Here is a 71,802-nt window from a genome sequence, read left to right as displayed (position 1 = left end):
ATTTACGTCTGTTGGCGCAAAAATATGGCGATGCAGCCAACACACAGCAAGCCGGACGATCTGAACTGGAGATCTACTTGGCTTCAAACACAGGATCGGTCGGTTTTGAGACCGAAGGCGTGCCAGTCAATTTGACCCTGCAATTGACAATGAGAGAATAATCAGTGGTTTAAGGTGGAACATGTCGGTGTTGCACCAGACAGTTCCAATATATGGCCAAATAGCCGATTCAATGGTGCTATCAACTAAATGGTCGATATCCTGCGTATCAGTAAAGCACGGGCTAGTGTAAAGCATTAAGCCGATAAGTTTAACGAGAAATGATATAACATGCGAACAAATCGATTGTCTACCATAAATAAATTCATAAACAATCTGAATCCAATCTATTATCATCAACAGGGAGGTTCGACCGGATCGATACAGCTATGATAATGATAACAAACTAAAGCCAAAGAATCTATAAAACTATCTATATGTTGACAGATTCATGAAAGCATGCTATATGTGTGAGAGCATAGGCAGTCGGCTAAAACAGTCGATGCAGGCATAGCAAACAAACAGAGTACATATCTCGATCACGAACAAAACCACTAATCGATAATTTATGATCTAAAGTCTTACCAGTGAGGTTCGACCGGATTGATGCAGCTATGGTAGTGTCGTTAGATTAGATCTCATTAACTAGTGAGTTTATTCAAGATTGAAACACGTCTTTGGATACATGCTATGTTTGACTGAAATAGAGATAAAACAACCGATCTAGCAGAATTAAGTCATCGATTATAAGATTTGGAACATGACCAGATCAGAAGACGACCAATTAAGATGATATGATGCCGATCTATCTCTATCTTAATCGAGTGATTTTATTATAATTAATAAAACATTAATTATAGCAAAATCGATAACTGGTGAATCAACCAAAAACAGCAAGGAAAGTATTACTAATCTTAGCAGATTCGATAACTGGTGATATTGTATTAAACAATAAGTTATTTAACACAAGATCAATAACTTTGATCTATATTATGATTCGTAAGAGATCAATCAGCTGATGCAGCCTTACAAACTATGATACGGATCGATAACAAACTTATATTATGGCTCACAAAAGATCAATCGGCTGATGCAGCTTTACAAGCACAATATAAGTCGTGACGGTACTTACAAGCAAGCTGGAGGTCGATCAGTCGATGCAGCCCTGTTTGCTGAAGAACTCGCCGAAAAGCTACATTACTCCTACTCATAAGGATTAGCGTGAAGCCGAAAAAGTAAAGATCAATTTTGATTGATATGTGGATAATTGCAATTGATCATATCCCTTTATATTTATAGGGGTGCCTGGTACTCGCAATACAGAATAGGGCCTCGTTTAGATTACGAAAAAAAAGTGAACCCGATGAATAGTACAATTTTCGTCTTATTTAGCAAATATTGTCCAATCGTGGACCAACTAGGCTCAAAAGATTCATCTCGTGATTTTCAATTAAACTGTGTAATTAGTTATTTTTTTACCTACATTTAATACTCCATGCAAGCGGTTAAAAATTGATGTGATGGAGAGAGAGTGAAAAAACTTGGAATTTGAATGGCATCTAAACAAGGCCTAGACTCTTGTACGTACATGGAAGGTTCCTTTGCGTACAAGCCGAATATATTCCCTAACTGATTTGGCTATGCATGATATTTAAGTCCAGCACTAATATGGCCAGGCGTCCTTGGTCCAAATAAACAAATAGCAAAATACTTTCCTGATCACGTGCAACTCCAGCTGTCCAGTATGCCTCATGTGGCAGCTAGTCTTCACGCCGGATGCAAGCCATCTCATCCAATTGATACGAACGTTTATTTATTTATTTGTCCAGCTTCCTTTAATCTTCTTCACGCACGTACAAGCCAACTCTCGATCCCAGCTAGCTTTCCTTTTCTTCACGCATGCACACCATCAAGATTAAGGCAAGTAACGTGACACGCCTGGAGCTTGGAGATGTGTTCCCTTTTCAATATGTTGGACTCGTTCCCAGGCTGGTCTGTACAAAACAGATTTCTTGATGTATTTCAGGCACATGAAACCAGCAAGAATCCCGATCACGTCATGCATGAATAATGAAATATTTTGGCCATGATGCTAATCTCGTTGGATAATAAATATCTCCGTTATCATAATGCTCCCAAACTTGCAACCGTACGTGGCCGAATATAATAATCAGCTGTGCATGAGCAAATTCTCCAAAAACTCTCTCTCGTCATGACGCGTTTATTTTCCTTGATCTTCCGACTTTCCTTGCATTTCCCTTATCTTCACGCGAAGAGGTCTTGGACGTTAGGCTTCTCCTAAAATATATTACATAATATTTCCTAACCTTTCCTACATGTACGTGATGCATCTCGTGTCATTCCTTGCCAATGATATTTTTTGGCCGGCCAATTTTTGGTGTAAACAACGTCTCTATATTGCATCTACGTATATCATAATAGCAACAACAATGGATCATGGAGTTGACCGAAGTAGCAGAAAAGATGGTGCCTTAATGATCGTGTCACTATGATGGAATGCTAACTTTTGGTTATATCTTACGCACGTAAGCCCCGGTGCATAACCTCTATTATTCTGCACTTTATTTTATGCTTGTGTATTAAGTTTTAAGGAGTTGAATGAAACCACTTGCATATATATATATATATATATATATATATATATATATATATATATATATATATATATATATATATATATATATATATATATATATATATATCCTTATCCTATGAGTCCTGTTAGTATGTTAGGATCGTGTAGATTGCTCTGCTATAGGACCCGGTAGAAGTCGAGTGATTACATGTCACTCGCGAGAGATACGAAAGATATTATTGTTGTTATTATATTACTATCATATGGAATATATATATGAATAATAATTGGAGACCGGACGGAATAATACTTTGGATCTGGACTTGGTTAGGCATTCGAGCGAGGCTCGAATTACACTTGTTCCGCCTGTGTCGATTAAGGACCGTCTGTTGCTGTGGATGGTAGTCAGGTCACAGACTTATTATCCTGAGCACATACTTGCTTATGGGAGTGGGAAGGCTCGTTACGCTCTTGTTGTGGGTTTCGGCTCTTTCCAGACCGACTGATTGGAGGCGGGGAAATGTGGAGGTCTAAGCACCATACTGAGACCGGGTCTCAAGTGTGGGGGCTTGGATTCCAAGTTTAGACGGGGATCTAGACTCCTTGACAGGAGTGGAATGGGTTGGTCTTTTTTGTGCCTGGGGTACAAGCGAGGCGTATGTTTCGGGGTACCCAGCTAGGATACATTGATTCGTGAATCATCATTTCCATGAGACGGTACGACTTGGCTATGGTCTAGCACCGTAGTAGGAACTGAAATATGAAAGATGATAAAATGGTTCTGATTGCTCACCATCTGCTTGAAAGGAGTATAGGTGCTTACGTAGAATGGTTAGTTAATGAACTAATGATGGCTGCTAATAAAATTGAATATACGGTGCTTCCGCAGATGCAATAACCCACAAGCCAAATAAGCCTTGCACATCCTTGGAGTCTTTTATTTTCCTCCTGTCGGGTAAGTCTTGCTGAGTACAATCGAGTACTCAGGGCTTTATTCCCCCTGTTGCAGGTGATCGGAGGATATTTAGAGCTGACTTTTATGTGTGGAAACCTCCTGGTGGGCTCAGAGAGCATTCCTTCACGCTACGCCCGCAGTGTTTATTTATAACCCTCACTAAAAGTTTTTTTATAAGAAAAAGATGTAAAATCCACTAGCATCTCTTGTACATAAATGTCCACTACATTAATGCTCCACCATGTCATTAAATTAATCTTTGCTTCCTCTGTAACCATAATAACATTGTTATATTTCGCTGTTATAATCAATGAGGTAATATTATACTACTGTAATAAAGTGATGTCATTTCTACTACTGTAATAAAGTGATGTAAGAAATGACTTAAGAATATTGTAAGCTTTATTCTGTCGTTTATGAACCTGATGGAAAAATGTGGATTTTTGAGTTCTCCCTTGTGGTGTGATCGACGGAACTGCGTAGTTTAGTATCCTCTCCTGAGTACTTAGTGTCTAATGTAAGACAAGTACTCCTGGGAGGCATTATATTAGGCGGTTCCGCCACATGTGATTTATTAGATATTGTATAATACCAAATAGGATACTTTTCTTTTAACCCTACCCCTCCAGAGTAGGTAAGGAGGGGCAGGGGTCCCCTAGTCGACATCTCCATATATCTCAATGCAATACATCGGAACATAGGATGTAGGTATTACGTCATACTGACAGCTGAACCTGTCTAAATCTTGTGTCTTGATACTTGTATTACCATCTAGTTTGTATCACGCGTACCTCTACCAATTCATCTACTACCGTAGGCATATCTCTCGGTAGACTGTTTGGGAACCAGGCCCGTGCGGGGCAGGCTACGGTGGTACAAGCTATCCTTATTTGGTCGGCTGCACTATAGAGCCTGGCTGACAAAAGATAGTGTTTGGTGGTCCGCATAAAGCCATACCGTATAAAATAAAAGTTGATAAACAAGTAATCTTATAATATTTAACTTGTGTAGCTACACTCTAATGGCCCAATTTTATATCTTAATCTACTTTAAAATACAGTAATATCGCTTAATACACATTAATCACATGTTAATAGCATCATTAAAAATTTTGCGCTGCACCATGCGAGTCTGGCTCGCCAGAAACGCAAATGAAATCAGTATCTGGTGGGCTAGGCTGTGAGCTACATTTTGCATCTGGGGAGCCAGGTTCAGACTCCGGTGCAGACAACCAAACACATTGAAGTTGCATCTACAGAGCCTGGTTCTGACATATATAGGCAACCAAACGGACTAAAAGTGTACGAGCATGGAGGAGAAACGGTTGAAACCATGTAGTCCTATACTAAAAAATGCCTCTATGCACTACTGATTGATGTTTCTGATAGAGAGATGACATAGAACTATTATCTGATGTATCTTTAACTGACAATGCTGAACTTCCAAGTACCTGATCCATTCTCCAGCCATCAGACAACAAATTTTTCTTGTGTTCTGTAAGGTCAATAAAATAGAAAAATTAGACATGTTGTGGATCTCTTTACTGCAAATAAAACATTTGCAAATTACAGAGTTTGAGGGTTGTTAGCTCAGACTAGGTAAAAATAATAAGCCATCAAAGCTAGTTGCTTTGAGACATAAGGTTATTTTAATTTTGCACTATGTCAAACTTAAATTTGAGCAAGTTAATAGAAGAATACACTAACATCTGCAACATCAAATTAGTTTTGTTAAATTCACCATGGAATATGTCTTGGTAGTGCATTTATTTGATATTGTAGATGTCAGGTGCATGTTTCTGTAAACTTCATCGAAGATAACGAAGTTTGATTTAGGGGAAAACTAAAATGACTTACATTTTGGAAACAAGGGATTACTATTTATTTTATTTGGAATACAAATAGAGGGATATGCCTTGTCAAATGCAAGTAGAGTCACCATGCACAAAACAACTGCTCACCAGAATCAACAGCTTTTGTCTCTCTAAGAACAGCATACTGTGACATAAGTGGCTTAATGAAGAACTGAGCAAATCTGTGCATCAGGAATAACCACATTTTTATTCAATGAACAACCATGCAGTAATGCAGAACATAACTCAGAAGCTTATCCAACATACATAGATAAACTGAGAACAAAATACTACTCAAGAAACTTGCCTATCTAAGGCTTCTTCAAAATTGTCCACATTGACATTGAAAAAGAAATTCGTTGTGTCTGCGTATGTAGTTGCATCGCAAGAGCCACCATGCTGATATTTTCACATCATACCAAATAGTCAAAGTTTTAACCAAAGTACACTGCAAGTGGCCAGGAATATTATTAAAGAAATATAAGGTGTCTATAGTCAACTTCTAAACAAATCATAATAACAGAATTCCAGGCAGGAAACTGTCCGAGGTGTAGAGAGCTTAGCTACTCACTGAACTATGAAAGGAAATTTTTATTGCCTTTTTTCAGCATTTGCCCTGCCAGGTAAGGGTAACAAGACACCACCAAAATATCCATACACAGACGAGCTGCAGAGCTAAGTGTATTTTGTTCGAGATCACACCCAGATTTGCATTGCTCATGTATGGTAAGACTGGAAGGTTGAACCATTTGAGCTGTACTCTAACCACCATGCCCCCATGGCCTTTTGGTAGAACCTTACAAGCAGTGTCCCCCGAACAATGCACGAGTCATAAAACGCCTCCTATCAACGCCTCCTGTCTACTCTTCTACTACTCTTCTACTATTGTGGTGGCTGGCTGCTGCTTACTGCTCTACCTACTTACTACTTCCTCCTACTACTACTCTACCTACTATTGTGGTGGCTGGCTGCTGCTTACTACTCTACCTACTTGTGAGCATTAGCTGCATGTTCTTAAACTTTGTGACATTTGCAATGATGAATTTTTTTAAACTTCTAAAAAAATGTGATGAGGCAGCGGCATATGCAATGATGTGAAACTTTTTATGCTGAGGTAGCGGCTATAATGATGAAATGTCCCCATACTTGTGAGCCGCTAAACTAGGATGGCTTGGTATACCAATGCTGCTGTTTTTTGGCAGGCAGCAGCTGATTTGTTTGGACTAGTCCGGCTACTTCTACTACTCTTCTCCTCTCCTCTCCTACTACTTCTATGTTTGCCAGCAGTTGCTCTTTTTTTTGGCAAGCAACATTTTGACTATTTTTTCCATCAGCTGCTGCTCCTTTGGTGATTTGTAGAGAATGAGCACCCACACTGCTGCTGTGTTAAATGATATGCAGATCTACTCTCTTCTCCTCTCTACTCTACTACTCCTACTCCTACTCCTCTCTTCTCTCTTCTCCTCTCTACTCTACTACTCCTACTCCTCTCTACTCTACTACTCTTTTCCTCTCTACTCTACTACTCCTACTCCTCTGTACTCTACTATTCTTCTCTCTATGTTTGTTAAGAGTGAACATATATATATTTGTTAAGCAGCTGTTGCTTGGTGGATCTGTAGGGGTCTTCCAACCATGTGGCAGCAGTCTGTTATATGGTCAGTAATATATATGGTCACTAGTTCATCGATTTTCTGCTAATAATGAGACCAATGCTGCTGTTTTTTTTGGCTATTTTTGCCATCAGCTGCTGCTCTATGTTTGCTAAGCAGCTGTTGCTTTTTTTTGCCAAATCTCCCCTCTCCTCTCCTTTGTTTTGTCGATGATGAAATTGTCCAAGTCCATACATTATATGGAATATGAGCTGATGATCAAGAACTTGTGAGGAACTTGGCATATTTATCAGCCGCCCCTACATTACCTTCTCCTCTCTTCTCTCTGTTATGATGCCTTGATACTCCAAGTTCATGATCAAATGATGATTGACATGTTTCTGAGGCCTCTACTGCTGCTACTACTTGTTTTTTTATATATTGTTGTTTTATAGGACTAATTTGTTTTATAGACCTTTTTGATTTCTTATACCTTCTCGCGTACCTAAAGCACACTTTCTTGCATCTATTAGAACAAAGCACGAAATAATGTCGCGGACAGCAGACAGTGCAGCCCGATGCCCCGAGCATGATGAGTAGCCAATCTATGAAGAGCAAGCACTAGAGGACCAGCTTACTCAGGAGCAGTTTGATAACGAGTTAGAAAATAATCTAGAAGTGATGCTTACTCAGGAGCAGTGTGACGAGGAGGAAGGGGGGGCAGAGGGAAGAGTAGGAGAGGCTGCTGAAGACGAAGAAGAAGAGAATGATGATGATGAAGACGACGACGACAAGGACTCAGAAGAGGGATATGTAAGTCCTGAGGATCCTTTCCTATGTGAAGCCAGAAGGAGGCCAACGGAGGAAGATTTGGACAAGGATTTTGACCCGAACGAGGAGGTAGGGATACAACCTTAGCTTGTAAATTTTACTAAAGCTTTGGCTGTGTTACCTCTGCTAACACTTTGACCTATCGTATATACAGGTCCCTCCTAAAACTTAGAAAAGACGATGTCGATGTCCGCGACATCTCGCCAGACAAGACGGAGTAGATGAAAGGAGAGCAGAGGCAACAGCCACAGAGACGGACATTGAGGCCTCTGCTCCACAATCTCAAGACACAACCACGAACACGACTACCAAGCCAAAGAGCAAATGAGGGGATAGAAAAGCAAACCAATATCCAGATAAGGCATGCTATGTGATAACGGAGGTCGAGCCCGCAGAGGAGATTCTTGAGCCAAAGGAATTCAGAGGACGATTCTGTAATGCGATCGGGGCCCCAATAAGAGATAAATTGAACCTAGCAATCCCTAACTAGAAAGAGGTACCAGAGAAGAAAAATGATGAACTATGGGATAAGCAGCTGAAGCTCAATTTTAGATTTCCAGAGGGTAAGCAAGAATTGGTAAAAAAATACTTTCAAGATCATGGGAGAGTCATTCTGACGTTGGAGGTCGAAGCTCAACAAGAAGTATATCCAAAAGGGTTAACTCCCTTCAACGAGCTCGGTAACATAACTCCTAGTTAATGGGAGGAGCTCGTGGCTTAGAAGACTTTACCGGAGGCATTGGAGCTTAGTGCCCATAACACCGAGCTGGCAAAGAGGAACAAACACCACCATCATCTAGGCCCCGGTGGCTACTATGCTAAGGAAGAGCAGTTCAGGAAGATGGACAAGGAGGCCGCAGCTTTTGGGAATATCGATGTGAAGAATTTGAAGGTACGCTCAAGAAATTGGATATATGCGAGGAGTACAAAATCATCCGACGGTAATCTTAAGTTTGATAAGCCGAAGACCTAAGAGGCAGTATCAAGGATACTGAAATATGTGAAAGACAAGGAGAAGGGCTCATTCAATCCCTCCAAAGAGAGGGACGATATTAGCCTTAGCTTAGGAAACAACGAGCACACAGGCCGCACTAGGGGGCTAGGGAAAAGGATGACCTGGAAGCATGGATTCAAAGAGGACAGGCACATATACAAGAAACATGGCAGAGACCGGGAGGCTAATCTTGAGCTCCAAGTGAAGGCTCTAGTTATGAAGGCGCTGGAGGAGCAAGGACTGTTACGGAGCCACGGACATTAATGGTGCCGCCGAGAGAACTGACATTAGTTGGCAGCCCTCCGGAAGTTCCTAGCAGCCAAGGTTCCACTGCAGCCACAACCCCCGTCGATCGCATACGAGAACTAACTAGTTGCACCTTGGTGTTTCTCAGCGACCGGCAGAACATTGTGATGGAGGTGGCAATGGGTGTGGCACATCCTCCCGGTGGCTTACACCACAATAATAAGATATCGCCGGACTACACTAGGGGCGAGGTGCATACCGTGAAGCTCGAGTTCATGCAGTGGAGGATAGACTACGCAACTCCCAAGGGGCTGGTGTTACTCGAAGACGTAATGGGGCAGTTCATCCTCTGGCACAAACGGGATATTATATTGACTGCTTCTTCGCCGCCTCCTCCTCTCTCAAATTTGGAGTGAGTTGTTGAGGTCGGGGAGATATTTTCACCGTCTTGTGACCACCACATTCCTGAGATGCCACATTCTTCCCCGCCTCCTAGCGAGCATGTGCCTGATAAGCCACAACCTTCTCCAGCTCGTACCGAGCAAGTGCATGATGAGATGCCACAGTCTTATCAACAAGCGCAGCCGATACATGAACAACGAGTGCCTCCTGAAGAAAGTGATGCACAAGAAGATGAGGACGTGCCTGAATGGGAACTTCGAAAGAAGCATCCAATCACCATAAGGCCAATTTATGTTCCGATGAAAGACGTCTCGTTGGTGCACAAGTGGTATGCCCATGACCAGTTCAAGCCTGAGAACCAAGTTAAAAAAGTCCCAACACGGGCTTCTGAGGAGGCCGTCACTAGCAAAGTCCACCAAACAACAAAGAAGTATCCAAGTGTTGATGCCATCAAATGGTCAAAGGATTGCCGGAAAACATATGAAAGAGGCAAGCCCTTCCTACCAAATCGGGACATCCAGCGCCTACCACTTAGAATGAGAAGGTTCCATGATTGGTACTTGCATGTTCTCCTAACGAGCATAGACCTCATATAAGCATGCTTCCCCACCGACACATTTGGAAGCCCAGCTAGGAAAATTATCTTTGACTTCAATGACATGCAGACATGCTTTCACCTCAGAGCAATGGAAATGAATCTAATTCGCACGTGGTGCTTGTAAGTCCTTGCCCTCCCGATATGATATGAATGTAATCTTTGGATTTTGTTGTAACTAACCCACGCCGTGATTTGTAGAATGCAAGTGCACATTGTAAAACAAATGCCAAGTGTGAAAGCCGAGTATATAGACCCTCAAGCTATAACATAAATAAATTTTAATTACCCTAGACAGTGGAAACTAGTTGCCAAAGAGCTAACTACTGGAAAGACCCTTTGGAAGAAAGAGGACATCCGTGTGAAGAAACTAAGGCAAGAGTCCCTTAATGTTTCGGCATACATTGCCCTAGCTTTTAAAAATCTCCAACGGCACTCTACTATATGGCTACCATACAACTTCGAGTAAGTTCAACTCTATACTTAAAGCTTTGTTCGATATATTTTATTCGATACAAAAGAGCTTATCTAGTTCTATGATTAAATTCATGCAGCAACCACTGGATTTGTATAGGCATCGATGTCGGGAGGAGCATGGCATGGGTCTTTGATTCAATAGATAGGGACCCGGTGACATACAAAGACTTCATATCGATTCTCAAGACGTATACATATTGTCGACGAAATCTGATCGGCAGTCTACCGAGAGGTATACCCACGGTAGTAGATGAATCGGTGGGGGTGCGTGTAATTAGGAACCGGATGGTGACACAAGGCGCAGAGATAGCGATTTAGACAGGTTCGGACCGTCTGATCGACGTAATACCCTATGTCATGTGTCTTTGGTGTATTGCATTGAGATGTATATAGATATCGACTAGGGGACCCCTGCCTCTCCTTATATACTCTGGAGAGATAGGGTTACAAGGAAAGTATCCTATTTGGTATTATACAATATCTTACTGTAGCCTTGCGATGCACGCCGAGAAGTGCCGTGCACCGTAAGTCTTGATCTTGTGGGCTTGGCCACCTTTGATGGTGCAGCCCATGTCTTGTCTTGTGGACGCCGAGGGCCATGCCCCTACACATATCGACAATCCTCATTAGCTTATATGTTTGTATACATACTTATAACGTTCACTTTTGGATACTAACAAGTTGTATTTGCTAAAATAATTCGAACAGTGCATTCAGGTTCTATGTCAATAAACATCACGGAAGGCATGATCCAGTAAGGAAGGAAAGGCTGGCTATAAAAACACTATGTGCGGTAAGTGTAACTTACTTTAGTACTCCATTACATGACTGTCAAAAGCATTACTTAACATTTTCATATGCAAAACACACAGTGCCCCAAGCAGACGCCTGTGAGTGTACATTGTGGATACTATGTATGTTCTATGAATCTATAATGAGTAACACCGGTGCATACAGAAGACACTCCTTAAGGGTAAGTTTGAACATCTTCACCCGTAGTATAAAAACTTCGCACATGATATGAAATACTAAACCGAAACTTATTCTCTTGTAGTGGAAAGAAGAGAAAGAAATAAAAAGAGACCCATACAAGGATGACCAACTCTTATAGCTCGTCGGCGACCTTTGCAACTTCATATTGGACCAGATTGTACACGTCAAAGGCACCTACCATGACCGAGATTCTGACTTAGGTAGAAATCCTCAGTATCAACACCTTCGTAAGACTGAAAGGTTAGCTCTAGGCCGTTGATAACAATATGTATGGAATTTGACATTGGTCTTACCTTGTGGGACAGTTTGGACTTGTGGAACAAATTAGACTTATGAATTATGTCCATTTAATGATGGATTGTATATATTCTTGTGAATTGGATTTGTAATGGTAGTTTATATAATGCTCTCGTGCTTGTGATCAGATTTGAATTATATATGATATATATATATATATATGTTCTGGTCGAATTTGAATTATAAATTTAATTTTTTTTACGGAAAATGTACTGTAGGAGCGGTTCTAGACTGAACCGCCCCTACAAACAGGTATTATAGGGGCGGCTGGTACTACGGTCGCTCCTACAAATCGATTTATAGGGGCGGCTGATAACACCAGCCGCCTCTACAAATCGATTTGTAAAAGCGGCCTAGGAACCGTCCCTACAAATGCATGATTTGTAGAGACAGTATGGTATGAGTGGCTGACCGAGCCGTCTCTACACAGCCTTACCAGCCATCGCTAGAAATCATATAGTGACAGATGAAGGGGTATGAGTGGTGATTTAAGATTTATCCCAATTTAAATGTTTCGAGTTGCCTTATGCTAGCTAGAGATGCTCTTTAGGTCGGCCGAGAGCGTCCTCAGATACCTACAGTAGCTAGCTAGCTATAGATAGTCATGACGCGACAAATATATGCAACAGGGTCACATGTGGGAGATACTGGTGTTGTCGGTGACGATGAGAAGCGCGCTCGTGAAGGAACAGTACAACACACGTCTGAACGAACGGGCGCAAACGACCAAAGCATTAGATTCGATCGTCCATAGTGTACACGACAGACACCATTGGAACCAACATGCAGGTGCGGGTGCATGCATGCGTGGTCCTACGTACCGGAAAAAACTAGAACGCACGAGATCACAACAAGCGGGAAACGACCAAGCTCACCTAATTAGCCTGTGACCATGCCAGGTTTGCCTCTGCAGATCGATTGGCTCATGGCGTAGTAGGGCACGGACAAAATAAAAAAAAAATACGTGAAAAGATACAGGAGAGCCGAGAGCTCAGTCATGGGGGAACAGGGAAGTCCTGGCGCTGCTACAGCTACAGTGCCTCCTGCCCTGATTGTGGAGGTTGGGACAGAGAGGGCCACCGGGACGGCTACTCTACGGGTAACTACCAACGGTCGTGGTGGGCCCCGTGGCGTCAGGATCGGGCCACGTGGGGGGCGGGCCTACGGGGTCCTGTCGGGCGCGGGCGGTATCGGCAACGTGGTGGGGCCGGTGCACACCCACCTGCTTCTGCTGTGACCGGGCCGGGCCGGTCCGGTCCACACCCCACCACCCCCGCTGTTACGTGGCACCAGGCGACGGTGGCGCGGACCCACGGCTGGCTCCGAGGATCCGTGCCGGGCCCCCCGCTCGCGGTTCCTGGAAAATGCCAGAGATTTGGCGCCGTTTCCTCCCGTGCACGGTGCTCTGCCCTGTGGAGCGATTGAAAATGCCTAGGAAACTCAGAACATGACATGTTACTTTGCATTGAGCTCACCCAACCAGTTAAGTCAATTCAGCGGGCTTTAGCAGAGCTCGTTCGCACGCGATTGTTACTGCTGCCACGACGCGGCACATGTTGGAGCATAATCTGTCCGTGTAAAAATATATATTTTTCTTAAATATATATATATATATATATATATATATATATATATATATATATATATATATATATATATATATATTTCTTCACCACGGACATGTGATCTGATACTAATCACATGCGGCACAATATACTGGCGGCAGCAGCACTGATTACGCCATCAACGTTGGTTATAAATAGTAGTATATACTGGAGCTAGCTTCATTAATTTCTTTTATATTCAGGTTCTGTTGTACGTAGTGTGCTGCGTACATAATCTAATGTTTTTCCTTCAAACAAAGGCTAAAGTTTTGATTCTTGTGTACGGCATGCTTGATAAGTTTATAATTCCTGGTGGCCAATCAGGACGATAGTACGCTAGTAATATGGGCTACAGAAGTTGTCACGTACTCCCTTTATCCTAAAATATATCTCAACCAATTTTAACTTTAACTAGGTTTATAAAAAATAGTATCAATATTTATGTCTCCATATAGATTTACTATAAAAATATGTGAATGATTAATCTAATGATATATGTTTATCTAGTAGCACAAATATCTATAGCTTTTTTATATATTTTTGGTCAAAGTTAAAATTGTCTCGGTGAAATTAAGATTTATTTTGGGGACGGAGGAAGTAAGATTTATGCTAGTTCGGAGGTGACGGTATAGAAGAGAAGTGAGCTACAAAGTGCAGATTGTATAGCTGGACGCAGTGCATGGCTTGAACAACTTAGTGATAGATTAACCTTGTGTTTGGTTTGCAGGTTCAAGTGAGATATTCCGGGTCCGTGTCAGCTGATCTACTGTTTGGATTGGAGATTGAGTGGAATGGGTTGAACCAAGACGGGAATATTTCCTTAATATTCGGGTTCAGCTGGTTCCTCCAAGACAAGGGGACTGAGCGAACCCACTCCAACGCCGTCTCCTCCGTCTCCACGCCCGCGTACGCTCCCGGCCCTGTCCCCAGCGCCGGCGTCTGCCCCCTCCCTACGCCAGCCCAGCCCCGTCCCCAGTGCTCGCCCTAGCCCCGGCAATCGCGGCGGTGCCCACGTCGGTCGCGGAGGAGAAGGACTGGAGGAGTTGCGCACACACCGGTCGGAGGAGGAGGTGCTCGTGGCGGCGCCCACATCAGTTGCGGAGGAGGAGCGGCGGCACGAGAGGAGGAGCTTGTGGATTCATGGCCTAGGAAAGAAGAAGAGGTCTTGCAGGCCGCCGGCATTAGGGCGAGGCGGTAGGGCAGCACGGCGGGGCCAGCAGGGGTGTGGCGTGGCGCGACAGGCCGTCGGGGGAGGGCGGCGCGGTGCGGGGCGGGGCGCGCTGGTGGTGGCAGGCCGATGCGTCGCGTGTTCGCAACTGGAGGTGGAAGAAAAGGTGGAGTCGCTGACATGTGGATCCCACGTGGGATAGCTACTAACGGAGTTAACAGTCCCATTCATCCAAACCCGCTCCATCTCACATACCAAACAAAAAACTGAAACAGTTTCAACCATCAAACTAAACACGAAATGGGTTCATCCCATCCCAAAACACTGGGTTGGATCCGTCCCAACCCATTTGGTCCCCAAACTAAACACATGGTAAAAGGATCAATGTGGACTACTCTCTTCATCTTGGAATATAGTGTCTTTTTGATGAGTACAGGCCCGATCTTCCGAGAGGTAGCCGGTAAGTTCGATTTGAGGAGATCTCGACGTTGGCGATCCGGCTTCAAATCAGACACGATTCGAACCCTGCAACCGTTACACCACCGCTCCGTTGGTTATCAACCAAGCACAACTTGATTGACCTCGCCAAGAAGGCTTTTCCTGCAAGCGAATCGAAGAGCACAAGCAAGAAAGTAAAACACGCAATCTGAAATTGCAAATATGAATGACGCGAATATCAATAGAGGGTTCAAGAACTCGGTTCCAAAGGACTAATCGACACAGTGGAGGAGATCAAGAACGGGGGCCCTGGATCACTGTAAAAGGATTTGTCACCACAGTTACAATGAACGATTCAGTTTCTCGATGGAAAACTAAACTCTAAACAAAACCCAATTGTGTAGCAGCGGCGGCGGCTGTGTTTATAGTCTAAGACTCGACCTAGAGTTGGGGACGGCCAGGGGTTGGGCGCCCACAACTTGGGCTTAAGGCCCGACACGATACATGGCCAAGTTGGCCCAAATAGGTGACGCAGCACCTTGTCGTGGTCACATAGAATGATCCACGGACCTTCTGGAGCTGGGACCAGATCCAAAACGACGGCGTCGTCGTCCCCTTTCCAACGCATCCAAGAACGGCCTGTTTCGACGTCGTATGAGGAAGTTATGACCGAAACAGTGACGACGTGTCTGCTGAATCCGAGGGTGACGTGGCAGCTGAGTTGGGAACGAATTGCAACTTGGGGAAGACCATGGCGTCGGTGTGTCTAGCGTGGCGATGTCCTCATCATCCTCCCCTTCTCGAATTGGAGTCGTCCTCGACTCCATCTTGGCGATGTCCTCATCATCCCCTCCTTGTAGAATTGGAGTCGTCCTCGACTCCATCCCATCATCAGCGAACTCCTGCAAAAGATTAGTGACAGCAGGCAATGCACCAGACATAAAAGGTTGACAAAACATAGTATAACATGGTGCATCAGGATTATCACATAACTCAGCAGTAGCAGGAGTTGTAGCAAGAAAAGCACCTCCTTTTAACTTAATGCCATTATTTTTAGCAATGTCTGTTGTAGGTTTATTTTTGATCTCATTAGCATGTTTAATAATATCCGTAGGAGACAAAGGCAGCAATGTAATTTTCTTGTCCTTATGTATGATAGTGTATGTATTAGTTCTACCATGGTGTAAAGCATCATTATCAAATTCCCATGGGCGACCTAACAAAATGGAACAAGCTTGCATAGGGACAACATCAAAATCAGCAGTATCATGATAAGAGCCTGTGAAAAAGCTAATGCATGCTGATTTAGTTACCTTAGTCTTACCACTATTATTGAACCATTGAAGTTTATATGGATATGAATGTTGTCGTGTGGTCAAGCCAAGCTTGTCAACCAAATCTGAACTCACCAAGTGGAACAAATTGTGGCGTTGGATCTTCATCTCTTCTTCATGTCCCACATGTGTACTCAACACACGCTGCACAAGAAGGCTAGGGTAGTCCGCGGCAGCAGCCACGGAGTCAATGGTGATGGTCTCCTTGTCTTGATCGCCCTCGGTGGGATCTGCATCAATGTTAGCAGCAAGGGCTAAATCATCTTCAACATCACTAGCACTTACATATCCATCCTCGGTAGCAATGAAAGCACGACGACTGGGGCACTCCTTCATGACATGTCCCATGCCTTTACATCGGTGGCAAATGATTTTATAGCTGGACGAGGAGGAGCTAGTAGAAGCACCCGGAGTTCCACCTTTCTTCAGCTGTGGAAACTGCACATTAGACAATTTACTTACCCCGGAAGGAAATGGAGGTGTAGATGGCTGTGGTGCAACAGGAAGCTTGGGCGTCTCCGGCTCGGAACGCTGCTGAAAATTCCTCCCATTGTGAGACCTGAAAGGCTGGTGTTGTTTGCGTCCCTGTACTTCTCGTTCTGCCTTAATAGCAAGATGATACAATTGGGAAAAATTGTGCCATTCTTTGTAATCAAGTATGTTCTGTATATCATGGTTTAAACCACCAAAAAATCTAGCACTAGCATCATCATCATCTTCATTTATACCACAACGTGCTAAACCAATAAGCAATTCTTGATAGTATGCTTCTACTCCTTTATCACCTTGTTTTAAAGTTTGTAGTTTCAAACGTAAATCACGTTGGTAATAAGGAGGAACAAAACGAGATTTCATACGTTGCTTTAAAACATTCCAAGTTTGAGGCACAGCAGCAGCATTATTAGCATTGCAAAGATCACTCCACCAGAACAAAGCAAAATTAGTAAACTCACTAGTAGCAAGTCTAACTCTATGCTCAGGAGGAACATTATGAGAATCAAATTTTTGTTGAACAGCAAGCTCCCAATCTAAATATGCCTCTGGATCAACATTACCAGCAAAAGGAGGTAGACTAAATTTAATTTTAGCAAAAGGATCATTATTACCATGATTATTACCTCCCATGCCGCGACGATTGAAGTTGAGACGGCGACGGGCACCACCGTCAGCATACGCATCTTCATCACCAAAAGCATCCGCATCTTCATCATCAGCACGATAAGGCGGAGGGCGTTGCTCAAGCTGTTCAATGCGGGTGACCAGATTGTTCATGTTGCGCGTCAGCTCGGTCATAAGATTGCGTTGTTCAGTCATGAACGTTGCAAGCTCGCCCTTGGACACGCACTCATTGAAGTCCGTCGGAGTTCCTGCCATGGTTAGAAGATAGAAAAAGACAACACCAAAGTATTATCCCTATCAACTAAAAGGAAACAAGTGGTGGTGATGGTGGTGAAAGTGGAATGCAAAATCACAAGCGGCTTACCACCGTCTTGCCTGTATTCTTACCAACGCCAAACAGGAGCAAAACCAAAGTGGCGAAGCAATCTGTTGTTGAGCATGGGTAACAGTTGCAAGATGAACCTGTGCTGACAGAAGAATATGTGGAGCTATGGGTAGGCACACAATATGACAGCAAGGATTAGCAATTAACAAGTGCAGAGTAGCGATTGTTCAATCTGGATCCAAAGTACAAGTCACAGGTGCTGGCTAAGACATGTCGAGACGTAGCGCAACAAGGTGAAAACAAAGGATGATCGAAAGAACTCACAGAACAAGCAAATAGCCCGGATTTCTCCTTTTTCCTGAATTTTTCCAAAAGGCACTTGTAGGAAACAAAAAAAAATTCTTACTATTTTTTTATACTTTTCTCTGAACAAGGATCACAAAAGATGCAACCACAAAAATTGGCACCTACAACTGAGGTGGGATGTGGTCTACAGAAATTCAGCACGTTCTCTGAAAAGCGTGCAAAAACTTTGACAATTTTTTTTCTTTATTTTCCTGAATTTTTTTGGCAATTTTGACGAAACCAAACCTAGTTTGGGTCGGGTCCAAATCGTGTCAAGAAGCTGCTGAAAAAATTTCAGATTTTTCTGATAAACGAGCGAAAAGTTATGCCTGTTTTACCGAAGGTATCTCAAGGTATGTTTTCCGGGAGGCACAACACGGCAGCGGCAGTTAGGGCAAAGCGTCCCTAAACTCTAACACCGATCACAGCAGTAGGTATTCGCCTGATGATGTAAGGAGGGCTGCGATGCAGGCAAAATAAGAGCGGCTGGCAACCTATCTAGGGTTTGCGCGGCGGCGAGAAGTTACACAAGGCGGCTAGCGGGGCAAGTCGAGTAATGTGGTGGCTTCGACTTGTTGTGTGGGAACGGTGGATGGGATAGCGGCGGAAAACAAAATCACAGCAACGGGCGATTGAACTACGACCACGAACACAATCCTAAACCAGCAACAAGACTCGACCACGGACACAAACTCAACAACACGAATCTGAAACGAAATTGCAAAGGCACAAAGGGCGATAGGACAGCGGAAATTGAAATATTTTTAGGCTTTTTGTGGACTCTAGGTAATGAACAAATATGAATCTAAGGCAAACGAGATTATACCTCGCGGTAAACCTGAAATATCTGATACCAATTGATGAGTACAGGCCCGATCTTCCGAGAGGTAGCCGGTAAGTTTGATTTGAGGAGATCTCGACGTTGGCGATCCGGCTTCAAATCAGACACGATTCGAACCCTGCAACCGTTACACCACCGCTCCGTTGGTTATTAACCAAGCACAACTTGATTGACCTCGCCAAGAAGGCTTTTCCTGCAAGCGAATCGAAGAGCACAAGCAAGAAAGTAAAACACGCAATCTGAAATTGCAAATATGAATGACGCGAATATCAATAGAGGGTTCAAGAACTCGGTTCCAAAGGACTAATCGACACAGTGGAGGAGATCAAGAACGGGGGCCCTGGATCACTGTAAAAGGATTTATCACCACAGTTACAATGAACGATTCAGTTTCTCGATGGAAAACTAAACTCTAAATAAAACCCAATTGTGTAGCAGCGGCGGCGGCTGTGTTTATAGTCTAAGACTCGACCTAGAGTTGGGGACGGCCAGGGGTTGGGCGCCCACAACTTGGGCTTAAGGCCCGACACGATACATGGCCAAGTTGGCCCAAATAGGTGACGCGGCACCTTGTCGTGGTCACACAGAATGATCCACGGACCTTCTGGAGCTGGGACCAGATCCAAAACGACGGCGTCGTCGTCCCCTTTCCAACGCATCCAAGAACGGCCCGTTTCGACGTCGTATGAGGAAGTTATGACCGAAACAGTGACGACGTGTCTGCTGAATCCGAGGGTGACGTGGCAGCTGAGTTGGGAACGAATTGCAACTTGGGGAAGACCATGGCGTCGGTGTGTCCAGCGTGGCGATGTCCTCATCACTTTTGACTTCTAAAATTTATACTGAAATATAGTGCATTCTACAGGTGTCAATGCCTAGATTTGGCAAAGTTTATTAAAAAGAAAACCATTATTTGAGGAGAAACACCTTAATTGGTATTAATCTATGGGTACATGCGTCATTTGAAGATTCTCGTAAGTGGTCTTAAAATTTTTGGAATGCACTATATTACAGGACAAAGGGAGTACTCACTATATGCCCTCACTTTATTTCCTAATCCGTTGTCATCAACATGATTAATGATGATTGGTTGATAAATGATAATTGACAAGTAACAATAAGTACCTACCAAATTTATACAATTATTTAATGTAAAACAATTTTGTCTCCCTGTCATCAACATGCAATTTTTTAATATTTGACTGCGCTATATTACAGGACAGAAGGAGTAGATATCAGTGGTTTATTATTATGTATCTATAACTAACTATATTATGCGAATGATCTATTAGATTGATACAAGATAATATAGCAATAATAAAATAAAAAGGTAGTAGTTAGCTCTGTCATCACCCATGCTCTAGAGATTTTCGGATGTGGGTAAGAGCACTATTTATCAGGTCCGATGACCTTGATAAATATATTTATTACTATGACCTAAGAAAATACTGCTAGGCAGTTATAAAACTAAAAGGCTAGTGTCCGGGTGTTCGGACAGTTGCGCGCGTCCAGACTCCCGCGCCTGCTTCGCCCTGGTCTCTTGGATTCGTGTGCCGCCCGCGCCAACTCTGCTTCCCGCGCCGCGTTCGGATCGCTCCCTTCCGCTCCGCTACCCACGCCGCCCGGATGACTTGGCCCTATCTCTCCCACACCGACGCCTCGCCCGTCTCTTCCACACCGCTTCGCGGCCACCTCTTCCACGCGGCTCGGATGACTCCCCCACCTCTTCCACACCGGCGTTATGCGGCATGCGTTTCCTCCCCACATCGACGCCACCATGGCTCCCGCGCTAGCTCTCTCTTCCTCGCTCCACAACCCTATATCCAGATCTACTTTTGCAACTCTCAGATTAAATAATTGCAACATACATATGAAACAGATAAAACATTTGGATCATACATTTGCAACATAGTCATTGCAACATATGCAACATCTAGATAAAACACTTGCAACATGCGTCAGGAACACATGAAACATTTTGAATAAACTCTTGCAACATATGTGTATAACCATTACAACATGTGCAACATCAGAAAACTACAATTGCAATATCCATATAAAACATATGAAACATACCGCTAAAACATTTCAAACATGTGTTTTGCCACATAGGAAAGGCCAGGGCTGGTTGATACCAGGCGTCAGGGTGGGAGCCGGCGGCGAGCGAGCGCCACCGGCACCATCACCAGCGTCGGTGCACGAGCACCACCATAGTCAGCACCACTAGCACTGGCATTGGCTCAGCCGGGCAAGCAGCACACGCGACGGGTGGGAGCAGGTTGCGCATGCGATGGGAGCGAGGCGGAGTGGGGCGGCAACAGCGAATGTGTAGTGGGGCGGGGGGGCGCGGCGTGTGACCCGAACGGGCGACACGGGTTTAGGCACGTGGCGCGCAGCGCAGGTGAGCGGCTCGGGTTGGTCGGTCCGTTCGGACGGACGGATGCCCGTGACGTATCATTATCGGTTATAAAACAAAATGTTTGACCCTGATCTGAATAGTCCCGCCGGCTAGATTTTTATCTGAACAAGGACATCATCTCCGTACTTTTAAAGCTAGAGTAAATATATACGGTACTAGTACGTACTGTGCCTCTTCGTTCGATCTAAGAGCCGGAATTCCCATCAGAGCCAACGAACCTTACTCTTGAGCGCAAATTTGGATGAGAAAACCCAACTTGCATGTTTTCTTTAGTGAAAGATGTGAATAGACAAAAAAAAATTAATGTAGGCTTTGAACTCCAATAAACATATCGACCGATAGCCGTATGTGGTCAGAGAATCAACGAATTCAGGCTCTCGATCGACGATTGTAATGCCGCTTAATAAGGGGCTGTTTGCATCAGCAGCTAGCATGGAGTCACTACGGAAATACGTGATTTGCCGAGTGTAAAAATCTTTGTCGAGTGCAAAATTTCGGGCACTCAGCAAAGACCTGCTTTGCCAAGCGTCGCACTCGGCAAAATATGGCATTCGGCAAAGAGGCACTCGGTAAAGACCTGCACTCGGCAAAGGTTGTCTTTGCCGAGTGCCTGGCACTCGGCAAAGGCAGACACTCGGCAAAGATTGGTAGGGGCCTAACGGCATCTAGCGGCGTCCTCTTTGCCGAGTGCCCCCCGTTTGGCACTCGGCGAAGAATTTATTTTGCCCCGTTTGGCACATGTGGAGATGTCATGGTTTGTGAGCATCGTACGTGACAACGTGCTCGAAACTTTTTTAAATTTTTTCCACGGCATACGCATACGATATGGCGACAACTCGACAAGTTTCATGATTTTCGGAATTCGTTCGCATTTTATACAATTAAAAAACCACTCCCACGCAAGTTGGCGGCGTTGCCCCGTGAGCACGTTGATCGAAATTTCGAGACAGTTCTTTGATTGAGCCTAAATTTACACTAAGAAACAAGGATAACATTTTTTGAACGAATGTAATCCATTATTCGATGCACCTGCAGTTCAAACTTACATTTTCTGGAAAAATTCAACAAAACAAAATAAACTATAGAAATATGCAAAAGGCAATGAAAATGTCCCAAATTTAAACACGTTGTTTGTGGTAGTGTACTAAAGCTTCAAAAAAATTGGTGGCAAAAAAAAAAATATTTTGCCGAGTGCCAAACGGGGGGCACTCGGCAAAGAGCTGCTGAATTTTTTTTAAAACTTCGCCGAGTGCCAGATCACGACACTCGGCGAAGAAAATTGACTTTGCCGAGTGCCGCCGATCTGGCACTCGGCAAAGCCGCCCTTATCTTCACCCGCGCCCGGCCGGCGCTCTCTCTCTTTCTCTCATTTCTCTCTCCCTCTCACCTCTCTCTCCCTCAGCCGCCGCCGCCGCGCCTCCCCGGCCCGGGCCCCCACGGCCTCCGCCCTGGCCACCGCGCCACTGCAGAAGAGAGGAGGAGGAGGCAGGGGAGAAGAGAGGAGAATGGGAGAAGAGAGGAGGAGAAGGAAGGTGCCGGCCTAGGCCCGTCGACTCTCACGCCGCTGCGGTCGTCCCCGCTGTCGTCGCCGACCCTCGTTGTTGCCATTCTCGTCGCGAAGGTATGCCCTACACCTGTAGTAGTTAGTAGTAGTACTTAGTAGTGTTAGTAGTAGTTAGTAAGTAGTAGTAGTTAGTAGTTAGTATTGTTAGTAGTAAGTAGTGATAGTAGTAGTAGTGTTAGTGTTAGTAGTAGTTGTAGTGGTAGTAGTACTTGTTGTTGTACTACTTCGATACTTTCATCTGCATGGAAAGAGAACTAAAGTACATGCCTCGTCTTGGTATATATATGTTTGTTGGCCTTCGTGCCTATGTTTGGTATATATGTGGCTGTTGGCCATCGCGCCTACGTTTCTTGCAGGTTTTGGAAACCTCCCTGTGCAGGGGAGGTGCTGCCGAAATTTTCAATGGATTCTAACCTATCGCCTTTTTATGTAGGAGAAGGACCAGTGGGAGGGACTCGGCGACCCCGATCGTCTTCGTCGGCGCTGTTGGTCTGCCTGCACCGCATCGCCTCGCCACTGCACCGACACGCCACTGCCCCGTTAGCCTGACTCCACCGCCACCCTAGGTATAACCCCCTCCTCCTTTGCATGCATGTTTTATATGGTCACGTAGCCCAATTAGGCGTCTCCCGTTCGAAAGAGATACGGTCGGATGTGAGCCCGATTTACTCGACAATATTGATAGTGATGACGACACCTATGATCCAACCGCTGCCGATCGTGAAGAATATTTCTAATTCATGTAATACTATATTATTATTATTATTATTATTATTATTATTATTATTATTATTATTATTATTATTATTATTATTATTATTATTATTATTATTATTGCAATTATGTTTTGTTCATTTTGCATCTCTTTATAAGTACTTGTAATTTAACTGTGCTAATTGGTTTACTCTTTGAAATTCCAAGCACTCGACAAAATGCCGGGCGGAAGGCAGGCCTGTCGGGGGGTCAACTCCCTCTACATGAGGGAGCGCTCACCACCCCACGCTGAGGAGGACCCCTTGCCAGAGCTGCCGACGAGGAGGACGAGGACAACTGGCCCTCCTCAAGGTGGCAGTTCACACTCCGGGTGGGGAGGCTGGCGGTAGGTACCGTTTATTTGTTTCTTTTCATGTTGCATGGACTTATGTTAGACTTAGCCTTATGTTGGACTACTACTAGAGACATATATATATTGTGATGGATATTGTCATGGATGATGCGAATGTATGTGATGGATTATGGACAATGGATTTGTATGTGATGTATTATGGATGGTGGATGTGTATGTGATGGGTTATGGATGTGTATGTGATGGAATATGGATGTGTATGTGATATATCATGTGCTGTATATTGATATATATGCGATTTCTTTGTTTACGCTGATGGAAAGCAAAAAACCAAAAAATAGCATTTTCCCCTATTTGCCGAGTGCCACACTCGGCAAAGAGGGCTTTGCCGAGTGCCGTGACCATGGCACTCGGCAAAGCTGGGAAGCAGAGACCCAATTCCCCAGCTTTGCCGAGTGCCAGAGCCATGGCAGTCGACAAACATTTTTTTTTTAAAAAAGAAAAAATTTCTTTGCCGAGTGCAAGATTATGGCACTCGGCAAAGAATTAAAAAAAACATAAAAAATTCTTTACCGAGTGTCGCTGAGGTGGCACTCAGCAAAGAGGCCGTCAAAGTTGACGTTGGATTTTTTTTGCCGAGTGCTGACGTGACACTCGGCAAAGGCTTTACAGAGTGCCCGATATGTGGCACTTGGCAAAGAAACCTTTAACGACGGGTTCTTTGCCAACTGCTCTTTGTCGAGTGCGGCATTCGGCAAAGCCTTTGCCGAGTGTAGTAGGGGCTTGGAGCCCGTCTGCCGTAGTGTGTGGTTCTGATTGTAGCGTAGAATGCTAGATAATAACTACCACAAACGGGTTGGTGGAGAAACGTTTTAATTTTCTTGAGAATCACTAGAATTGTCTACTTTTTTTTCCGTATAGCAACAAGAAACAATGGGCACAATAGTTTTTGCACAATTCCGTTTATTCCCTCCTCCCTGTACTTGCAATGGTATCATTCCATTTAGTCCTTTTTCAGTGGAACAAGTTAAAATGGCTTGTGTTTTAATCGTTCTCCGCCGATAAAAAAAAGTTCTATTTTTAAGAATATTTTCACTTAATGGTTTTTATGATATTTTTTTAATCGGAATCTAGTCTACCAGTCAAACGATCGATCTCACAAAGTAACTCTGATTGTTGATCACTTGAAATGTTTTCTCAGAAATTTTGAACCGGAATTATTTATGTGAGAACCTTGATCTGTAGTACCAAACACACACTAATTGTCTATATATTCCTCTGAATGTAAACATTTTTTGGCTGTCCATGGAATGCTCTGTGCAGTAGTGTCAAACCTACTTTTGCCGTTATTCGTGCGTGAAAAATGACCACTGTACATAGCACACTCGGCCCATACAGTACCACTACCACCTACCACGTACGTTTGGTCATGCATGGCAACTAAGCATATATAAAAGCGCACATATCGGATAAGCTGATGCATGATGCCTTTTGACACACTAGCTAGCTAGTTGGCCGCTTGCATCACCGATAACCAGAGCACAAGCAAAGGTCAGGTCCGTGTGAGCGTACGTACGTGAGTGACCACAATCGTCCACAAGTGGGAACGCGTGGAGGAGTCAACAACGCAAAGCAAGACTCGGAGAAAACCGGAAAACTCGATCGGCAGAGACCTCAGACCACGCTCGCTTTCTGTGATTCTTTGCTCGCCACTCTACACTACTGACCGGAGTAGTACACGTCCACGTCCACGTCCATGTGTACATCCGTGTGCCATGCTAACAGCAAAGGAGGCACACAGCAAAACAAAAGCAAGACCACCAGTCCACCACCGCGAAAAGCTCGAATAATAACCCCTTTGGCCGGAGACCGGAAGAAAGAATCGTCGTCGGATCCTGTCGGCACGGCGGCACCCGTACACGTACACGTCAAGTGGAGCTGGGACCGGGAGGACGCAGGGGGGGCGCGCGGTCCTCGCGGCGCGCGTCACCGGGGGTCCCGGGGCTGGGCCGCGCTCTTGGGCGGCGCGCGCCGTGGAATAAACCGGAACCGGACGCGCGAGGAGGCGAGACCGCAGAGTGCTCGTTCCAACCATACAAAACCAGTCAGTCGCCCATGCAAAAGCGCAAAAGGGCCTAGCTGTGGCATGGCAGACGTCCGGTCCATATTCTTACGTGCCTGCTAAGACCGCTAGCTACCTTCAAACGCGTCACGGCCGTCGTATCGTATAGTACGGACAATAGTTTTTTATGCTTCCCTCCACCTTCCAAGAAATCGACACATTGGTTTAGGAAAAAGAAAAAAAAAGAACAGCGGATTGCTTTTTTTTTTTTATTGATCGGAAGAACAGCGGATTGCTATATTTGATCCGAGCACATTTTTTTTATTCCTCTCGCTTTATGAGGTTTTGGCTAGACCACTACTTGCTCCTTAAAGTCAAGATCGCACATCCATCTAACCATCTTCTTCAACTTTAGCGAGGTTAGGGTTTTCAATTGAGCTATTGCAAGGTTGAAAAGTCGATGCGCGACTGAGTGGGGAGAAAAATACCTCTGTACACCCATCGATGGCTTACACTGTTTCTTAAGAGTAACTTAAGCAACAACCCTTTAAAATAATAGGCCTATGCTTCTTGTCAAGAGACTTCTACGGCATTTTTCATGCTCTAATTTTAGCCTCTAACTCTAACAACGGTCCCCTAACTTTTAGCCCCTATTTTTTCAGATGGCATTGACACGTGAGGCCCGCTTGTTAGGGTCTATATATTCTCCCTTTCTATCCTCTCCATATGTGCACACCTGTGGGCCTCTTTCTTTCTCTCTCTCTCTCTCTCTCCTCAATTTCTATCCTCTTCTTACTCCTCAAGGCTACCGAGGGTCTCTCTCCCTATGGCTTGCCACACACAAGTCCGACTTTGTCGTACTCATCGTCGACCATGCCTAACGGAAAGATACTCCCTCTATTCTAAATTAGAAGATGAGTAAAAAAATGTATCTAAAGACTAGAGAAGTCCAAACGCCTTATAATTTGAAACGAAGAAAGCATGTCTCCCTCTCTCTTGGGTGGACTTAACGACCGAGCATAGGCCCTTGCCGTGTTTGTGTTTTTCTACTCTGGCTAGGGCCTGGAAAATAGGGTAGGATCATGCTAGAGTTGCTCTAACAAAGCTATTATTATTTTTTAATTGGCTAAACCTTTTCTTGTGGGTTGGTCGGTGGAAAGAAACTTAAGGCAATAATTATCTGGACCAAGACCGATCGAGGGTAATAAAGAGGCAAAAAAAAAATATCGCTGCGCATCGCAGGGCCAGGGCGCTAAGCATTTGCATGGTTGATGCGTAGCAGACAGTGTTGCGCGGACTGCAGGGACGCTCATCAGTGGTACATGGTACTACGTGCCTTGTCTGGCACTGCCATGGAGGAGAAATGAATACCGGGCGTTTTGGTCCAGACTCGACTCGAGAGAGTGCGTACGCCCACAGCCAGACCCGGCATGTGCTGTGTTTCATGCAGTGCCCAGCCCCAAAATTATTGCCTATTGGGCCGGCACAGCATTTATATAGTGCGTCAAAAAATAGTTTCTTCTTTCGCTTGGTGCCGGCACCAATTCAATTCCATACCCATCCATTCCCCCGGCCCGGCCGCTTCATTCCGCTCTCAGGCCGGCCGTGCATGCATGCAGAAGCAGAAGGAAGAAGAAATGGCATGCAGAGATGGGAGAGAACATGCAGCCCCTGCGACGTGGACCTCTCTGTCTGGGCAAATGCAGCAGCAGCAGCAGCTCGATCTGCGGGTCATCTGACTGAGCCGGGCAGCCGGCCGGGCAGGCCACCGCGACGACGACGAGACGAGAGAGTAACCGCCCAACCGAAGGCCATCAACTGCCATGAAACAGAGCAGGTGGGCAAACGTAGCTATGGCCGGTAGCCGAGAGCCGATCGATTAGGTGGCGAAGGTAAGGATCTATCGGATAACATGAGTATGGTCGATCTCGATGCGTGAAAGGGATAGCGATGTTTCACTAACAATATCACTCTATCCAATGGCGGTGCGTAAGATGGATTAGCAGGGCTCGATTAGGATAATGATGACCTAAGCGTCATTTAGTTTATTGGAAAGCGTGGTGGGTGATATATAACACACGTTGTTTTGAACATTGATACATAAGCTGCCGACTATACATACATTTATAGGCAGAGAAGATGTTTGGTTTTCCTTGGCACTGCTGGTTCCGTGAATTCGGCCGGGCCTCAGAATATGACGTGGTTGAGAGGTATATCTCTTTGATCTAAATTATAAGTTGTTTTGGTTTTAGCCTAAGATAAATTTCTACGATACTAAATATGCACTCCCTCCATTATTTTCAAATTATAAGATATTTTGATTTTTCTAAATATATTATTTTTATTATATATCTGAACATAATATATATCTAAGTATATAGAAAAGCCAAAGCGTTTTATAATTTAGAATGGAGAGAGCTTGTTGACATCTCTACCATACTAAATAAGTGCACTCCCAAGACATGCATGGTGGAATGAAAGGAACTAATTTGCTGTTGTAAATGCTCGCACTTATAATTTGAAATAGATGGAGTATCTATGTAGGCTACATAGAGGAAGCGGGAAAGTGGCAAGAAGACGATATTGCCAGCCACACGAGATGGAGGCATAGTTATTTCAAACACAATCATCTTTTATTGAATGGGACGCGACGTTTTGCTGGGCAATATGGATCAGAAGGAACGATATGGTTTTTTATAAAGGTCACCAATTTTTTTTTTGCAGGTTCTTTTCAAGGGGACACATTGGTTACGATTTTGGGCTCTATTGCAGCGCCCGAATGACGGCAATGAACGGATTCTTGACACTTACAAGCTACTAGAATCATGAGCCATGGAGTTCTTCGCATCGAATGGATGATCCTTCATTCACCGTCTCGAACTTTAGTTTGAACCTATTATATAATAAGTTCCAATTATATATGGGTGTGTTGCTGTATAAGTTTGGACTGATACTTCTTTTTCCTATAAGAAGGTTAAAGCCAGAAATTTTCCATTATCTAATAAAACTTACTAAAACCGGATTAAGAGTCCTAGTTATGGGGACCGGAACAACAATCCAATTAAAAAAAAAAGCTTTGGCTGGTCCGGTCCATCTAAAAAATCAAGCATGCGCAGCAAAAACCGGTAGAACCGTCGGTTTTAGGAAGAAATCCGGTATAAAAAACATACTCATAACCAATAGAAATCTGGCTGATAGCTGAGCAGCGCAGGTGGGAACGTGGGAGGAGAGAACTAATAAGAACCCCTTTAATCTGGCGCCAAGTTTCAAGTTCCAAATGATGCTCACCTTTTGCCGGTCATCAACAGAGCCACATATGACATATATGTAACCAAATATCCCGATCAATCTAGCACCGTACCTACTTCGCTGTCAGCCCCACCATGCAGCATCTCACGCAGCAAGCAAAAAGAGCCTCCTTTATTTCCGTGTTGTGCTAATTAACTTCACTTGAGATGATCATGGCTGAGATGACTGGGAAATTAATGATCTGACCACATATGTTTAGCGTAAAGAGCTCGCATTTACTGAAAAAGACGTGAGAACCTGCAGATGACTGGGTCGCAGCTCAGCGCAGCTCATCGATCGCATATGGTAGTGTCAGGTCGAAGAGTAGCATCAAAGCAAATCCGAATAAGCGAGCAGTGAAATATAATAGCTAGTAGCAGCTGCTGGTCGGCTGGCCGGCCGGATGGATCTCACGAACTCCTACTGCACAGATTTGATCAGAGAGCGAGAGAATTCAACGAAAGAGATGGCCCCAATTGAACCCCACGTTCGTTTCAAAAAAGAAGAAGTATTGAACCCTACCGGATCGATATATCATCACCATCACACGTCCTTTCTCTCTCTTTCTCTCGATCAATCGATCGATCGACAGCGCAGCCGATCGAAATAGCGGCAGCACTGTTTTAGTCGGCAATAATCCATATTATGGATGAAATGGTTGTCGTTCTGGCCGGCCGAGAAATGAAAACGCGACAGCTGAAGGCCCGAACGCCACACGTCCATACGGCAATTGCAGAAGAAATCGAGATGCATGATGACTGTCTGTCACACGTACGGTTCTTGGCCAATGGCTATGCTTTCTTTGTTACTATTAACTAGAATCTGATTCTCGATCAGGCCTCGTTGGGAGCAAAGCTAGCCTAGCCTAGGCTGGCTAGAAAGTGATGCACGCACTGATTATTCGAAGACGATTTCATCGCCAACTTTTGCTCTTGTTAATTAGCTGTTGTTAACGTTTGATGGTATAGGAGTATATATGACCTACTACTAAGCATTTCGTGGTAATGCCCGACAACCAGAACGGGGACTCACTCGGTCGACCTTGACGTACGTTGGACTTCCAGCAGGTCACCGAGGGAACATATTCTGTGCATACTCCAGGTCTCCCAATTAAAGTCAGACGCACGTCGTCGCTCAGTGGTTTCCATCATGCATGCATGCTACTCCTACGTACTCCTGTCTGCGTGTATCTGAACGTACGGTTGCCAAGTGATGATATTTGTACGCTCCAACAGTTATTATATATATACGAGAATATATACCTTCCGTTCGTGTCCAATGCATGTTCAGGTTTCACCATCAACAGATTTTTTTATGCATTATAAATGATTTTTTCTGTAAGTTTTTCCAGCATATTTCCCCTTCCTCCATTTGAAAGTTCAAAACATGCATGGAGTGTTAGAGTTGGACCTTTACCTAAATTATTTAATTAACCGAGGAGGAAGACTTCACATACAACACCAACCCACCACGCACCACACCATTTCGGTTGCTGATACGGTACGTTCATTATTAATGACCGGGCCGGGTACGTAGTAGATGGAAATCCTCTGAATGCATGGTAATTTTTTTTAAAAAAAAAAGGGCAATGCAACCTTTAGAGTGTGCGGAAGCATCCAGGCTGCTACGGTAGAACAATGGAATATAATCTCACGTCGAAGAGATTATAATCAATCAATCCTACCAGATGGTTCCACTTGGCCGTGAGAAATGTCAAACACTCAAGCAAATGTACCAAAGAACACGACACGTCATCACATTGCTCGTTACACGACACGTCATCTCATTGCTCGTTTCATCCGGTCCATTCCGACAGTTCGGCCAAGAAAAGTCATGGTTTGAGAGTAGGAAATTTGCTACTTGCCAAACACTCTTGGTACCCCAATAAATAAAATGGGATGTATTAATATTATCCACCTCTAAATTCAAGAATATGTGATGCCAACGTCTCCTTATTATTGCTAACAATACAAACATTTGGATGAATTTGGGCTCTTTCAAGTGCTATTTCGAAGTTGACAATATTTACCCCTCTACTCCAAAAGAAACTTGATGCTTTAGTTTTCTCGAGTAAGCCAAATTATCTTAAGTTTAACTAAATTTATATAAAAATACTATTAATACTTATGACACCAACAAAAGCTATACTCTGAAAATATGTTGTGTCACAGATCTAATCATAATTATTTGGTAATATAGATATTAGTATTTTTTTATATAAACTTGGTTAGACTTTAGGTAATTTGACTTAAACAAAACTAGAACATCAAATTTTCAATCATAACCAACATATCAATATTGGCATGAAAAAGCCTTTTATTCCATTATATTTTTCTGGTGAAAGTAGTAGTTATTTTTTATTCTGCTCCCAAAGTCTTGATTTTACACTACACACTTATGGTGGGTTTGGAACCATGGAACGTTTTGGTTTCTCGGCAGAATCGCCAGCTCATTTTTGTATCCCTCCGTCCACAAAAGATGTAATTCTAGCATAATACTAAGTTAAAATATCTAAAATTTGACTAACTATAAAAAATGTATCAATATTAATAGTTCGAATAAGTATCATTACTTTGTTATGAGATGTATTTTCATATTATAATGATATGCTGTCATAAACATTAACATTGTTTACCTATATATTTGGTCAAACTTGAGACACGTCAACCAAGATTGCATCTAGAATTGCATTGTTTTGTGGATAGAGATAGTACTAGCTAAGACAAATAGCCTAACCCACCTTTGATTTCGCCGGTTTCTAGTTCTAGTTTCAAATAATCCATCCAGCTAACACACTAGAGAAATGTTTTCAGCGAATCTGAATCCAAACAAGAATCTGGACCCGAACGAGAATCCAGACATTCCTGTTCGCTTCTCTTATAATCCGTACTTTTAGTATTTTTCTCTCACAATAAATCAGCTGGAACAGTGTTTCGTCTTATTTTTTTCAGCGAAATGAACGGGGCCATTACACCAAACATACCCTTAAAAGCAGACCACGAAGTACCAAGCATGCAAACCTAACTTTCAACCTCCACTCGTGGCCTCGCTGCAGTTTGAACAGTACTGTGCTAGGAAGATTTCAGCCACAGCGGCTGCGCCGCAGCGCTGAAAGGTTCAAGCGAACACTTGTGGCCTGAGGGCGTGTACGTGCTATAGCTAGTGACACTGCAACTAGAATACCTGCACAAACAATGAAGTGTGGTGTGGTCCAGTGGCTTGGATTTGTCTGAATAAATAAACTACTACACACACCACTGTACGCTTTACAGGGTCTCGTTGCAAATTGTACTCTAGCGCCACAGGAGGAGAGAGCCCGGCCCGGTAGAGACTAGAGAGGGGGTTTTACAGGTCTTCGCGGTGTCAGTTACTGTACGCGCGACGGAGCACCGTAGTGGGCCCCACCAGTGGCCTTTGTGGCCTTGTCCTCTCCCTCTCCGATCCGAGGGCCAACGCCTATTTAACGGCCTCCCCTCCGCGCTCCCAAACCCCAACCTCCCTTGGCTGGCCCCCAACCCAACAAAAAAAAAAAAAAAACCTCTCTCCCATTCCCATCTCGCCTCCCACCTCCTCCGCCTCGCCGCGGCAGGCACCGCCGCCAGTCTGCTCCGCCACTCCCTCCTCGACTCGATCGCGTGCGACGATCGAGGTGACCTCGCTCGCTCTCTCGCCAGGAGATCGACCCCGAACCGACTCCATGAAGTACGTGCTGGTGACCGGCGGAGTGGTGAGCGGGCTCGGGAAGGGCGTGACGGCCAGCAGCATCGGCGTCCTGCTTAAGTCCTGCGGCTTCCGCGTCACCTCCATCAAGATCGGTAAGCCCGCTGCCGCCGCCGCAGCCCGCGCGCGCGGTGCGTCCGTTTCTGATTTCAACCCTCTCGGCCCTCTCCGTTCAAACAGAAAAAAGGAGGAGAGTAATGGCGGCCACGTGATCGAACAGGCCGCGAACACCCGGCCTCCCCGTACAAAACAAAAGCCGCTCCAGCCTTTTTCTGGCCTCCCCCCCCCCCCCCCCCCCCCCGCCCCCCCACCCCCCACTCTCCCCTAGTCCCTCCCATGCGTACGCGTGTGCCCGTTTCCGTTTGGTGGTTCCGGGCATAAACAACTCGTCCTCGTCGTCTCTCTCTCTCGAGATCGTCACAAATTGGGTGGGGGGTTCACACTTCACTAGGGTACTCACGTTACTAGCTACTGCTAGGACTGACTCCATTTCCATCGTAATGGCGGCCTGATTCAGGTTTGGACTCTTGACGGCGGCCGCCTTCGGCTGCTCTTGGATGTGTGGATAAGGCTTAATCTCATGTGGCATCGTTTTAGTAGCTACAGTAGGCACTTGTAGCTTTCCATGGTTTATAGGTTACACCCAATTTCTTTTTTCTGCTACTACAGACTACTACTACTATTGTCTTGGTGGGCTTGTTCCTCTGTTGGTACGTACCACAAAGCAATTCTACCTTTTTCTTCCTCTGATGGCCAGCCGGCCAGGCAGCGATTAGCTAGCCAAGTCGCCGGCCGTTCAATTTAGCTTTCTGTTAAAATAATCTCAAATCTCATGTCCCATGTTTCGTTTTTTCCCCTTTGAACCGCGATCACGTACCCGTCGCTGGTTTGTTGAAGTGGGTATCTGATCCTGTGTCAATGTCACTATCTGGGTTCCTTGGAGCACATGAACTTCTCAGGCGCACAGTTTTTTTTTATTGGGGTAGTAATACAGGTCAAATTTGCCATCCCGTGCTCTGGAATTTTGTCCTCACTGGGAGTCTTTTTTGTCTCTTCATGCGGGCCAAGTGCTGTGCACCTTTCATTTCTCGCGTCTGTCTCAATTTGCACAAAAACGTTTTCTACCCTGTCTCGTCACGTCCCGGCAAGAATTGCCCCGTACTTGATTTAGGCCTTCATTAGATCCAGGTGTAAAGTTTGGGGTGGATGTTACATGGGTGTCGCGTGGGTTGTTTAGATATTAATAGAAAAATAAATTACATAATCCGTTCGTAAACCATGAGTTAGCACATGTGGTAGTGGTACTATAGCACCATATTGTCAAATCATGGACTAATTAGATTTAAAAGATTCGTCTCGTAAAGTAGTCGCAATCTGTGTAATTAGTTATTTTTAGTCTATATTTAATACTCCACGTATGTGTTCAAATATTCGATGTGATAAGGTGTAAAGTTTTGGAAGGAACTAACAAGGCCTTACTGCAGGTTTCTCCGCTATACTTACGTGTCTTATTGCGGTCACTGAAGTCCTCATACTACTTATGAACTTCTTTGACGCTCGTTTTGCTATACGCATGTACTTTGATCGAGCTAGTGCCGTGGAGACTTCTGACTCTTTGAGTTTTATCTGTTGGGGCTCTGGGAGATGATACCGTATCTGAACTTCTTTCGCTGTCGTTGGTGTGCAGATCCATACCTCAACACCGATGCCGGAACCATGTCTCCGTTCGAGCACGGCGAAGTGTTTGTTTTGGACGACGGTGGTGAGGTACGATTCATCTCACTGCATATAGCTAGTAGACCTGTACGTACTTTCTTTTCCCCTGTACGTACTTTCTTGTTCAGTGTACACCGATCACCACATTACACTACTGGAGATTTGAGCCACGAATTGTACTGTTTAGACCAGTACCGAGTGGTACACGTTAGCAGCTGCACGATAGCGCCACATATCGTCCTTATTTTGCAACTTCAAACCTGCCACGGACTGGTCGTCAGTACTAGCGCTTCATACACCTGTCCTGCTGTCCATTCTCCTCTTCTCCAACGTGTTAGAACTGTGCTATATTTCTCCAAGGCTTCTTTCATGGGCTAACGAGACTTCACTTTGTTCCAACCCTTCTTTTCAAAGGCGGACTTGGACCTTGGAAACTACGAACGATTTCTAGACATCAAGTTGACTCGTGACAACAACATAACCACGGGGAAGATCTACCAGGTGACGGGAATAAACAGCCTCTCTCAAAAGTCCACACAAGGCTTTGAGCTAATTTGCCAGTATATTATCTGTTAAAGTTGTGGCTTACGCTTCACCTTGACATTTACGGACTAGGAATATTCGGTGATTTTTTTTCTTTTGCACCAAGGTTAGGTGCTTCTTTACCTGAATTTTTAATGGAACCCACAAATCTTTTGTGATGTTGCTTTTTTTTCATTCTAAGATCTGCTACAGTTCAATAATGCATGTGGGAAATCATCTGGTCCTTAGTCAGCCACTGCTGTGATGCTGTCTCAAGCAATTGGTTGGTAGAAAGCATATCATCAGGTTAATAGTGCACCAATCATAGGCTAGGACCCATTGTAGAACTGTTTGCTTCCTTTACTGCATCTGCAAATTCGTCTGGAGGTCTATTAGTGCTTGAAATTAAATATGTGCATTCAGGATTTATCATAAAGTATAGTAACACATAATATGAATTAGAATAGATAATGAAATCCTGATACTAGAAATATGGTTTAATGAAAATGGGTAGCTGTCGTCTATCACTTTGTAGTCGACAGAATTTAGGACCACCGGAGCACATGTTTCTGTATACCTTATGAGATATCTTGGATTTCATAGTATAACTGTTAATAACTTTTCTACTAATGTTCAAACTGCAGTCTGTTATTGACAAGGAACGTAGAGGAGATTACCTAGGAAAAACTGTTCAGGTGAGGAATGGTTATCAGAACAGAGATTTCCATGCTTTTCTGTAGCCATAGAAAAGGTGCCAATTGTTACAGTGAGTTTAAGAATTAGAGTTAATTCTCTTTATCAGGTTGTGCCGCACATCACAGATGAAATACAAGAGTGGATCGAACGTGTGGCAATGAATCCAGTTGATGGCACAGAAGGTTCAGCTGATGTTTGTGTAATAGAACTCGGTGGCACTATAGGTAAAAAAACATTCTGTATCATTGCAGGAAGTCGCAAAATAGCATAAGTTTGCTCAATTGTTCCCATACCTGTAAGTATTCCGGTGCAGGAGACAAAATATTTTTGCCGCATAACGACAGTGGCATTCTTGATGCAGGGGACATTGAATCAATGCCTTTCATTGAAGCATTAGGTCAATTTTCATACCATGTAGGTAAGGAAACTCTGTAAATCTTCGTAATCTTTTTCCTTGTTTTACTTATGTTTTTACTCAAGGATGTTGATCCGATGTCTATTCGCTATTAGCATAAATTGTTTATTGATGCAATCTTGTGAAAATTGTCAGGGCCTGGAAACTTCTGCTTGGTGCATGTCAGTCTTGTACCAGTTCTAAATGTAGTTGGTGAGCAGGTAAGCTTCTCCTGATTTGGGGGTACAGTGTTACTTTTTATATTCCGAAGATATTATTACTGTTCAGAAACTAATGCTGTTGTTTCCTCTGTTATCTAGAAAACAAAGCCCACCCAACATAGTGTTCGCGGACTTAGAGGACTTGGACTCATGCCTGATATTTTGGCATGTCGTAGTACACAGGTATACCACATAACTTCTATCTGTATTTTCATTCCGTCAGCCTGTTCGCTTGTTGGTTTCAGCTAGCCCAAACCAGCCAGCCAACAGTGTTTTCCTCTCACAATAAACCAGCACCAGCCAGCCCAAACCAGCCCAGAAACCAACCAGCGAACGTGCCTCCTCTGAACCTTTCAATGCTGATGGTGGCTGTATAAATGGTTTGCTCTGTGCTTTTTGGCAGCCACTTGAAGAACATGTGAAAGTGAAGCTCGCACAATTTTGTCATGTTCCGGTAAAAATGTTGCTTGCTCAAGAGTTTTTTTTAAAAAAATAAATCAAGTCCGCATCATGCAACAACAATGCTGACTTTGATTTTATTTGGCAGATACCAAATATCATTGATCTCCATGATGTCACGAACATTTGGCACATCCCTTTGTTGCTCAGAGTATGTCATATGAAATTATTTGTATGCATGATTGCCAAATTCTCATTTGACATGGTTAACCTGAAATCTTTTCTCTCTTTATAGGATCAGAAGGCCCATGAAGCTATTTTGAAAGTGTTAGACCTTCAGTGGTATGCCATTGGACCAAAGTATTATAAGCTCTTCCATTTGGCTTTATTTCTATGAATACTTACATGTATTATTTCATCATGCGTGCAGTGTGGGTAAAGTTGCTCGAGAACCCCAATTGTCTGAATGGACTGAAAGAGCCAGCAGATGTGACAGATTGAAAACTCCGGTTGGTTTGTTGATCATTTTAACTGTTGTTTCCAATACCGAATTGACTCTATATATAATAACCAGTGCTTGATATTATGGCATGAAAATCCTTTTCAGGTTAGGATTGCTATGGTTGGAAAGTATACTGGCTTGTCAGATTCCTACCTATCTGTTATCAAGGTGCCATTACCGTTTTATATCTTATAACACAGATATAGTTTTGAACCAAACTGGTGGGCCTTATCTGTTTCTTCCTCTTCTGTCAGGCTCTTTTGCATGCGTCGGTTGCTTTGGACAGGAAACTTGTGGTGGACTGGGTTCCTTCCTGTGATCTTGAAGATTCTACAGCAGAAGAGGTCAGTTTTATTTATGCCTTATCAATTCTTCTTTTCTATATCTTAGAGAGTTAACTGATAATAATTGGGATACTGTCGCATTTGCAGACTCCTGATGCCTATGAAAAAGCATGGGAGTCGCTAAAGGTAAGCATAGAATGCCTTCTTGTGACATGCCACTAGCCCACTATATAGAAATCTGAACGAATTTTTGCACCTCAGGGTGCAAATGGTGTGTTGGTGCCAGGAGGTTTTGGAGACAGAGGAGTCCAAGGGAAAATTCTTGCTGCAAAATACGCGCGAGAAAAAAACATTCCATATCTTGGCATTTGCTTGGGCATGCAAATTGCAGTGATTGAGTTTGCACGTTCTATCATGAAGTTGCATGGTGCTAACAGCACAGAGTTTGATCCAACCACAAAAACACCATGTGTTATTTTCATGCCAGAGGTAATTATTTTGCTACAGTTCCTATTTCCTTTGTGTTGAAAATTAGCACGAGTTTTAGTGCCAACCATGCTTCTCCTGTTCTGCAGGGATCCAAAACCCATATGGGGGCAACAATGCGCCTTGGATCAAGGAGGACCTTTTTCCAGGTCACTAACTGCAAATCTGCTATACTGTAAGAAGCACCTCCCACATCTTTCACCATTGTTTCCGCAGGAGTTTTACATCTGGTCCCTCTTTTACCACTTGATTATCTATGGAGTACTTGGGCAATCGTTTGAATTCTGAACTGCCTTAGGTATGGCAATGTTAGCTACGTTGATGAAAGGCACCGCCACAGATACGAGGTGAATCCTGATATGGTCCCAGAATTTGAGAAGGCAGGGCTTTCTTTCGTTGGCAGGGATGAAAGCGGTAAACGCATGGAGGTATGACTGCCAGCATTTTTCATGAAGATTAACCATGTCCTGGTCTCATGTATTTGATTTGTCACATGCAGATTATCGAACTACCAACTCATAGGTTTTTCGTCGGTGTACAATTTCACCCTGAATTCAAGTCAAGGCCTGGCAAGCCATCTCCGCTTTTCTTAGGTAAGACATCCTCAAACCTCTACTTATTTTGCCTGCTGAAGTGTTCTTTGCTTTTGAAAGAAATTTAAACGCTTGAGCACTTAACGAAAATCTTGGCAGGATTGATAGCAGCGTCATCAGGTCAGCTTGATCAAGGTGGCATTATCAGTAAGACAGGCAGATGCATCAGCAATACCGGAGGAGCACCGAAGCTAAAAGCTTACCAGAATGGGCACCTCATGAAGCCACTGAAGGGCCTGGTGAATGGGCACTATTCAACAACCGGCAATGGCGCCATTCCCATCTAGCAGCTGCGAGGCACTACGTGTTTGTTTGAGATTTCTCTTCTGTTGGCCCCCTGGATCTCTGGCAAGGGTGAGCCGACCGCTCGCCAGTGTTACCGACCATACACTATGGCTAGAGGTAGAAGAAGGGAGGGAGAACAGAGCGCTCGCGCACATGCACAGCACAAACACCAGCGTTGGCCGGAGCTCTGCAGAGGAGATGACAAAACTGACCTCACTCTCTTTACTGAGTTGCAGTGGAAAACTATATATACAACTCTATCCGTCTAATCCTAGTACACAAACATGTTAGGCTGCCATGCTGCTACAGTGACTAGATGTGACAGAGGGCTGACTTTGGCGCCTGCTCCTGCTATGGCTACAGTGCGGCAGGGGAGCCTTTCGGCGCCTGCCCCTACAGCTGCTACAGTGCAGCAGCAGGGAGTCTTTCAGCGTCTGTCCCTGCCGCGCGTTCATACAGGGGAGCAGCAGATTACTTAACAATTCTTCCCTTAATCATGCTGCTAACCCTAGAACTCCCTCCATGCCGATCATCTTCTTCACCTTCGTGAACCGAAGACGGCCGAGCGGCTTGGTGAGGACGTCCGCGAGTTGCCGACCAGTTTCGATGAACTCGATGAGGATCTTCCCTCCATCGACACATTCCCTGAGGAAGTAGGACTTGACGTTGATGTGCATGCTCCGGTTGTGGAGAATCGGATTCTTCGCGATGGCGATGGCGGGCTGGTTGTCCACCATCAGTGTTGGTGTGTGAGCTTCCACACCGGTCAACTCGCCCAGCAGCCGGCGCAGCCACATAGCTTGGCACGCTGTTGTGGTCGCTGCCACGTATTTTGCCTCGCACGTGGATAGCGCCACCACCTTCTGTTTCAGCGACAGCCATAAGATTGGAGCTGACCCGAGGAAAACGAGCATGACAGAGATGCTTCACCGTCCGTCGATGTCCCCCGTCATGTCTGCATCATTGAACACAGTGAGCTGCAACCCGCTTTTGTCGGTCTCGGGGAAAACGATCCCCTGATCCACCGTCCCCTTGACATAGCGCAACAGCCGCTTCACCGCAGCCCAGTGATCCTCTTGGGGATCCTCCATGAAGCGGCTGACATAGCCCATGGCGGACGCAATGTCCGGCCTCGTGTGGACTAGGTAGCGCAGACCGTCGACGATGCTTCAATAGAGTGTTGCATCTACCTTCGTCGTGGTACTAGCCTTCGTCAGCTTCAACCGCTCCTCCATCGGAGTCACGCACAGCTTGCACTCAGCCATGGCGCTCCGCTCCAACAGCTTCAAGGCATACGCGCTCTGACTGAGTGTGAGTGCCTCCTTCCCTTGTCTCACCTCAATGCCGAGGTAGTAGGAGAGCGCGCCGAGATCGCTCATTCGAAAACGAGCTGCCATCTCGCGCTTGAAGCTATCGATGTCCTCCGCACGCGCGCCGGTGACGATCAAGTCGTCCACATACACGCCGACGACTAGCTCCTCCTTCTCGTGTAGAGCGCGTGCTTGGTTGCACACCGTGTGAACCCAAGATTGCCCAATGTGGCATCTAGCTTGGCGTTCCACGCTCGTGGGGCTTGCCGCAGCCCGTAGAGCGCCTTGAGCAGTCGAAGCACCCTGTGCTCCTCCCCCTTGATGGCGAAACCCGGAGGTTGCCTGACGAAGACCATCTCGCCAGCTCGCCGTTGAGGAAGGCTGATTTTACATCCAGGTGATGGACGCGCCAATCCTTCGTTGCTGCCAAAGCCAGCATCGGTCGGATAGACTCCATGCGCGCTACCGGCGCAAAGACTTCCTCGAAGTCGAAGCCCTCACGCTGGACAAAGCCTCGGGTGAAGAGGTGCACCTTGTGCTTGACAATGGCGCCGAGCTCGTCCCGCTTAACCTTGTACACCCATTTTCAGGCCAATCGGACGGCATCCTGGAGGTGGATCGATGAGCTCCCAAGTCTCGTTTTCCTCGATCGCATTCATCTCCTCCAACATCGCTCGTCGCCAATTTGCATCACGCTCGGCCAGCGCGAACGTGGGTGGTTCCTCTACACTAATGAGAAGCAGCTCTGGGTCATTGAGCAGCCGACCCAACAGGCCTGAGGACCCTGCGTCGCCGACGATGTTGTCCAGCCGGTGGAACCGCACCTCCTCACCATCGTGGAAGGCATCCACGAACTCAGTGATATCGCTTGGAGGTGAGGTGAACTCGATCGGCGTCGATGGAGTCCCCTGTTCCACCGAAGTGGTTGGCACAGCACCTGGAGTGCTCGGCACCCCCGCTGTAGTGCTCAGCACTACTCCTGGGCCGCTCGTTACCACTCCTGAAGTGGTCGGCACCACTGCAGGAGTGCTCGACACCAGTCTTGGAGTGGTCGGCACCACTGCAAGACTTCTCGGCTCTGCTACGGGAGTGTTCGACACTCGTCCTAGAGTGGTCGGCACCACTCCTGGAGTGCTCGGCACCCCTTCTGGAGTGCTCGGCACCGCCCCAGGAGTGCTTGGCTCTGTTGCTGGAGTGCTCGGCACCTCCTCTCCAGCGTCTCCACCACCGTGGATGACCAAGTGCTCGACGATGAAGGTGTTGGTGAAGCCGCCAGCTTCCCCTGTGCCCGGACTGTTCTAGTCCTAGACTGCCTTCTCATCGAACACGACGTCGCGCGAGACAACCACCTTGTCTCCGCATGGGTCGTAGAGCCAGTATGCCTTGGTACCTTCCGCGTAGCCTAGGAGCACCATCGGTGTGATCCTGTCCTCTAGCTTGGTGAGGGCCGGCTTCGTCTTCCTGACGTGGCTGATGCAGCCGAATGTCTAGAGGAAGGACAAGCTCAGCTTGTGCCCATACCTAGCTTCGAACGATGTCTTGCCCTTCAGGGCCTTGGTGGGCGTGCGGTTGAGGATAAAGACCGCTGTGGTCACCGCCTCACCCCAGAACCTTGCCGGCATGCTCTTGGCCTTCATCATGGATCGAGCCATGCCGACCACCGTCTGGTTCCGCCACTCCACCATGCCATTCTGTTGTGGCAAGTGGCATGGTGTGGTGTCGCAACACACCATAATCCACGCAGTACGCAGCGAACTCCACCAAAGTGAATTTGTCACCACGATCAATTCGTTGCACGCATAGCTTCTTACCGCTCTCTGCCTCCGCGCGCGCCTTGAACTTCTTGATCGCCACTGTCGCCTCGTCCTTGCTCGTGAGGAGTTGCAGCCACATGTAGCGGCTGTAATCATCCACGAGCAGGAGAAAGTACCGTCGACCACCATTTGTGGCTGGTGTGATTGGCCTACAGAGATCACCGTGGACGAGCTCGAGAGTGTCCGCCGCGCGATACTTGGCTGCTTTTAGGAACGGCAGCCTTCTCTGCTTCCCGGCCAGGCAGCTATCACACAGCTCGCCTGCGTGCTTGATGTGGGACAGCCCTCGGACCATCTTCTCTAGTTGACCGAGCGCGTCGAAGCTGAGATGGCCGAACTGAGCATGCCACAACCACGGCTCCTCATGCTGCCAGGCACACCGGCTGCTCCACCTTCAAGTTGAGCAGGTACAACCAGTTACGTGAGCGTTTTACCTTCGCGAGAAGACGCCGCTCCTGATCCCGAATCTTCAGGATCCCGCTCTCTATCAGTACCTCGCATCCACGCTCATCCAGCTGCCCGATGCTGACAATGCTTGAACGCAACTGCGGGATATAGTATACATCTGTCAGCGCGTGATGCTCGCCGTTCTGGCACCTAAAGATGATGGTGCCGCACTCTCAGATCGTCACCCTTGAGCCCTCACCGAACTTCACCGTGCCGATCACGTTGCCGTCGAGCTCGGAGAAGGCTTCCTTGGAGCCCGTCATGTGGTTGCTGGCGTCGGAGTCTAGGTACCACCACTGCTCCTGTTCACCGCCCACACGTCCAAGGTGGACTTGGGTGCACGGTTCGTCGAGGTTGACAGCCTTCAGAGCCTTCCCAGGCCCTTTCACCACCATCACCTCTCCCTTCTCCTTGGCCTCAATGCCGTGTAGTGCACAGAACGTCGCCATCAGGAGATTGACCTCATCATCATCATCAGCCTACGTTAGATGAGCCTCAGCCTTCTTCTCCTGCTTATGATTTGGGCACTCCTTTGCCCAATGGCCCGTCTTCCCGCAGCGCCGACAGGCGTTGGGGTCGACCTTCTTCTTCTTCTTGTCCGAAGAAGCCTTGTCGCGACGCTTGCCATCGCCGCCGCGGCTAGAGGAGGCTTCCCCGGAGTTTCTCCGGGCAGCCTACTCCTCTATCAGCAGCAGCTTGCCGTTGTCCATCGTTGCTGTGGCCTGCTCCATGCGCTCGTCCACCGCCCGCAGACGACCTGCCATATCCTCAATGGTTAGGGTGGACAGGTCCAGCATCGTCTCTATGGAGAGAACGATCTGGATGTACGTCACCGACACTGAGTGGATGTACTTGGAGACTGCCTCCTCATCGTCGATGGTGATGCCGTGGCTCCTCAGCTTGTTGATGAGCGACTGTAGGCGGAGGGAGAAGTCATCCACCGATTCACCATCCTTAAACTTGAGGTTGGCGTAATCCTGCTTCAGCAGCTGGGCCGTCGCCTTCTTTGCGCGGTCGAAACCGACGCGCATCACTGCAATGGCTTCCCATGCCTTCTTAGCAGAGTTCTTTGCCCCCAACGGCTCCCTGTACTCCGCTGGCACAGCAGCGAGGATAGCCTCCAACGCTGACATGTCGTCTTCTTTGTTGCCGGTGCCCTTATCAATAGCATTCCAGAGTCGTCGAGCTCTGAGCTTGACCTTCATGGTCACCGTCCACTCGCCATAGTTGGTGCGAGTCAGCGTCGGCCAACTGGTGCCACTAACCTCCCGTACCGTGCACATGACGACCTCCTGTAGTGGCTGGGCAGCCACAGCAGCGCCGCTGCTGTCGCCCATCTCTAAACCGTCCGTCATTGCCAGCGGTTAGTCCAGCGACGGTGCTTGTACGGCTCTGATACCACTTGTTGCCCCCCTGGATCTTCAACAAGGGTGAGCCGACCGTTCACCAGTGTTGCTGACCACACACTATGGCTAGAGGTAGAAGAAGGGATGGAAAACAGAGCGCACATACACAGCACAAGCACCAGCATTGGCCGGAGCTCTGCAGAGAAGATGATAAAACTGAACTCACTCTCTTTACTGAGTTGCAGTGGGAAACTATATATACAACTCTACTTATCTAATCCTAGTACACAGATATGTTAGGCTGCCATGCTGCTACAGTGACTAGATGTGACAGCAGGACTGACTTTGACGTCTGCCCCTACTGTGGCTACAGTGCAGCAGAGGAGCCTTTCGACGTCTGTCTCTGCCGCGCGTTCATACGGGGAGCGGCATATTACTCAACATCTTCTACCGTTTTCGCTTGTTCTTTTCCTTTCCTTGGAGCGCGTTCTTCCATTCTACCAAGCCAACTAAGAAGAAGAGAAGGGCCCTTTGCTCTAGCGACACGGCAGCCGTTTCCGATGTTTTAACGTGGAAGCATTTGGCATGCAAGCTGTCGCATGCATTAAGAGGCAAATTTAGCAGGTTAGCTAGAGTTTGATTAGTAGTAGTAATCCGATATGCTGGTTTATTTGTTCGTTTGTTTGATAAGATTACAAGGGCTGGTGATGTGCAGCTAGCTGTAGTGTAGCCTGCCGTCTCGCCTCATTTGTACATTGTAAAACAACTATTACTCTCCATTGACTGACTGAACGGATGAGTATAAACGTATTGGACCAACATGCTGAGTATGAGTTTAATTTATCGCAGATAGCCGAGAAATTCGAAATTTCAGTTCTATTAGTGCAGAGGTGGAAGAAAGGGTTTATCAGTTTTTTGCACACGCAAGACAAACAGCGTATTGTCTGGTGACATGTACACTGTCCGTTCTAAATTATAAAATGTTTTGATTTTTTTAGATACATAGTATTTACTATGTATTTAGATATACACACTATCTTTAAATACATATTAAAAATAATGTATCTACAAAAGTCAAAACGTTTAATAATTTAAAACTGAGGTAGTAGTGAAGATGGCAGTATATCGTCAAGTGTGGCATTGTGTGAAAACATGCATCATATTGTCCAAGTGTTAAGATGGACTCCGATGGAGCACCGAGCTATTGCTCCAATGGCTAGTAGCCACTAGACAGTACGGCGTTGGCCTTTTTGCCTAGCATCGAATCATCTGTTGCTCCTAGAATTTTTTTTAATATAACATCTCGTCAGGGTGAATGGGTTATATATGTGGGTTCTGACTCACTTGGCTGATGTGGTTGGAGTGCACCAAGATTGCTGCAAGCTAGAGCAAATGATCCTACACTCCATCTACCCGCTCAAGTGTGCATTGATCACATCTAAGACATATGATAGACCTAATTTTTCATCTTTACAATGGTTAGGCCTTAGAATTTGAGACCTTCAGCCTGTTCGCTTGTTGGTTTCAGCCAGCCCAAATCAGCCAGCTAACAGTATTTTCTTCTCACAACAAACCAGCACCGGCCAGCCCAAATCAGCCCAGAAACCAAGCAGCGAACAGGCCGCTTAAGTGATTGAATCGGTATACTTGAGCACTAAGTCTTAGTGACTTTCCGACAAATGCAGTGCCAACATTCTGGTGTACGCCAACCCTATTAGCTTGGTATGGAGCGACAATGACTTTGAGTATGGGGGACGAGGAGACCCCCTCCTTATTGGAGAAGATCCATAGTGGACGACAACAAGATGACCGGGAGAGTTGGGCGATAGTGGTGAGTCTTAGTGGCTTGTGGCACTTGACTTGATTGCACAAACCTTTGTGGCGAGCTCAACACCATGACCGAGGGAAGGCTTCGTGATGAGGAGTATACCTTGGTGGAGTTCAACGTGGACAAGAAATTGCAATTTGGCAACTGATACCACTAGAAAAATTGCCTCGTCTCCGAGAGTTTTCTCTTTTGATTTGCTCTTTACTTGTTGCTTGATCTGTGTGGCATTTTGCTTTCCTAGACTAGTATAGACTAGCTAGTAGGATTGGATTTAGGTTGTGAAATTCTTTATGAGTTGGGTAGGTAGGGCACATTGGGAAAAAAAACCTAAGGTGCATATCATGTTTGTTAAGTTTATGGTTTTTATAGTGTATTTTAAGAAAGCCCTACGTTTAAATATTTAGAGACCCCATTCATCCCTCTCCCTCTTTGATCTTTTGGTTGTATTCAGATGCTCATGGTCTCCTTTGAACTGGTATCAGGGTTAGAGCTCATACCTTTCACAAGGCCAATTCAATTCCATTAGCAAATTTGTGAGGATTGATATGGAAGCTCCATTGGTGGCCTAAATTAGTATTGTGTAAAAATGCCAAGGCCCGTGCACTTTGAGTAGGTATATTGTAGTTGCAATGGTTAGTTAATTAACCCAAAATGTTGATTATGTTTGGACTTTGTGCTATGACAAAGCCCAGCATTCCATCCAAAGGTATGCTTCAAATTGAAAACAAGGCTTTTCACTTTTGATGAGAAATATATCAGATTGTCCACTCCATAGGGTCACATGAAGAATGGTAAAATATTGTTTTGTTTAGGGGATAGGATAGGGACGAAGTAGGATATTCGATTTTATTCTAGTGTTTGGTGGGGCACTCAGGGTCAGAACGATCCCATCAGGGAATATTCCACCTAGATCTGAACACCTGTCGTGGGGGCAAGTGTGGCGGGAGGAAGAATGAATGTTGGGCGTTCGTCTTTGTTTTTCTTTTATTGAAGGAAGAAGCACGTGCGGCGAATCTGTTAGGAAAGTTCGTCCCAGATTTAATGTCCTCAAACCAAACACAAATCAGTGATGGATCTGTCCCCTAAACCAAACACTGGGATAGGACGATTCTATTCATACCTTTCTTCAAATCAAACACAACCTGAGTTCCTATCAATTAGAGCATGTTTCGATAAAAGATTAGCTGATTCGAGTGACAAGTACTCATCAATGACACTAAAGAAAGTTTTGGTCAAATCAGTTTCACAGAACCTTGCTACATATACGATGGGTGTCTTTAGGCTTTCTAAAGGCCTCTGTTATGATCTTATGGAAATGATTCGACATTATTGATGGGTGGAGAAGAGGGGAAAAAGAATACTCATTGGGTCTCTTGGAATTGTAATAATTTGCTGCAGCCAAAATGTAGAGGTGGAATGAGATTTAAGGACTTTCGGCTATTTAACCACGCTATGTTGGCACGGCAGGTTTGGCGACTTTTAATCTTTCCAAATAGCCTCTATTATAGACCTCTAAAAGCTTCAATGGGAAATTGCTTGACACAATTTTCACAGGGATGCATCCAATACACGGTGTGCAATGAACATACTATTGAATCATTGAAGAAAGGTATAATTTGGCTTATCGGGAATGACAAAAACAGTCAGTCTTTGGCGTGATAATAGGATACCGAGGGATTTTTATTTGAGACCAATCACAAAAAGAAGATGATCAAACGCGGGAGGATCCTGAGTAGTTCCCCCATCGTGGATTGTCCATATATGATTGCATCTATATTTGTATTTGTATTTGTATTTATTTCTACTCATTTTTTATCTCTCCTTTCTACTTTAGAGGTCTATAAATACAAAAGGACGAGTAAGAGCATTGCATTGCTAGGTACATACTCCGAGGAAGAGCATTCTGCAAGAATCTTATTTTTTGGTGTAACTATAACCATCGTAATTCTGACACATGGAGAGGAAGAGCGATCCTAATATATTAGGATATGTTTGTCTGTTCAAGGTTAATGGAGAGCAAAATTGGCAGCACATGAATTGGCACAACACGCTAATGTAATTAAATGCGCTTTAATTTCATCTCGGATGCTACTTGTAATCCAGCATGTTGTGCTTAACTGCTTATATGGATTGTAATGTTGCCTAATTATGCTCTTCATAAACCATCTTTTTACTTGCAAGAAACATAAAAGGTTACCCTTTACGTCACAAATTAATAGCTCAGTCTTTAACCTCATCCCTCATTTAGCATTAGCATCTGGGATATGTATGTATACAGCTTGAACTACACCTAGTAGCTAGCAAGTTACTCCTAATTACCCATTTTTATTATATTGGATCCTCACAATCGACAACTCATGCGATCTAATTTATCATAATCTCATCTCTCTCAGCTCGCCTTGCAGCGTTAGCTATAAAAGATGGCACACATTTGATCAACTGCAGCCGCTGGTAGCAGTATTCATTGGCAAGGCGAGCTACGTTGTTCCTCCGGTTAACTGACCGGCCGGCGAGTCGGCGACGTGCACAGCAGGTACGCAGTAGCTAGCTAGCAATGGCGCCTCCACGCCGGCCGAGCATGGGGCGGCAGAAGATCGAGATCCGGCGCATAGAGAGCGACGAGGCTCGGCAGGTGTGCTTCTCCAAGCGCCGCGCGGGGCTGTTCAAGAAGGCCAGCGAGCTCTCCATCCTCTGCGGCGCCGACGTGGCCGCCGTCGTCTTCTCCCCCGCCGGCAAGGCCTTCTCCTTCGGCCACCCATCGGTGGAGTCCGTCGTCGAGCGCTTCCTCTCCTCCTCCTCCTCCCCCTCGCCTGCAGGTGCCGGTGCCGGTGCCGGCCACTCCTCTGCCGGCGGCGGCGAGGACCGCGCGGTGTCGGAGCTGAACCGCCAGCACGGCGAGCTGCGGGAGCAGCTGGACGCGGAGAAGACGAGGCAGGAGCTCGCGGACGAGGCGATCCGGAAGGAGCGCGAGGCGAGGAGCCCCGCCATGGCGTGGATCGACGCGGACCTGGGAGCCATGGGCCACAACGACCTGGTCGCGTTCTGGGCCGCGCTGGCCGGCGTGCAGGCAGGCGTGGCGGCCAGCGCCGACCAGCTGCTGCGTGACGCGCTGCTCGTCGGGCGCAGGGGCCGGCACCAGCAGCCCGCCCAGCTTGCCGGTGATGGTGTGGCCTTTGGCGTCGGCGCGTTTGGCATTGGCATGCAGGTGCAGCCGCCTCCAGGATTCGCCGGCGTCGGCCTGCAGGGGTTCGGAGGACAGGCTGCTGCCATCCTCGGCGCCGCCGGTCCCTCATGAGGTGATCGACGAATGCATGTGTGCACAGTTCACTCAAGTTGTTTGGAGATAACATCGCAAATTTGCAACACTGTTTTAATTAATTTGTTGTATGCTTCTCTCCTATTATATGATGCTATTGCTCGTGATGCAGTGTTCGTTCTCACCTTGCTTTGGAGCACCATTCTCGCTCATTGACACTTAGGTTATCTGACAATAACTCATAGTAATCAGGAAAAAAAACTATAATAATCTGCTTCATAATCTAGTTTGTTTGGATCACAATTAGATGTAGTGGATCCAAACAGAACCTAAAATGTTTAAAAATCATCCACACTTTTAAGCAAATTCGATGTCACATTGTCCCAAGCATTATTCCGTTGAGATCTCTTTTCAAGAAACTACACTTTTATAACAAAATGTGTAAGAAAATACTTTTTTTGTTTTTTAATAATGGTAGTTTCTATTAAAAACTTAAGAACATTACATCGAGATTATATAAATATTTTTGTAAAGCACTTCTAACATTTGTGTAAACAGGCACACAACGAAACAAGGAGAATACTAACACATTCTAGTGGTTATCAATTCATAAACTAGATCAGCACCCATATACACATGTAGTGTAAGAAAATATGACATTTTTTACATATATTTGTCTAATTAACCATGTTGTAACTGTTCATATCGCCATTCTATATCAAGAAAACATTCACTTAGTATGAGGATGCCATTTTCATACGGCATTCACCATACCTGAATGTTGGATTTAAGTTGGTTTGGCCCATTTATATTCAATTAAAACAATAAATTCTAAGGCCCATGTTCAATGCTTGGAATAATGTGTTTCAATCCAAGTGACAATTTAAGAAGAGAATTAATCAATATAAAAGAGGGTAGCATTTGTTGCATCTGCTGTGAACATGGAAAGACCAAAGATGCAAATTGGCACACGTGAACCCGCTCATCGCCACACCATGGCCAAGCCGTTTCTGAGGAGGGATGGCACATTCCAATCACAACGCCAAATGACCCGATTTCATGCTGTCCATTACATGTAAACACAAGCATAGATGTGGATAATATGCTAGCGGGAATAAAAAAACTCTCGATCACAAACTAAATTCTAAGCTATGTGAGTTTAATTCGTGTGTTACCCTTGAATATCTTCACCACTTATCTTGACACCAAACGCAAAATAAAAGAGGGCGAAGCTTACTCGTAAAAGTACACCTCCGCAAACAGTTGTCATTTCAGATACGGAATGGCTAGCGCCCTGACATCCGGACGAACACGCCTAACCCACCTGCTACGCCCGTCCTGGCTGCCATGCATGCTGCTAAGCCTTCCCTGCCTTTTCCAAAAAAAAGCCTGCCCCACATGCAACTCTGCGTCTGCACACCCGACCCTGCATGCTGGTGCGCCTACACATGTAGTTGTGCGCTTCGTGCCTGCTGATGCGCCTGCTAATGTTGCAACATGAAGCACTTCTGCAACATACGTCTGAAACGGGTGAAATATTTGCAGCATATGCTTGCAACATATGTGTAAAGCAACTGCAACATATGTATAAAGCGACTGCAACATATGCAATATCCAGATAAAACACTTGCATCATACGTCTGAAACATATGAAACATTTTGAATAGACGCTAGCCACATATGCATATAGCTACTGAAACAACATATGTGTAAAGCAACTGCAACATATGTATAAAGCAACTACAACATATGCAATATCCAGATAAAACACTTGCATCATACGTCTAAAACATATGAAACATTTTGAATAGACGCTAGCAACATATGCATATAGCTACTGAAACATATGCAACATCCAAATAAACACACTTGCAACATACATCTAAAACAGATGAAACATTTGAAAACATATACTTGCAACATACGTGTATAGCCATTGCAACATATACAACATCCAGATGAAACACATTCAACATCTAGATAAACACACATGCAACATCTAGATGAAACATATGAAACATGCATCTAAATGCATGAAAAATAAGGTTGCAACATGTGCTCATCTACTTGATGCAGTCCAATGGAGGCTAGTTGACGTGTTGCGTGGGAGCGCAGCACGAGGCACAGACAACGCGAGGCACGGGCGGGGTGCAAGACACGAGGCGCAAGGCACGGGGTGCACGGGGCGCGAGGCGGGTCCAGTGCGACCGTGCGAGGCGTGAGGTGCAAAGACGCATGATGCGAGGCGGGAGGTTCAGGGGCGCGCGACGCACGTGGCGCAAGGCGGGTCCGATGTGACCGTGTGAGGCGCAAGGTGCAGGGGTGCGCGGCGCGAGGCGGGTCTGTCCCGTCCAGACGGACGAACGTCTTGATAGGAGCATTAGCGTTTCAGATAAGGGTGGTCCATGGATAGCAATAACATAGCTAAGTTTCCTTATCCATGATAAGCAACAAGTGGTCACAACCGTGTCTATCCTCTGCATCCATTACATTGGTGATGCCTTGTAGGTCTTCAGTGCTAGCCGTATTTGTTATCCTTGCTCTATTATAAAGAGTCTAAAAAAAGTAAAGTGGTGTAGCCTTCACCTTTTATGTTGCTAGCTTAGTCCCTCATGCTTAACCTTAGTGTTATGTGTGCCACCTTGGTTATCATTTTGGTTATCCACCTTACTCCAACTTTAGAATAGCTGGTACCTAATTAGTGATCTATTCCCAACTTATTTAATGATAATTCTTCCTATCACATTTAGAACACGATCAACGCTGACTACCAAAAGCGTTGGTCCTAGCAAAAAGTCCGATTTTTTTATTTTTTAGCCTTTTTTGAAAATTTTTCACAAATATGCCTCTGAAGGTAAGATTTCAAAATCTGGACCCTTAGCGCCGAGCTTACACGTCTCGGCATCATTGTTGCTGGCGCCGAGCTCTTGGGCTCAACGCAGATGTGGCGGTGACATGGCAGGCAGCTTGACGCCGTAGATCCTGGCGCCGAGCTCGGCGCCGAGCCTGTCTTACGTATGGGCCCTCCTTTCTTTTCTCTCTTGCTCTCCCTCTCTCTCTTGCACCGCCAGCACCCGCCCGAACTAGCGCACCGCCGTCGCCTATGCCCGCGCCCTCTCCTGCCCCCGGTCGCCCGCGCCCGCGCACCGTCGCCCTCGCCCGCGGCCGCCACCGCGCCCGCGCTACCCCCGCGCCGTGCCGCCCACGCCCGCCCGTCATGACGTGCCGCCCGCGCCCAGCCTTGCCCACGCCACGCCGACGCAGTGCCCGCCTTGCTGTGACCGTGCCGTGGCCACGTCGCGCCGTGCCACCTGCGCCCGCAGTGCCGTGCCGTCCGCGCCCGACCTCGCCCGCTGTGCCGCATTTAACAACACAATGCCCGGCATGTTAGGTTTAGTCGAAGGAACTCTGTACCCTAGTTCGATACATGTTCTCACATGCCATTTTATGTATTTTGTGTGTTGAATTATATAATGTCCTACTTTGTTAGGTTGTGTTTGCAGCACGTGATCACATTTCACTACGTCTGCAACATTATACTGAATATTATGACCACAAATAATGAAAATAACTACATAATGAAAAGTCCAATACTATGCCACGTTAAACAACACAATAACAAAAGAAGTATGTGCCGACAGTAGACAACATTGTTCATGAATAAACCATAGAACTAGCAAGTCATGGAGACTATTGAGTGCAACGAGGCCACTTTCCCTTCCTCAGGGTATCGAGATTCTCCTCCATTGCTTCTTTCGCTCGCTGTGCACGCTCAAGCTTCTTCTCCCTCTCCTCCCTGCACGCAGCAACACGTCTCCTTTCCTCCTCTTCCTTGTGCTCCTTTTTTGTAGCCTCCTCTCCGCGTCTCTTTACCATCATCTCCTTGTCTTCTGCCTCCCACTACAACAGTTTCTGCATCTATTCCTTGTCTTCAGGCTTGATCACAGTGTCGATCCACTGTTCAAAATCACAGAGCGGTGGAGGGGTCTACAAAAAATGCAATTGTTACAAAACAAAAAAATCATGCAAGATGTCATATGACACAAACATCAATTCATCACCATCTTGTTAATGTGGCGCTGACGAAGTGTAGGCTCAAATACAAAATTGGAACACATCCAATACATCTGCCTATACGTGTCATTTTCATCGGACTTGGCTACCTTGCAAGGATCGCCACAAAAGCACATGGGCACGGGAACACCACTAGGCAGAGGCAATGGGTCGAATGCATTTTCGGTTATCCGGCCATAACTACAATTTAGCTATTTTCGTTCTAAGAACCGAAAGCAATTAACATTAAACCCTAAACCTAGGGTTTCCCATTTTATGCACAACAATGAACCCATAACATAACAACATGCACTGAGATTACATTGGTTTGCTAGCTTTTCCACGCCTTAGCATCCTATGGTTGTATAATACAAATATTAAAAATTATATGAAACCCTAAGTAATGACGATTCTTAGGTTGAAAAATTCTACTAATATATACCGAATTGATGCGAAAAAACTAGGAGGGGAGCGAGGATACCTTGCTCTCGAAGATCTACGGATCAAATCAATGTTTCCAAGGTTCAATATGCCGATTCATGAGGTAGGGCGAAGTGGGGAGAGAAAAAATCCGAGAGGGAGGAGAAAGAAGAGGAAAAAAGCTCGGGCAGGAAGGTTGGGGGCGGGGTTAAAACGCAACCTCGGCGCCATAGATCCTGACTCGGCGCCAAAATCTATGGCGCCAAGCTCGGCGCCATGATCTACAGCGCCAAGCTCGACGTCAGGATCTACGGCGCCGAGCTGCCTGCCAAGTCACCGCCACGTCTACGTCGAGCCCAAGATCTTGGCGCCAGCAACGATGTCGCCGAGAAGTGTAAGTTCGGCGCCAGCAATACTGACGCCGAGCTAAGGGATTAGATTTTAAAATCTTACCTCCAAGGATATATTTGTGATTTTTTTTAAAAAGCTAAAAAATAAAAAAAAATCGGTACCACGGCTCATTTCAATAAAAAACGAAAAGGTCCAATCGTCAAATACAAAATGAGAAGGTACAGTCGTACAAATGCAGTGGGCGTCAAGCTCAGCCGACCTCCGGACTACGGTCGCCATCTGGGCAGTCGCTACCCCATGGGCTGGCCGGCGGCCTCTTCTGATCACCGTCAAGAACTAGAGCCTACAGGCACTGCTTCTGCTTGTGCATGCCAAAAGAAACGTGACATGTCACAAGTGCAAAGCAACTCGGTACTCACAACAAAATCAAGAACTACAGGCACTGCAGTCTGCAGGAACGTGTCAGAAAAGTGTCACAACCAATTCTAATGTTTAGCACAAAATCGGCCACAGATGAAGAGACAACCAGAAAAGCATTCTGAATGGACGACCTTTTTATTGAAATGTATCAGATATTTTTTTAAACATAAAATGTATCAGATAATCAGGTATATGAGTTCCATAATCACGGAATCTAGGACAATCTCTCATTGCTAATGATCTGGCATACTGCTGCAGCCTGCAGATATTCCCCTAGTTCAGGCCTTCAGGGTGGTGGCACAAGGAAAGATAATGGCCACATAAGAAAAATGACTCGAATCGTCATGCAGGGAAGCATCAGAACTTCAGCAAGGATTTCATAAGTTTGAGTTGGCCGCCAGCCTTGATCTGAGCTCATCAGCAACAGCGTCGATGAACTCCTCGGTGTTCAGGTAATGGCTCCTCGTGACACTGCAACAGACATCAGTTAGTAGAAAATCAATAAGTGTACGCAGGCTGAAGATGCACTTGAATGGGGCAGCAAGACGGATACTGCAGTCACATACTTTGCAGATCCGTGAACAAGAAGGGCAAGGTCCTTGGTCATCTTCCCAGACTCGACAGCTCCAATGCAGGCAGCCTCAAGCTTCTGAGTGAAGTCAAGTAGTCTAGCATTGTCATCAAGCTTTGCCCTAAACCACACAACAAAGAGGAAGGTTGGCTACTGAGATAATTGGAAAATGCAAAATTTGTAGGTCCAGATAACGAATGAATCTGAACTGATGCATCTCGCAGAAGTACGAGAACTGTACTCGATGGTCATACAAACCTGTGTGCAAGTCCTCTTGTCCACGCAAAGATTGAGGCAATACTGTTTGTACTGGTTTCACCTCCTTTCTGATGAACACGATAGTGACGGGTAACAGTACCATGGGCAGCTTCAGCTTCGATGGTCTTTCCATCAGGGCACACCTAGGACAAGGTTACATGAACCAGTTTAGCATCATTCTGATTTACAAAAGTTGCAGTGCTCATCTGAAACCTGTAATCTAAACACTTGAAAAATCTAAAAGTGTCCAAGTAAAATACACTAATTTTCTTCTAATCTGACCAACTCAGAAATAATGTGCCTGATGACTGATGAGACATTTATCAATTATCATGACAAATACTGAAAGCAAATTTAGTGACCTACCAGTACCGATGTCATCAAACCCAATGAGCCAAAACCTGCAGATAATGAAAGACTCATATAATTAATACAGCACTTTATTAGTTAACTAAGAGCAAGCAAGTTACTTAAAACTTGAATCCAAGCTGTAAAAACTGCCAGTAGGCAAATTGTAACCTTGAGCTAAGAAATCGCTCTGCACATCTCCATCATAATTCTTGCAAGCCCAGACATACCCTCCTTCGCTCTTAAGCGCGTATGCTACCATGTCATCAATGAGGCGATGCTCATACCTAAAAGCATCAAGACCTAATAAGAAGATAGGCCTTGGGGCTCAGAGCTTGTTAAACAAAGATGGAAGTAGGAATAAGGAATTATACCATATGCCAGCAGCTTCAAATTTGGTTTTCCAACCAGCTTCATACACCTCCTGGAAAATGTCCTTGAACCTGCAAACAAATCAAGTACACAGATAAACATGCTGCACTAGGGAAAAGGAACCACCAGTAAGACCTGGAAATAATGAGAAACAGTTTAGCAAGACCCTTACCTGCCATCATATTTCTTCAAAATAGTGTTTTTGGTGCTAAGATACAACGGCCATTTCTTTTCATAAGCAGTGGCCATAGAAGCCTCAGCAAAGGCATGGATGGACTGCATAATTATACAAATACTGAGATGATAAATCACAAGAGGGGCACATTATGTATATCAAGTAATGGAATAGTAGCAAGCACCAACTGTACCTCGTCAGTGTTGTACATGGATAGGGCAACCCCTCCGGCACCAGTGAAGTTGAACACCTCCAGCTCAACTTGCTCTTCTTTTCCCTCTGTCAGTAACAAAACAAAGGACAAAGGGGAAGAGGTCAATTCTTCACAAGATTCGCTCAACGGATGAACAGAATTTTAGAAAATGCATCATATGAATTGCAATTAGGAAGTTTAATAGGATAAGCATTCCATTGGTTCTCAAATGCTGAGTGATTGATACATACCAAAAACTAATTTGAGCTTGCCAGGTCCCTTGATAACTGCATCAGTTGCCCGGTACTGATCACCGAATGCATGCCTCCCAATGCAAATGGGCTTTGTCCACCCTGAACTCGCCAACAGTTTAGTTTACAATACAAGATCACATAAATGAGTAGCTATGATTATGACTGTGGTCTTCCTTCGATACCTGGAACAAGCCGTGGGATGTTTTTGCAGATGATTGGTTCTCTGAAAACAGTGCCTACACGCAGTGGGCACAGGAATAGAACTGTCAGTCCCGAGGACTAGAGAAGGTTACACTTACAGGCCGCAGCAGCATCTTACCATTCAGAATGTTCCTAATTGTGCCATTCGGGCTCTTCCACATAGCCTTCAAGCCAAACTCCTTTACCCTTGCTTCGTCTGCCATGGATTTTGATGCGATGTCAGTAAATCTAGAATGTCTTAAAAAAACTTGTCAGAAGAACAATAACCCAAAAATATACCTGGTGTAATGGTGGCACACTTGATAGCCACATTGTACCTACACAATAATGGATGAGCATAAGCAATAGAAAAAAGATAGGTGCGTGAAGCAGCAAAATATTGAAAGCCCGCAACGCCAAACTACTGAATCAACAACAGATAAGCAACTGGGTAGCAGAAAGACCCTTAAACATATGTCGCTTTCTCAACGAAGTCACTTCCAGTGATTAAATGACTTATGAAAAAAAGGTTAAAAGGTTGGATAGCCTATGTATATTCCACCACAAACAGCAAGCTTGTTAGACAACTCAACCAAACACAAACTTGAGCATCTGGATTGGATATAAATAATATTGAGCCACAACAGTCTTTTCTGTGCTTTGCTTTCCATTTCCACTTTCTTAAGGAAGTGACAGTAACGTGCAATTCTTACTTGAGTGTGGCCTCCGCAGCCTCGACTGTGACTTTGTCGTCGGTAGCATCACGGTATGGAAGGCCGAGGTCAAAGTATTTGATGTCCAGGTCCACGAAAGGGAAGATAAGCTGCAGGAAATTAACATCCCAGCAACCAGTGTTAGGGGAAAAAAAGATGTTATCTCAAAGAACAACAGCACGGCTGCACGGGAAGTAACATCTAAGACAGAGTCAGACATGTTCCGATTACCTTGTCCTTGATAGATTTCCAGAACACCCTGGTCATTTCATCGCCTGCACGCAAAATTCAGCAACAAACTTAAGCAAGCCAGCTGGATTAATCGCGGGGTGAACCAACCCAAACCCCAGGCACTAGTAGCAAGCCTAGCGTATCTGATCCAAGGTATTCATCTAGTAGATCTACGAGATCTCCTGTGACGCTTCGACTAAAGCCACGGCTGGAGCGATCGGAAGTGAGGACGCGGCGCAAGGCAAACGATGGAGCGCAGCAGATCTGTTGAGGAGGGACAGGACAGGACAGGACACTAGGACAGGGATCTCGCTTACCGTCCATCTCGACCACGGGGTTGGCGACCTGGATCTGGTTGAACGCCATGGCCGACCTGGCTCGCGTCAGGGACCTGGAGAGGGCGGCGGCGAGCGAGACAGCCGGCGGCTGGTACTGGACGGGATTGGTTGGTGGGTGTGTTGGAGAGGAGAAGAGATGACGGAAGGAACAGGGGCAGGGGATCATCATCAATGGAGGAGTGGGAGGGTTTTAAACGAGGCGCGGGGGGGCCGGGGTGGGACCCACTGGCCCGCCGTGGAGATATTTTAGTATAGTATCGTTATCATCAAATTCAAAATAGGTGTGCCTGGCCGTCTGCCACAGTGGGGGCTGAGGATCAGGCACTGTGGGGGCGGGGTGAGTGGGTGGGTGGGGCCGTGGAGGCAGGGCGGCAGGGGCGTGCTACGCCTCCGTTCAAAAAAAAAAAAACGCATTTTGGACGGAGGGAGCTAGGGCCTGTTTAGTTCCTCCCAAAACATCAAATTTTTCAAGATTTTTCGTCATATCAAATACGAAAACGCATGCATGAAGCATTAAATATAAATAAAAAATAAAACTAATTACACAGTTTAGACGAAATCTACGAGACGAATCTTTTAAGCCTAATTAGACTATGATTGGACACTAATTGTCAAATAACAACGAAAACGCTACAGTGCCATTTTGCCAAAAAAATTGGCAACCAAACTGGGCCTTAGATCAAAAACTTGCAGTTACCATGCTCCATGCACCATGCAGGGAGGGACCAAGCAGTAGCTAGTGTATTAAGGCTATCCGCATCGAGCACCGCTAAACAGCTCTGCAGCACGTGGTGGCGTACCGCGCGCTCGCACCGTGCGCCTGCAAACGGCTCTGGCCCTGTTCGCGTGCCCTTAAACTCGGTTTAATCCACTTTTTTTTTATCCGGAACAGTGCTTTTCTCTCACAGATTCCTCCAAGCGAACTGGGCCTCTGCAGCACGCGCGCGCGCCTGCCCACCGCTACTTCCAGCGTACCGGCCGCACAGCACGCTAAACACTGTAGCGGAGAGAGAGAGAGAGTTGATGAGAGAGAGAAAGGGGGAGGGAGGGGAATAAAATATAGAATAGTGGGTATAGAGTATGGAATAGAGATAACATAGGTGCGGAAGAAATGGATATAGAGTAGAGAATCTCGATGACTAGGATATAATATTTCTTTTAGAGTATGGAAATAGAGGTTGACGAGTGCGGATAGCCTAATACTAGATTTTTTTTTAGTTTTTGTAGTGGGAATGCTAATATTTTCTCTCACAGACACATGATCGTTCCTTTGTCTTTGGAGAAATATGAGCAGCTCATTTCTTGTTGCTCATGGATCGTATTTCAAAGTTCCAACCGTCAAAATAGGTGTGCTAGTGTCAATAACAGTGTGCGGCTGGGGATCAGCTCAGACACAGTGGGAGATAGATCCAAAACTTGCAGCAGCACGCACCATGAAGCCATAGGACCAAGCTGTAGTTATGTTAATATTACTAACATCTTTTTTATTCCTTTGGTGGGAATAATGCTAGAAGGATGAATGGCAGAAGTCCAGAGCCCTGCCTTTCTTACGAGATAATCCTTTTTTTTGAAAGAATATGAACTCACGCATCTATTATCGGCTTATTGCTCATGACACGCGTTTTGTGGCATCTTGTGTTTAATTTGAGCGTGTTTGGTTTCACGCCACAACTCACGGCGGCCGCAAGAATTAGTAGTGTTGTTTAGTTTGTAGCAGAGGTGCGCGAGTAGCATTTTCAAGCCATTTTTGCGCCACGGCTTAGGCACCGATTTTTAATGCCACACCTTCGTTGTGGTTGCTTGTGGCCGAGAGCCTAATAACTGTCTCTTAGGGCCTGTTTGGCAGGGCTCCTCCTGGGGCTCCTCCGGAGGAGCCAGAGCTGTTTTGGAGGAGCCACAAATTGTGGCTTCTCCAAAACAGCTCCAGCTCCTCTGCTTTTTATTGAAAAACGGCTCCTCCAGAAAAACGTTTGGCAGGGCTCCTCTGGAGGAGCCAGAGCCGGAGCCGGAGAGGAGCCCTGCCAAACAGGCCCTTAGTATTCTTCTTGTCGTAGACTTCAAACAAACCAATCTCAAGGTTAACTAGATTTGTAGAAAATTTAAATAGATTTAATCTCATAAATACTCACTACTACAGAAGTTAACTGTAGGGGTGGCTCTAGAGCCTCTGTAGGGATGGCTGCGCCAGCCGCCCTTTCTAGGGTGTTCCTACATAGGGTGCCTCTGTAGGGGTGGTTTCCTGACCACCCCTGCAGTGCCCTCTGTAGGGGCGGCTGGTGTTTTCAGCCGCCCCTATAATACTCTCTGTATGGGTGGCTGGTAATATCAGCCATCCCTGTAGTGGACTTCTGTAAGGGCGTCTCTATCACCAGCCGCCCCTGCTGTGTGTATTTATAAGAGCGGTTCAATCAAGAACCGCCCCTACAGTAAATTTTCCAGCAAAAAAAATAATTTAAATTCAAATCTGACCACACACACACATATATATATATATATATATATATATATATATATATATATATATATATATATATATAATTCAAATTCGAATCTGATCGCCACAAATATATATATATACATCCACAAACACAAGACCATTATTTAGAACATCATCACAAGTCATAATTCACAAAAGTCCATCATTACAACATAGTCCATTATGAAGTCCATCATTATAACATAGTCCATTAAGAAATCCACAAGTCCACATGCAAAACAAAGTCCAAACCGTTCCAAAGTCTGATCCAAACCATACCACAAATCCACATTGTCATCAACGGCCTAGGGCTAGCCTATCAGTCTCACAAAGGTGTTGGTATAGAGGATTACTACCTAAGTCAGAAAGAAGATGATGGTAAATGCCTTTATGGTACACAATCTGGTCCATTATGAAGTTGCAAAGGTCGTCGACCATCTCTAAGAGCTCGTCATCCTTGTATGGGTTCCTTCTCATGTCTTTATCTTTCTCCAACTACAAGAGAATAAGTTTAGGTTTACTATATCACAACATATGCGAACTTTTTATACTACGAGCAAAGAGGTTCAAACTTACCAGATTAGAGTTTCTGTTGTAGCCACCGATGGTACTCATCATAATACATGTGTAGTATCCACAAAGTAGACTCCCATGCTTCTGCTTGGGGCACTACGTGTTTTGCATATGGAGATGTTAAGTAATGCTATTGACAGACACGTAATATATGGAGTACCAAAGTAAATGACACTTACCGCACATAGAGTTTTGACATATAACTTTTCCTTCCTATTTGGATGATGTCTCCCCTTATGTTTCTAGACATAGTGCCTGAATGCCCTGTTCCAATGGTTTTAGCAAATGCAACTTGTTAGTATCCCACATTGAACCTTACAAGTATGTATACAAACATAGTAGCTAAAATAAGGATTGTCGATATATATACGTCTTGACAATCGCTATGAAGTCTTTATATGTCTCGACTGGAAAATTCGCTGAATCAAAGACCTATGCCATGCTATGTGAGAGCCAGACGCCTATGCAAATCCAGTGATCGCTGCATGAATTTAGTCATAGAAGGAACACATAAGCTCTTTTGCATCGAACAAAGTATATTCAACAAAGCTAAGTATACAGTCGAACTTACTTGAAGTGGTATGGTATCCATATAGTATCGTGTTGTTGGAGATTTTTAAAACATAGGGCAATGTATACTGCAACCTTGAGGGACTCTTCCAATATTTTCTTGTTCCTGATGTCCTCTTTCTCCTTAAGTGTCTTTCCAGCTTCTAGTTCTTTGTAATCTAGTTTCCACTCTTTAGGGTAATTAAAATTTGTTGATGCTATAGGTGAAGGGTCTATATACCTGTGTTTCAGAGCTGACCTCTTTCTCACAAAGTCCGTTTGCATTCTACAAATCACGGCGCGGGTTAGTTACAACAAAATCAAAAGATTACATTCATATCATATCGATAGGGCAAGGACTTACAGGCACCACATGCAAATTAGATTCATTTCCATTCGTCTGAGGTGGAAGCATGCCTAGATATCCTTAAACTCAACGGCAATTTGCCCACCTGGGGCTCCAAATGTACCAGCAGGGATCCATGCTTGTAAGATTTCTAGTTCTGTTATCTGAACATGTAAGTACCAATCGTGGAACTTTCTCATTCCACGTGGCAAGCACTGTATGACTCGGTTTGGTAGGAAGTTCTTGCCTTTTTTATATTTATCCGGGCAATCATTTGACCATTTGAGGTTATCAACAGCTGGATACTTGTTAAACCATTTGTGCAGTTTGCTAGTGGTGCCCTCCTCAGCAGCTGGTGCTCTGAATTCTTTTACTTGGTTCTTAGGCTTGAACTAGTCATGTGCCATCCACTTGTGCACCGACGAGACGTCATTAATGCCCACATACGATGGCCTTATCTTGATTGGGATTTTGTTTTGAGCTTCCCATTCGAGCACGTCCTTGTCAACTTGTGCATCACCTGCTCCAGGGGCCACTTGTTCTTCACGTATCGGCTATTCATGAGGCAATTGCTGTTCATGAGACACTTGTTGTTCATGTATTAATTACGCTTGTTGAGAAGGATGTTGCATCTCATCATGCCCCTGATGAGGTGTCGTCATTCTCATCCTCATCATCATCCACTTCTTCGCCTTTGGGCATCCTCTCTGCCTTCTCTTCCTTGGGCTCCCCCACTGGATCATCATCATCGATAAGGTCCTCCTGAGTAAGCATCATTTCTAGACCCTTTTCTAACTCATTATCGAACTGCTCCTGAGTAAGCTGGTCATCTAGTTCTTGCTCTCCATGGGATGGCTGCTCATCATTCACGGGGCATCGGGATGCACTCTTTGATATTCGCGACATTTCGTGCCTTGTTCTAAGAGATGCAAGAAAAAAAGTAGTATAAGTAGTAGTAGTAGTACTAGTGGTAGAAGTAGTAGTACTAGTAGTACAAGTAGTAGTACTAGTACTAGTAGTAGTAGTAGTAGTACTTGTAGTAGTAGTAGTACTTGTAGTAGTAGTAGTCAAACAAAGAGAAAGCAGGACTAGCCCATTGCATATGCTGTATGACTCAAACAAGATGGACATAAGAAAAGATAAGCAAAAAATTCACAGTTAGACCAACCACTGCATATGTTGTATGACTCAAACAAGATAGACTACAAGGATGGACATAGACAAATGTATGCCTACTACAAGATGGTACAGTTCATCATTTCTGCCAGAGATGAAAATGTAGAACATGACACCCATAGCCCTTTAAATTCCACTTGTCCATAATAGAAGATACATCATAACTAATTTAAACTGCTTTTTTAGACACACAGCAGTCCTATATTCAGGTATTTTGATCATACACTTGGAGCTTCTATGGCATCATAACAAATGAGAGGAGAATTTCATCACGAAGAGCTGAGGGGATGATGCCAAGTTCCTCACAAGTGTTGATCATCAGCTCATAATCCATGTCATGTAATGGATTGGACAATATCATCATTGGGAAAACAAAGGAGAGGAGAGAAGAGGAGAGGAGAGGGGAGAGTAGGCAAAAAAACAACATATGCTGAACAGACTACTGCCACGTGTTTGCAAGACCCCTGCACTATATAGTAGAGTGTTGACATGCCATTTAGAAGTGATGACATGCCATAATAACAGAAGCATCCCACTGTTTCAGAAAATAGAAGTGACGACATGTCACATCATAATAACAGAAGCATCATAATGTATTTGAGTATCTCGAGTTAAATCCATCTTTTAAACAGCAATATGAAGGTGACATGCCACATCATAATAACAGAAGCTTCATAATGTATTACTGGATGCTACCTGGCTCTAAGACAGACTTTCAGATGTGCAGTAGCTCTAGAGGGCTGGTCTTGGTCTGTCTCTCACCTTCTGTTCTTCACAAGTGTGTATTTTCGTTTTCTAAATGGAAATGGGGATGTGAAGGATATGGAAAGGAAAGCATTGGCTGCAAATACAACTTGCTTGACACCATAACACCATAACACGAGGATAGCACTTATTTTCTGAAACTGCACTCTCAACTTTACTAGGTGAACACCTAGGCCAGCCTAATTACTTGTCTCAGTCAACTTTGACAGTTCAACTATCGCCTAGGGAAATACTAAACGTCAAAATCCTCACTTTTATTTGATGCAAGATGTTGCTAAACGCACTTGGCTAGTCCCATTGCGGGAGAATTGAAGTGAACAATAAAATTAGCATGTCATTAACAAATGAACTGTCATCCATAGATGGGCATGTAGGAATAACTGGAACATGGTTGCTATTGTCCAAAAAATCCTACCAGTTACCAACAACAAGGCACCAAGCAATAATCCAAAGATTTAATCTATATGCTGTCCTAACTGCAACTGGCGATTCATGTGATAGATAGATCTGGTGCTCACCTGCTGGATACTCGCTCCTGGATTACACAAATGGGGCTGCAGCCCAGCTGCTCTCGCTCAGCGAAAAACCCTGCAGTAGTAAAGAAGATAAGAGGGGATGAAAGTGGACTCGAGACAGACATGAATGTTGAAGATGAAGAGATGACACATACGAGATTGTGTTTCTAATATAAAAAATGAAAAAGTCAAAAAATCGGATGCAATCAAATTATTGCCGTCGATGTGCATCACGTAAGCGCCGCACGAGTGCAGGGCTGCAGGCTGCGTAGCTCATCTCTATCCACTCGCCGGCGGCCTCTCGACGACGACGGGTTGCAGTAGCGTCGGCGGTGCAAGAGATGCGCCCGACATAGGAAATTAGACTCAAGGGACTGTGGGCCGCGTGGAGGGAGGCGAGCCTAGCCCAGCCCAGAGGAAAGCTCGGAGAACAAACGTGGCAAAATTCCTCTGCTTTGTAAAATTCGTATTCGTTGTTGAACAAGTTCTTTGCTGTTCCAGAGCAATATATTAGGTGGGCAAAGCTTTTTCCTGGACCCATTATATTATAAAAAAAACTAAGGCAAAATTACTATGTTTTCACCAGAGAATAAGATTTCTTGGAACAGTTATATCGATAATATATGATATTTTTTGGAACAGTTATAATAATAATTGATATATGTGGACATGTGGTAAGAGAAAGAGAAATTGATAGACATATTGTACATCAAAATACTTCTACAAATTCTAGGTTTTGTAGTGTAGAGAGACCATGGGATCACAAATTTTGTTTAACTTTCCTAGTTTATTAGAAGCCTAAATTGCAAAACAAATATGCAAGATCAGTGAGCAAATCACAAAGAAAAAATCACTACTGGCATAAGCTGAGACAGTAGGGAAGACCCACAAACAAATTGTCTTGAGCAAATCACAAACAAAAAAACACTGATGGCATCTATCTAGAGTTCTACGTAGAGGCTGTGACCTGTGAGCTAGCTTTCAGTGGTGAGACGCCGATCCAAGGCAACTCAGAGCAGCGTTGAATCTAGAACGGTTCTTGAGGATAAAACAAGATCTAAAACGGCTCATGATGCGAACTGCTAACTACTACTGATTCCGTGATTCGGCCTACAGGCCACACGGCCGCAGGTGGACAAAAGAGAACCTGATGTTTTGGAGCACAAACATGTACGCACCTGCTGCTTGCAGCAACGGAGCTTGCGCCCATCGATCGCCGGAGAGGATGACGGTAGGGACTAGGGAGACGACCTTGACCGGGGCATACCAAGGGGGTTCAGAGAGGGAGTGCTGGAGGAGGTCGAGGTCGGAGAGGACGGCAAGGACGAGGCACCGGCAGCTGCACGGCGAACCCTAGCCGCGCGCCATGGGGCGTTGAGGTCGGAGAGGATGGTGAGAATGGGGCGGGGGCAGCCGCACGACGAACCCTAGCCGCGCGCCGTGGGAGCAGATGGATGGGCCGCGCCGAGGAGCGCTCCCAAACCCTAGCCGGCCTGGCAAGGACGGAGGTCGAGGTCGAGGTCCGAGATGGGGCAGCCGGCCGCGGGCGAGCGCTCCCAAACCCTAGCCGCCGTCGTGGCCTGGGGAACGGCGGTGGATGGGGCGGGGGCGGCGGTTGGGGTCAGGGAGGCGGTGGAGGGGTCAAGGAGGGGCAGGCAACGACGGTGTAGGTGCGACGGTGCAGGCGGCGTCGGCGGCGAAATTGGGCAGCCTGACGGCGTCCACAGCCCGATTTCGCCCAACACTTAGCGCCCACAGCGACGGTCACTGTAATATACCTCAGAGCCACTGTAGGGGCAGCTGAGGTTATAAGCCGCCCCTATAGTTGAACTCGGAGCCAATGTAGGGGCGGCTGAGGTTATAAGCCGCCCCTACAGTTGAATTTTTTTTTTTCAAAATTCTAAATCAAAATGAATTATTCACATGTAAATAATAAATAATATAGTACAAAATTTTATAATTATTTTTTTATAGATATATTTACATATACAATAACTAAAACAACTACAATAGTTTAAAATTGCAAAATTGAACCTTTAAAAATGGGGAAAAATTAATTTTTAAAAAATTAAAATCAACACTACTAAAATAATTTTGAGACACCAAATGATCTCAAATGAAAATTTGATAAACATCAAAGTTGTAGAGGTCATGAAGATCTACAACTTTTATTTTGGTCATCTTGTCATTTGACAAAATTTGTACCTTTCAAATTTGAAATTTTAAAAAATGACAAGTTCGAACCAAAATTTGAGACCCAAAATGATTTCAACATAAAAAGTGATGAATACTAAAGTTGTTCAACTCATTAATATCTACAACTTTTATTTTAGTCATCTTGTCATTTGACAAAATTTGAACCTTTCAAATTTGAAATTTTGAAAAACAACAAGTTCAAACCAAAATTTGAGACCCAAATTGATTTCAACATAAAAAGTGATGAATACCAAAGTTGTTCAACTCATGAATATCTACAACTTTTATTTTGGTCATTTCTTCATTTGATAAATTCTTAGCACATATTATTCACTAATCTTACACATATCTCATAATTTATAAAACCTTATGAGAGATGTGTCACATTTGTGAACAATGTCATTACCACTTTATCATATGAAGAAAATGACCAATACAAAAGTTGTAGATCTTGATGAGTTATTCAACTTTGGTATTTATCACTTTTTCAGCTGAAATCATTTGGGGTACCAAAATCTTGTCTGAAGTTTCTTTTTTTTAAAATTCAAAATTTAAATTGCTCAAACTTTTCATATGTATATATTGACAAAACCAACAAAATAAATTGATAGAGAATGATTTTAGAAAATTTTAGGAAAAAAATCATCAGATTTGGAGTTAATATGAGAAAGAAAAACTAGTTACAAAGTTGGCCCACAGATTAAAAAAGAAATCACACTGTTCACTGTGATCATGTAACGATCATCTAGAACAGTGTGATTTCTCTTTTTAATCTATGGGTAAACTTTGTAACTAGTTGTTCTCCCTCATACTAACACCAAATATGATGGGTTTTTTCCTAAAAAATTCTAAAATCATGCTTCAGCATTTAAGTTTGATCAAACTTGGATGTGACAATGTTTTACACATTTTAAAATTTAAAATTTGACAAGTTCAAACTAAATTTTCAAACCCTAAATGATTTTAGATGTAAAAGTGATGAATACAAAAGTTGTTGAACTCATCAAGATCTACAACTTTTATTTTGGTTATCTTGTCATTTGACTAAATTTGAACCTTTCAAATTTTGAAATTTGAAAAAAGACAAGTTGAAACCATAATTTGGACCCCCAAATCATTTCAACTGAAAAAGTAATGGATACCAAAGTTGAATAACTCATGGAGATCTACAACTTTTATTTTGGTAATTTCATAATTTAATAAATTCTTAGTACACATTGTTCATACAAACATACGTGAATGTAGTCTCAAACACACACACATAAATGTAGTTTCAAACACACATACATAAATATAGTCTTACATACATGAATGTAGTCTCACACACACATACATGAATGTAGTCTTACGAACACTGACACACTTACATAAACTAGCTAGCCCACCGTGACAACTTTCCCCTTGACACCTTTCTGTTCCCATAGCAATACATTTTTGGGCAGGTTCTTTTTCACAGCCTCGATCTTCTTACAAAAGTATGTGAATAGCGGCATCTCATCGCACTTATTGTAAGCTTCAACATCGTCCACGCCATCAACTCTGATGATATGTTGTTTCCCGGAGGCCACCACGTGCTTTGTCTTCTTCTTTGGGAGGAGGTTACTTTGCGGGTCGAGCATATAGAAAACTTGCGCGACATGTTCAACGAGAACCCAAGGGTCATCCTGGTAGCCTACATTCTGGAGGTCGACGACTCTCTGTCCGATCTCATTGAATTGATGTTGCTTGATCCAGTGGCATCAAAACAGGGCCACCTTTATATCCCTTCCATAGTCAAGTTCCCATATATCTTCAATTATGCCAAAGTACAGGACCTTTCGCCCCACTCCGTCGAGAGCCTCTATTCGGACATCGCTGTTCTGATTCATAGATTTCCTGTCCTTTGTGTCGGTATAGTATGTGTACCCATTGATGTCATAAGCATTCCAAGACGTCACCTGTTTTGATGGCCCGGCCGCCAACCGACTGATGGTAATAGAATCTATGGTTTCTCCAGGCTATATGTTCTGGTCCTTCAACCATGATGTCAGGCGTTGCTTATGCTGTTTCATGACCTAATCATCTGAACAGCTATTCCTCTCGGCCATAATGATAGCCATGTGTTCATTAATGTACGGTTGCATCACTGCCATACTCTGCAAGACACTGTAATGTGCCCGACTCACCTCTCTATAATCATTGTCGAGGAATACTTTCCTACCACTTGTGCCCTTCCCAACTAGCCTTCCCTTGTGACGAGAATCGGGATTACCAATCCCTCTCTATACTTTTAGCCACTCTTGGCAGCACTCGACGACTTCTTCGGAATTGTAACCCTCTATCATGGAGCCCTCTAGGTGTGTTTGGTTATGCACGTATCGGCTTAGAACCGACATGAACCGCTCGTAGAACCACATTTCATGCAAGAAGCTAGGGCCCAGCGTCTCGATCTGATGAACCAGGTGAATCATGAGATGTACCATTATATAAAAAAAGCGAGAGGTAAACACATCTCTAGCTAGTTCTAGGTCTCCACCATGAATTCATGTAGGTCACTCAGCTCTTGCCTATGAATCGTCTTCTGTGAGATCTTCGAAAAGAAGTAGCACATGCGGGTGATGGCCATCTTTAGGAACTCTGGCTTTATAGCCCTAAATGCAATTGGTAGGAACACTATCAGCATCACATGACAATCGTGAGCCTTGCAGTATGTTAATGATAGGTCCTTCATCGACACTAGCTTCTTTGGGTTCGCCGAAAACCTAGTCGGCACTCTGACCCCCCTAAGGAAATTGCATATAGCTCTCCTCTCCTCTAGGGTTAGGTTAAAGCTAGCCGCGGGAAGATTGTACTTGCCATTATCCTGTTGTACCGGCCAAAGCTCCCGCATCACGTTCAGCTGCACCATGTCTTTCCGTGATCTGAGACCATCCTTTGACTTGCCCGTGTCCATCAAGGTAGCCATGAGACTCTTAAAGACATTCTTCTGCACGTGCATCGCATCAATGGTATGGGAGACCTCCAAGTCTGGCCAATAAGGCAGGTACTGAAAGAAGATCGATTGCTTCTTGAATGGTACGCCTTCGATGGGAGGTGTGCTTCTATCTCTGATCGTTCCATCCGGATTCTTCTTTCCATAGATGACTTGTATGTTTTTGACCATTCTGAACACATGTTCTCCATTACGACGTCTCTCTGGAGGGGGTTCATCCTCTGGGATGTTGCCATAGTATCTTAGGTACAATTTGCCATGATACTTGTGACCTATCTTTAAGAAGCACTGGTTCCTTATGTAAACTATCTTCCTGGATCCATCTAGGAACACCTATTTAGTACTATCCAAACAGACTAAGCATCCAGTCTTGCCTTTGAACTGTCTAGGCAGGGCAAACAGCGCGGGGTAATCATTAGTAGTAACAAATATTATTGCTTTGCATATGAAGTCCTCCCATCGGAACACATCGTACATCGGCTCCCCATACCTCCATAGCCTCTCCATTTCTTGCATCAGAGGCTCCAAGAACACGTCTATATCAATGCCTAGTTGTTTGGGACCGGAGATAAGAATGGTGAGGAGAAGGTACTTCCTCTTCTGACACAAATATGTTGGGAGGTTGTACATGGTCAAGATGACTGGCCATGTGCTATGGTCGGTCATCCTCTCATTGAAGGAATTCATTCCATCGGTGCTCAAGCCGAACCGTACATTCCGTAGGTCATCACTGAATTCTGCTTTGTACTTGGCATCGAACGCTTGTCACTGGCTACAATCGGCCGGGTGTGCGATCGTATCATCATCCACCTTGCGCTCATCATCCCACCATGTCATCAGTGCGGTTTCCTTAGGGTTTAGGAACATACGCCTCAAGCGGTCAGTCACTGGTAAGTACCACATAACCAGGGTAGGAATTCTTCTCTTATTTACATCGTTGCCTAATGGAGTTTCCTCTGGAGGCTGAGATTCTTGCACCACCTTCTTCCCACCCTTCTTCCTCTTTCTTGTGGAGGCTTTCACCTCACTTTGAAGGTCATTGTTCTTGTACCGACTAGCCCCACACCTAGGACATGTATCTAAAGTCTCGAACGATGTGCCACGCCAAAAAAGGATACAGTGGTTGGGGGCATGTATGGATTTTTCAACCCCCAATGTGAGTGGACTTATAACCTTCTTCGCTTGGTATGTGTTGGCGGGAACTGTGTTCGGCCGTGGGAGCAACCGTGACATGAGGCACAACAGATCATCGAAACTGCAGTCCGACCAGCCGTACTTAGCCTTCAGGATGAGTAGCTCAAGCACAAAACATAGCAGTGTGAAGTATGTCAGACAGCCCTTCTCAGCATCATACACAGTCTTATTCAATGCTTTGGTCACCCTCTCAAGATTTTCTAGACATCTCTTGCTCTTTTCTAATATTTCTGGTCCAAAGGCCCCAAGCATTTCGTCCAAGTTGTCACCATCATCTGCATCCCCCTCACGTGCTTCGCCATCATTGCTGGTACCACCAGCATCATCACCACCTTGTTCATTGTCAAAGCCACCACCTTGTTGATTGCCAAAGCCACCACCTTGTTGATTGCCATAGTCACGATCCATTTGTTGCTCAAGATCGTCTGTGAATCAGGACAAGTATGCTTGGGTTTCCGCTTCATCAGCTAGATCATTGTCGCTGTCATCAACAACCACTGTTTCACCATGATGAATCCACACTATGTAGTCCGGAACAAATCCTCTCCTAATTAGATGTTCTTTGATGGTACTCACATCTCGAAATGCAATAAGGTTCTTGCAATCTTTGCAGGGACAAATAATCGTGTCACTATTCTCTTTCAACGTCGCTGCATGCTTCTCTGTGGCTTTGATGAATTTGTCCACCTCATCACGGAAAAGAGCGTCGTGTCTTAACGAATCATACATTCAAGAGTTCCTGTAGTCCATCTTATAGAAACAAAACAACCAAAGAAAGAATATTACTCAAGAATAATTGTATATACCTGAGACACGCACCATGGTAGTAGATGATAGTTAATTAATTGACTATTAATGCATAAATATTTTAAAATATAAATTAATTGGTTCAAATAAACAATT

The 71,802-nt window shown here is 44.9% G+C and overlaps 4 protein-coding genes across 6 annotated transcripts; 2 read left to right on the top strand and 2 right to left on the bottom strand.

Annotated features, from left to right (window-relative positions):
* Positions 1-32,943: 32,943 nt before the first annotated feature.
* Positions 32,944-39,529, top strand: LOC136514967 (uncharacterized). 3 transcript variants are annotated; one of them, XM_066508663.1, is made up of 20 exons: positions 32,944-33,257; positions 34,850-34,929; positions 35,293-35,379; positions 36,045-36,095; positions 36,203-36,320; positions 36,410-36,514; positions 36,647-36,711; positions 36,811-36,894; positions 37,115-37,165; positions 37,259-37,321; positions 37,406-37,452; positions 37,541-37,619; positions 37,718-37,780; positions 37,867-37,956; positions 38,044-38,082; positions 38,158-38,385; positions 38,472-38,557; positions 38,681-38,810; positions 38,882-38,975; positions 39,075-39,526. In XM_066508663.1, exons 1-20 carry the CDS (start codon positions 33,140-33,142, stop codon positions 39,260-39,262), a joined length of 1,866 nt encoding a protein of 621 aa, XP_066364760.1. In that variant the 5' UTR covers positions 32,944-33,139; the 3' UTR covers positions 39,263-39,526. The 3 variants fall into 3 exon arrangements, with proteins under 3 accessions (XP_066364760.1, XP_066364761.1, XP_066364762.1); XM_066508664.1 differs by having other exon boundaries at positions 36,458-36,514; positions 39,075-39,524; XM_066508665.1 differs by lacking the exon at positions 35,293-35,379 and having other exon boundaries at positions 39,075-39,529.
* A 657-nt stretch (positions 39,530-40,186) lies between these two features.
* LOC136516085 (uncharacterized mitochondrial protein AtMg00810-like) lies at positions 40,187-40,657 on the bottom strand. Its single transcript, XM_066509486.1, has 2 exons — positions 40,509-40,657; positions 40,187-40,427 (listed from the first exon to the last, which is right to left on the bottom strand). The coding sequence occupies exons 1-2, from the start codon at positions 40,655-40,657 to the stop codon at positions 40,187-40,189; spliced, it is 390 nt and encodes a 129-aa protein (XP_066365583.1).
* A 7,902-nt stretch (positions 40,658-48,559) lies between these two features.
* LOC136514837 (agamous-like MADS-box protein AGL29) lies at positions 48,560-49,300 on the top strand. The gene has a single exon (XM_066508542.1). The coding sequence runs from the start codon at positions 48,560-48,562 to the stop codon at positions 49,298-49,300; it is 741 nt and encodes a 246-aa protein (XP_066364639.1).
* Positions 49,301-54,601: 5,301 nt separating this feature from the next.
* Positions 54,602-58,312, bottom strand: LOC136515088 (isocitrate dehydrogenase [NADP]-like). The gene is made up of 15 exons (XM_066508773.1): positions 58,118-58,312; positions 57,801-57,844; positions 57,570-57,679; positions 57,157-57,194; positions 56,996-57,073; positions 56,859-56,912; positions 56,674-56,775; positions 56,423-56,508; positions 56,227-56,330; positions 56,057-56,125; positions 55,854-55,969; positions 55,701-55,735; positions 55,335-55,477; positions 55,072-55,197; positions 54,602-54,976 (listed from the first exon to the last, which is right to left on the bottom strand). The coding sequence occupies exons 1-15, from the start codon at positions 58,305-58,307 to the stop codon at positions 54,883-54,885; spliced, it is 1,389 nt and encodes a 462-aa protein (XP_066364870.1). The 5' UTR covers positions 58,308-58,312; the 3' UTR covers positions 54,602-54,882.
* Between the last annotated feature and the right edge of the window lie 13,490 nt (positions 58,313-71,802).

Source organism: Miscanthus floridulus, chromosome 17, assembly GCF_019320115.1.
Source record: "Miscanthus floridulus cultivar M001 chromosome 17, ASM1932011v1, whole genome shotgun sequence".
NCBI lineage: Eukaryota > Viridiplantae > Streptophyta > Magnoliopsida > Poales > Poaceae > Miscanthus > Miscanthus floridulus.
This window is presented reverse-complemented; position numbering and strand designations above follow the sequence as displayed.

Bases quoted from the DNA above. Each gene is read 5' to 3' on its own strand.
- LOC136514967 (XM_066508663.1), top strand. From the start codon at position 33,140: ATGAAGTACGTGCTGGTGACCGGCGGAGTGGTGAGCGGGCTCGGGAAG. The intron at 33,258-34,849 runs GTAAGCCCGCTG...GTTGGTGTGCAG, and splicing joins CGTCACCTCCATCAAGATCG to ATCCATACCTCAACACCGAT. The intron at 38,976-39,074 runs GTAAGACATCCT...AAATCTTGGCAG, and splicing joins GCCATCTCCGCTTTTCTTAG to GATTGATAGCAGCGTCATCA.
- LOC136516085 (XM_066509486.1), bottom strand. From the start codon at position 40,657: ATGGCAGCTCGTTTTCGAATGAGCGATCTCGGCGCGCTCTCCTACTAC. The intron at 40,428-40,508 runs GTGCGTGACTCC...ACTCTATTGAAG, and splicing joins GCCATGGCTGAGTGCAAGCT to CATCGTCGACGGTCTGCGCT.
- LOC136514837 (XM_066508542.1), top strand. From the start codon at position 48,560: ATGGCGCCTCCACGCCGGCCGAGCATGGGGCGGCAGAAGATCGAGATC.
- LOC136515088 (XM_066508773.1), bottom strand. From the start codon at position 58,307: ATGATGATCCCCTGCCCCTGTTCCTTCCGTCATCTCTTCTCCTCTCCA. The intron at 57,074-57,156 runs GTATATTTTTGG...AATCCATGGCAG, and splicing joins GTGTGCCACCATTACACCAG to ACGAAGCAAGGGTAAAGGAG. The intron at 56,126-56,226 runs GTAAGGGTCTTG...ATTTGTTTGCAG, and splicing joins TTGAAGAAATATGATGGCAG to GTTCAAGGACATTTTCCAGG.